Raw genomic sequence first — 69785 nt, forward strand, 5'->3', positions numbered from 1 at the left:
ACAGTAGACCATGAAACAAAGTGTATTTTTACCAATTGGATGAGTCATTTTCCCCATGAGGTTAATTATCATTAATGACTTTAATTAAGGAGGCATGCGAAGTATTTATCTTGGAAAGTGTGGATCCATGTGGTTTGCACTATTGGATTTTTGCTCTCCGCTGTGATTGTGCTCTTTCAAAACACCCTATTAATGTTAAATCTCTTTGGTGCTATATGCTAAGTTGTGATGCCTGAGGGCATATTTTACAGTAACATTGACCAAGTTTAGCCTGACATTTAACAAACTGTGGAGGTAGAATTATTCTTGTTCATTGGAGGCTTCCAAGTTGGAATTTGTAAGATAAATGAGTCAGTTGCATCTATTCTCTAGCAATTAACTGATAATTGGGGCATTTAATCAGAATACTGACTTGAAGGACTCTAGCCTGATTAGATGCTGTTGGCAGGAAAAAAAGATTCAACTACTTGTTCATCTCATTCGAGTACTACATTCACACCCTAAATCCAGATCAAGCCCAAATCTAGCCTATAAATATTTTACAGGAAAATGGATACTTTGCCAACAAAGGTCCATCTAGTCAAAGCTATGAATTTTCCAGTAGTCATGTATGGATGTGAGAGTTGGACTATAAAGAAAGCTGAGTGCCGAAGAATTGATGCTTTTGAACTATGGTGTTGGAGAAGATTCTTGAGAGTCCCTTGGCCTGCAGGGAGATCAAACCAGTCCATCCTAAAGGAAATCAGTCCTGAATATTCATTGGAAGGACTGATGCTGAAGCTGAAACTCCAATACTTTGGCCACCTGATGTGAAGAACTGACTCATTAGAAAAGACACTTATGCTGGGAAAGATTGAAGACAGGAGGAGAAGGGGACGACAGAGGATGAAATGGTTGGATGGCATCACCGACTCAGTGGACTAGTTTGAGTAAGCTCCGGGAGTTGGTGATGGACAGGGAAGCCTGGTGTGTGGGTAGTCCATGGGGTCGCAAAGAGTCGGACATGACTGAGCGACTGAACTGAACTGAGATGACAGATAGGCTGGTTTGGAGGACTTGAGATATCTTAATTAAGTTGCTTAAAACTAATGATAAAAAGAAAAATCTTAAAAGCAGCTAGAGCAAAAAAACATATCATTTTCAGAAAATCAAAGACTAAAAATTACAACAGATTTAATTATTAGAAACGGTGCAAGCCAGGAAACAATGGAGCATCATCTTTGAAGTACGAAAAATAAATACCGAACATCTAGAATTCTTTAGCCAACAAAAATATTTATCAAAAGCAAAGGTGAAGCAGAGACTTTCAAACATATAAAAGCTAAGAATTGTACCACAAGTCAGCATTTCTGGAAATGTTGAAGGAAGTCCTGCTGGCAGAAGAAAACCAAAACCAGATGGAAATCTGAATTTATACAAAGGTCTGAGGAACACCTGTAAATGCAACAAATTGTTTTCATTTTTAATTATTTTAAATGATAACCAACCATCTAAGACCTGAATCATAACAAATGTATTGTGAGATTTATAACGTATATAGAAGTAAAATGTATGAGAACAAATAACACACAAAGGCCTGGAGGGGGAAATGGTAGTATGTTGGTGTAAGGTTCTTATGCTCTACATGAAGAGGTATGCCATCACTTGAAGTTGAACTGTGACTAATTACAGATATGTATTATAATCCCTAAAGGGACCACTAAAACAGCACAACAAAATAAGCCAACAAATCTAACTAAATAAATAAATAACATAAATAAAATCTGCAAAGGAAAAAGTAAAATTGCATTTGTAGACATCATGATTATGTATGGAGAAAAATCCACAAAATCATCAAACTACTAAGGTGAATAGTTAAACATAATTATGCTTCTTCATATTAGCAATGCATAATTATGTATTGAAAATATTTATGACATTTAAAAAAATATGAAATACTTGGAAATAAATTTGACAAAAGATGCAAGACCTGTACATTGAAACTAAAAGAGAAAAATTACTGAAAGACACTAAAAAAGATCTAAATGTGAAAGAAAAATTCAATAGCCTAGACATCATCAAAATTAAAACTTCTGTTTTTTGAAAGACAACCTAAGACAATTCATGAACTGAGAGAAAATATTTGAAAATTGTGTATTTGATATAAGACTTATATCTAGAATATACATTAAAAAATTTTTTTAAAAACACTCAAAAGTAAGAACACCAGCAGCCCAATTTATACAATGGCCATAAGATTTGAATAGGCACGTCATCAGAGAAGACAAGATGAATGGTAAATAAGTACGTGAAAGGACCCAACATCATCAGTCAATAGGGAAATGAAAAGGAAAACCACAGTGTGATACCACCATGTACCTATTAGAATGGCTAAAACTAAAAAGACTTACTGCCAATTGTGGGCAAGAATATGGAATAGTTAAAATGCTCATCTATTGCTGGTGTAAATGTAAAATGATACAACCACTTTCAGAAAACACTTTGTAAATTTCTTAAAAGCATGTACTTACCACACAATCTAGCCATTCTATTCCTGCATATTTTACCTAAAGGAAATGAATGCATATGTCCACACAAAAACTTGTAGCAAATATTCATAGTGGGTTTATTTGTAATACAAATGTAAAAGAACCCAAATGTCCACCAACATACCATAGGTGAATGAATAAACAAATTTCTGGTATAATTAATGTAACAAATACTTTTCAGCATTAAAAACAAATAAGCGATTGATATATGAAACATCATGGATGAATCTTGAAATAAATATGCTGAGGAAAAGAAGTCATACAGAAAAAAAATATATAGTATATATGATTCCAGTTACATAAAAGTCTAGAAATTAAAAACTATCTATAGTGACAGAAAGCAAATCAGTGGTGCCTGGAGTAGGGGGAGGAGCAGGAGGGAGAGATTACAGAAAGACATGAGAAAATTTGGGAGGTGACAGACATGTTCATTATCTTGACTACGGTGATGGTTTTACAAGAGTGTAAATATGTCAAAACACCAAATTGCGTACTTTTTGTACAACTTGATATATGTCAATTATACTTCAATAAAGCTGTAAAAAGAAGAAAAAAATCAAATGAGATATAATTTCACTCTCATCAGACTTGCAAAATTCAAAAAGATCTTAACAGTATCAAGTTTTGTCAAGGATCTGATTGTACACTGCAGAAGGCAGTATAAAATTTGCACAGCCTCTTTGGAAAGCAATTTGGCAATATCATGTTGAAAATGAACAGATGAACGTTCTTTCAACTTTGCGTTTCTACTTTCAAGTAATTACCCTGCAAAACTATTATGCATGTGCACTTTAAGGCGCATAAGGATATTCATTGCAGCATTGTTTCTGATAGGAAAAAAATGAAACAACTTGAATGTCCATCAGTAGGGGAACAATAAACATATTTACACATGGCTTCCCTGGTGGCTCAGTCGGTAAAGAATCTGCCTGCAATGCAGGAGACCTGGGTTTAATCCCTGTGTCAGGAAGATCCCTTGGAAAGGGAAATGACCACCCACTCCAGTATTCTTGCCTGGAAAATCCCATGGACACCAAAGCCTAGAGAGCTACAGACCATGGGGTCACAAATGAGTCAAACACAACTTAGTGACTAAACACCACCACCACACCTATATTATAATGTTTGTTTATTATACAGTATAAGCAAGTTGTGGCATTGTCATATAATGAAAAATAGCAGTGTTTCTTTTTCTTCCTGAGTTCATGTGAAAACTACCTGGGGATCTTTAGATATGGGGTGAGGTTTGGGGTTCAGCCTTTTGAAGAAGTCCCCTAGTGATGTTACTACTTCTGAGTCATGGTACGTTGTGTTACGAAACAGTATTGCATGAATGAACTAGAGATATATGTATCAACATGGGTAAGTCTAAAAAAGTAGAGAGGATAAAAAGCAAATTGCCAAAAGATTTGCACAGTATGATAGCTATAGCGTAAAAAGTTTAAAAACTCAAAGCAGTATTATACATTGTCCATGGGTATGAATGTTCATAAGACATTATTTTAAAGATTTAAAACCATGGACGTGGAGGATAAGCAACAGGGAAAGCTGATTGCAGAAGAGAAGGATAGGGAACAAATAGTGCTGGAGAGGGAAAGGAGACCCTCCATTTAACCATCATGTTCTACTTTGTTCCTTTAAGAAAAAAACTGGAGATAAAATCTAAAACAGTAACATTAGTTCCTTGCTGGATGTGTATACAAATGTTTAATAGGATTCTGAGAACTTTGACATATTTTGAGCTTAGAAAAATAAATACAAAAGGAAATCAATACCTATAAATTATTTCATAGTTCAACTTCCATGTTAATAGTGCTAGTGCTAGTAATTGACACTTTCAAAGCTGAAATGGTTATGTCACCACTGGGTGTTGAAGTCAGAGAGCCTCCCTGACACCTCACAGAAGGAGGGAGAATCTCCTTTGGGTTAAATGTAGCATCTTGGTAGAGACTTTGCACTCTCCCCTCTTAGTGGCCTTAGTCTCCCTAAGCAAATGCCACTTTGTAATACGATTTTCTTTCTTTGGACACCAGATTGTGCTCTAGTGTAGGAAGTTGATGGGATGTATATGGCTGATGAACTTGGGTATAATATGTATTTTGGGCATCGGTGGTAATGCATACTTGAAGTGTAAGCATGGGAATGGCTGTAGCATGATTGCAAAAGGTGAGTTATCTTCCTTCAGTCACCTATGGTGTGACAAGACCATCTAGACTCCATGACTGGCCGCTCTTCTTGAGACACAGCGCATTAACTGGCTCCCTGAAAGGAAGGGCCCCAGAGCTGTGTGAGGAGTTAAGATAGTCACTCCGTCTGTCCCTACTGCTATCACAGCTTCTGAGACCTAAACACTTGGACAGCTTCTTCTCCCAAGTGAATTAAGAAGGACCCAACTTCCCAGGAACCCACAGGCCATCAGATCATCCTAGACGTCACTGTTAGATTGCACCCAGCCCTGCCTGTATTGGTGAAAAACCTTAGCCCTTTTATTTAATATGAACCTTCTTTTTGATCACAGAAGGACAGCAGGTAGCATTAAATTGTGCTTGTTTTGGGTGTGTATTCTGCGTCTCTTCTTTTGCGTAGAGGAAAAAGATTGTGCAGTATGTCTGACTAGAAAATGGCACAGCAATGATGAGTGGGCCTCAGAGTGTGGTCCACTTTCCACCAGTATTCTTGCCTAGAGAGTCCTATGGACAGAGGAGCCTGGCAGGCTAAGTCCATGGAGTCGCAAAGAGTCAGACACAACAGAGGGACCTTTCACTCTCTGACAGGTTACTGTCATCAGTGTCAAGGTGAACTGGGAATCTGCAGCCTGGGGCTCTGGCAGATCTACAGAAGTGTTTCCTTTAGGGGTAGAACTTGGCTTCTTTCCTGCTAGCCACCTGTGGAGGTGGGAATCCATTGCACTTATTGTCTGGGAAATTGGAATAATGCCACTGTACCCTGAGGCCAGAGATCTTGTCACCATCCTGGCAAAGAGAGGAGAATGCTCTTGTGTATTTAGCCCAGGCAGGGGACTGGGGAAACAGAAGAATTGTCAGCAAGGTTCACTGAGCCCCAGCATTCCACAGTGCTTAATACACAGCTCGTTCCATTTCACACAACTGAGTCCTTTTTCTACAATGACAAGTGCTGTCAGCTGGACTAGGTCAGAAAGATTCTGGTATCAACTGTTGGGCCATTCCTGAAACTGCTTCTCCAGACTGGATCACTGAGCCAGATCCCCCCTTCCCTGTTATAACTTCTCTCTTAAGATGCTGTTGTCCTTCCTGACTCCTGCTGGGGCCAACCGCGTCCATCAGATATGGCCATGTGGTCTGATTCCCAACAGTGAGCAGCATTCATGTCTTTTTCTTTCCCTGGGATGCTCTCAGTGCTCCGGTAAATGAGTGGCCATAGAAGGAAATGTTTAGTTGGGGAACAGAGTCCAAATCTGCTTCCCAGGGGCCTCAGGGCTCAGTTCCTGTCAAATAGGGCCTCTGTATTATAACCATATTGACTTTTTAAAAATGTTCTTCAGTTTGATTATCATGAACTCTGAGCTGGATGGTATTATATCTAGATATTTCAAATGAGGCTCAGTGAAAAATAAGAGAAGCAGTGAGTTGAGTTCAGTCCCTCAGTTGTGTTTGACTTTGTGATCTTATGGACTGCAGCACGCCAGGCTTCCCCGTCCATCACAAACTCCTGGAACTTGTTCAAACTCATGTCCATCAAGTTGGTGATGCTATCCAACCATCTTATCCTCTGTTGCCCCCTTCTCCTGCCCTCAATCTTTCCCAGCCTCAGGGTCTTTTTCAGTGAGTCAGCTCTTCAAATCATGTGGCCAAAATATTGGAGCTTCAGCATCAGTCCTTTCAATGAACATTCAGGACTGATTTCCTTTAGGACTAAGAAGCAGTTTAGGGGGAAAGGAAATTTGTTGGTGAAGGTAAGGTGACCAAGTTCTGAAAGAGAAGAATTTAAAATGTGACCATGAAAGGTGGACATTTTAGGTTGTGAGTCTTTGAGGAGAGACAGGCTTCCCTGGTGGCTTAGACAGTAAAGAATCTGCCTGCAATGCAGGAGACCTGGGTTTGATACTTGGGTGGGGAAGATCCCGTGGAGAAGGAAATGGCAACCCAGTACAGTATTCTTGCCTGGAGAATTCCATGGACAGAGGAGTTTGGTGGGCTACAGTTCATGGAGTCACAGAGTCAGACATGATTGAGTGACTAACACTTAACACAGTAGCCCAAGCAAAGAACTCAAAAACAGTGTGGGCTTGGACACATGGGGAGAGAGCCAGGAGACTGGCTTTCTGGAACGGAGCTCATGTTGGGAGAGAATCCTAATAGGTGGGGTGAAGCCTGTCTCCAGGAGTCTTCAAAGTCAGGAGGTGTGGTAGGCCAGTGCGATTCAGTGTAGAATCTGCCTAGTGTAAAAAATGACGTGGAATTGATGACAGTGTTTGGAGAGTAGAGGAGAAAAGACTGTGGGGAGAATATATTAGAAGTTACAATAGTAATTTAAGCAAGCAAAGTCTGGTTTAAGGTGGGAATGGAGAAAAAAAGGACAAATCTTAGGCATTTCATAGTAACAGCTAGAGGATAATGAGGATGTAAAAGTCCAAACTGATGTGAACACTGGTAGAGATGGGACAGTTCAAAAGGAGTGCCAGCCACTTTGGAAGGAAAACAACTTCTCTTTGGGACATATTGAACTTAAGGTGACAGGAGAGTTTAAAACCCAACAAAAGATAAATTGTTAAAGACTCTATTAATTTTAAAGTTGAAGTTCAACTTTTAAAAGGAGCAATTTAAGGTTGAATTCTTTATTTTACCCTAAAATGCCTGGGATTTCCATAGATAGACATAAGTGAAATGGTCTCAATTAGAGACCAATGGAAATTAGAAACAAGAGGAGTAGTCATTGGCCTCTAGGATGATTATGTTAAATGTCATTAAGACCAGAAGACAGGGTTTTAACATGGAGAGAGGTAGCTTATTCATTTCTTATTCAGCTACATCACATTATACTCAGAAGTATGGATTCAACAGGGAAAAAGAGAAAAAAGTGTCTGAGGTCTCTAGGTGTTGAAGGCTTGGGGTGCAATTTTAGTAAAAGAATTTACTTTTCAAAATCCCCAATTTTTTTTCCCATTCTAATGGGTATTCCATATGTATAATTTTTTTTAAAAAATTTATCTATTTTTATTGAAGAATAATTGCTTTACAGAATTTTGCTGTTTTCTGTCAAACCTCAATATGAATCAGCCATAGATATACATATATCCCCTCCCTTCTGAAACTCCCTCCCATCTCCCTCCTCATCCCACCCCTCCAGGTTGATACAGAGCCCCTGTTTGAGTTTCTTGAGCCATACAGCAAATTCCCATTGGCTATCTATTTTACATATGGTAATGTAAGTTTCCAGGTTACTCTTTCCATACATCTCACCCTCTCCTCCCCTTTCCCCATGTCTATTCTCTATGTTTCTCCATTGCTGCCCTGTAAATAAATTCTTCAGTACCACTTTTTTAGATTCTGTATATATGTGTTATATATGGTATTTATTTTTCTCTTTCTAAGTCACTTCACTCGGTATGATAGGTTCTAAGTTCACCCACCTCATTAGAACTGACCCAAATGCGTTCCTTTTTATGGCTGAGTAATATTCCATTGTGTATATGTACCAAATTATCTATTCATCTGTTGATGGACATCTAGGTTGCTTCCATGTTCTAGCTATTGTAAATAGTGCTGCAATGAACCATGGGATACATGTGTCTCTTTCAGGGTGCCTAGGAGTGGGATTGTTGGGTCACATGGTGGTTTTATTCCTAGTTTTTAAAGAATCTCCATACCATCTTCCATTGTGGCTGTATCAATTTACATTCCCACCAACAGTGCAAGAGCTTTCCCTTTTCTCCACACCCTCTCCAGTTTTTATTGTTTGTAGACTTTTTGATGAGGGCCATTCTGACTGATGTGAGGTGATATCTCAGTGTAATTTTGATTTGCATTTCTCTAATAATGAGCAGTGTTGAGCATCTTTTCATGTGTTTGTTAGCCATCTGTATGTCTTCTTTGGGGAAATGTCTGTTTAGGTCTTTTCCCCACTTTTTGATTGGGTTGTTTGTTTTTCTGGCATTGAGTTGTATGAGCTGCTTGTATATTTTGGAAATTTATCCCTTGTCAGTTGTTTCGTATGCTATTATTTTCTCCCATTCTGAGGGTTCTCTTTTCACCTTTGCTGTGCAAAAGGTTTTAAGTTTAATCAGGTCCCACTTGTTTACTTTTGTATTTATTTCCATTACTCTAGGAGGTGGGTCATTAGAGAAGGCAATGGCACCCCACTCCAGTACTCTTGCCTGGAAAATCCCATGGATGGAGGAGCCTGGTAGGCTGTAGTCCATGGGGTTGCACAGAGTGGGACACGACTGAAATGACTTAGCAGCAGCAGCAGCAGGAGGTGGGTCATAGAGGATCTTGCTTTGATTTATGTGATTGAGTGTTCTGCTTATGTTTTCCTCTAAGGTTTTATAGTTTCTGGTCTTACATTTAGGTCTTTAATCCATTTTGAGTTTATCTTTGTATGGTGTTGGGAAGTGTTCTAATTTCATTCTTTTACATGTAGCTGTCCCGTTTTCCCAGCACTATTTATTGAAGAGCCTGTCTTTACCCGTATATTCTTGCCTCCTTTGTCAAAAATAAGGTACCCATAGGTGCATGGGTTTATCTCTGGGCTTTCTATTTTGTTCCATTGGTATATATTTCTTTTTTGTACCATACTCTCTTGATGACTGTAGCTTTGTAGTGTAATCTGAAGTCAGGAAGATTGATTTCTTCAACTCCATTCTTTCTCAAGACTGTTTTGACTATTTGGGGTATTTTGTGTTTCCATATGACTTGTGATATTTTTTGTTCTAGTTCTGTGAAAAATGCCACTGGTAATTTGATAGGGATCACATTAAATCTGTAGATGGTGTTTGGTAGTATAGTCATTTTCACAATATTGATTTTTCCTACCCAGGAACATGGAATATCTCTCCATCTGTTTATGTCATCTTTGATTTCTTTCATTAGTGTCTTGTAATTTTCTGTGTACAGTTCTTTTGTCTCCTTAGGTAAGTTTATTCCAGATATTTAATTCTTTTTTGTTGCAATTGTGAATGGGATTGATTCCTTAATTTCTATTTCTGATTTTTAATTGTTAGTATATAGAAATGCAAGTAATTTCTGTGTATTGATTTTGTATCCTGCAACTTTGCTAAATTCACTGATTAGCTCTAGTAATTTTCTGATACTATCTTTAGGGTTTTCTATGTATAATATCATATCATCTGAAAACAGTGAGAACTTTACTTCATCTTTTCTGATTTGGGTTCATTTTATTTCTTTTTCTTCTCCAATTGCTGTAGCTAGGACTTCCAGAACTATGTTGAATAATAGTGGTGAAAGTGGACACCCTTGTCTTGTTCCTGATCTTAGGGGGAATGCTTTCAGTTTTTCACCATTGAGAATAATGTTTGCTGTAGGCTTATCATATATGGCCTTTACTATGTTGAGGTAGGTTTCTTCTATGCCCATTTTTTAAGAGTTTTAATCATAAATGGGTGTTGAATTTTGTCAAAGGCTTTTTCTGCATCTATTGAGATTATCCTAATGTTTTTATCTTTCAATTTGTTAATATGGTGTATCACATTGATTGATTTGCATATGTATTGAAGAATCCTTGCATCCTTGGAATAAACCCAACTTGATTGTGGTATATGAGCTTTTTGATGTGTTGCTGAATTCTGTTTGCTAAAATTTTGTTGAGGATTTTTGCATCTATATTTATCAGTGATATTGGCCTGTTGTTTTCTTTTTTTGTGTTGTTTTTGTCTGGTTTTGGTATCAGGGTGATGGTGGCCTCATAGAATGAATTTGAAAGTGTTCCTTCCTCTGCAATTTTTTGAAAGAGTTTTAGAAGGATAGGCATTAGCATTTTTCTAAATGCTTGATAGAATACTTCTGTGAAGCCATCTGGTCCTGGGCTTTTGTTTTTTGGGAGATTTTTGATCACAGCTTCAATTTCAGAGCTTGTAATTGGGTTGTTCATAATTTCTATATCTTCCTGTTTCTGTCTTGGAAGATTGAACTTTTCTGAGAATCTGTCCATTTCTTACAGGTTATCTATTTTATTGCCATATAATTTTTCATAATAGTCTCTTATAATCCTTTGTATTTCTGCCTTGTCTGCTGTAACCTCTCCTTTTTCATTTCTAATTTTGTTGATTTGATTCTTCTCTCTTTTGTTCTTGATGAGTCTGGCTAAAGGTCTGTCAATTTTGTTTATCTTCTCAAAGAACCAGGTTTTAGTTTTGTTAACCTTTACTATTGTTTCTTTCATTTCTTTTTCATTTATTTCTGCTTGGATCATTATGATTTCTTTCCTTCTACTAATGTTGGGGGTTTTTTGTTCTTCTTTCTCCAGTTGTTTTAGGTGTAAAGTTAAGTTGTCTATTCTTGTTTCTTGAGGTAGGACTGTATTGCTATAAAGTTCCCTCTTAGAACTGCTTTTGCTGCATTCCATAGGTTTTGAGTTGTGTTTTCATTGTCATTTGTTTCTAGAAATTTTTTGATTTCCCTTTTGATTTATTCAGTAACTTATTGGTTATTTAGAAATGTGCTGTTTAATCTCCATGTGTTTGTGTTTCTTGCAATTTTTTCTTGTAATTGATATCTAGTGTCATAGTGTTGTGGTCAGAGAAGATGCTTGATAGGATTTCAATTTTCTTTAATTTACTGAGGTTTGATTTGTGACCCAAGATGTGGTCTATCCTAGAGTATGTCCCATGTGCACTTGAGAAGGTATATTCCTCATCATTTGGATGGTATGTCCTGAAGATACCAATGAGATCCATCTCATTTAATGTATCATTTAAGACTTATGTTTCCTGATTGATTTTCTGCTTTGATGATCTGTCCATTGGTGTGAGTGGGATGTTAAAGTCTCCTACTATTACTGTGTTACTGTCAATTTCTCCTTTTATGTTTGTTAGTGTTTGTTTTATGTATTGAGGTGCTCCTATGTTGGATGAATAGATATTTGCAATTGTTATGTCTTCCTCTTGATTTGATCTCTTAATCATTATGTAGTGTCCTTCCTTATCTCTTGTAATCTTCTTTATTTTAAGGTCTATTTTGTCTGATACGAGGATTGCTACTCCAGCTTTCCTTTGCTTCCCATTTTCATGGAATATATTTTTCCATCCTCTCACTTTCAGTCTATGTGTGTCTTGAGGTCTGAAGTGGGTTTCTTGTAGACAGGGTAAATACGGGTCTTGTTTTTTTATCCATTCAGCCAGTCTGTGTCTTTTGGTTAAAATCCCAAAATTTTAATGGGAAACTTGGGCCAGAAGTTTGAGTTGGTTCAATAATGTAAAGAAGAGGAAAACTGTTATTACAGTCACAATTGTGTTCTGGAAAATTCTTCTGACTTGCTGGACAGCTTGTAGGTTTTAGTCATGCAAAGATTATTTTGGCGCTTTAGAAGTTCACATAGCTCTATTTTAGAGGGAGAAGAATCTAGAGTTTAGGACTTAGAGTCGGGAGCACCTGGATTGTGTGGGTTTGAGGAGCCAGGGGATTGTGTTAGTCTGAAGCATCTCTGCATGGAGAGGCCAGTGTGAAATCTTGGTGGAGGGGAGGCTGGAAGGAATGTCAAATGTTCAACTTAAAACTGCTTTAAATCTCATGTTAAAAATACCTCCTTTTTGGAGTAGACAAAGACGTTTAAGAAAGGGCTATAAATGCATGAACCACAAAGGAAAAAACATAAATTTGACTTTATCAAAATAGAGATTTGGACCTATATGAGACACAGATCAAGGGCGCAAGCCAAACTTGTCTAGATCTCAAAAGAGTAGGGGGATCTCAACTACCATGTGAGTTATATCAGGCTTTACTTGGGCTGTTCTGATAGGGCTAGTTGGGTTTGGATAAGCATGTGACAACTTTGTATCAGAGCCTGAAGGATTTTTTTTTTTTAATAAACTCTGGGTCTGTTATGTTGTATTCACCAACATCATCCAATGATAAGTCCACTCATTAAATTCTTTTTTTTCCCCATCCCTTTTTAGGGACTCATATAACCAATATAATCTCTGTCTGTCTGTCCTTCTCCTTCCCTTTCTTTTCTATCTCCTCTGTACATCCTTCCTCTTAGTTTCTACTTCTTCATGAATTTTCTACCTTTATTGGCTTCAGTATCATTTTATATAAAACATTTCTCCTCTTCCTCAAAGGGACACTAATAATGCAAGTTCATTTCAGTTCAGTCACTCAGTCGTGTCCGACTCTTTGCAACCCCATAAACTGCAGCATGCCAGGCCTCCCTGTCCATCACCAACTCTCAGAGTTCACCCAAACTCATGTCCATTGAGTCAGTGATGCCATCTAACCATCTCATCTTCTGTTGTCCCCTTCTCCTCCTGCCCCCAATCCCTCCCAGCATCAGTCTTTTCCAATGAGTCAACTCTTTGCATGAGGTGGCCAAAGTACTGGAGTTTCAGCCTCAGCATCAGTCCTTCCACTGAACACCCAAGGCTGATTTCCTTTAGGATGGACTGGTTGGATCTCCTTGCAGTCCAAGGGACTCTCAAGAGTCTTCTCCAACACCACACTTCAAAAGCATCAATTCTTCAGTGCTCAGCTTTCTTCATAGTCCAACTCTCACATCCATACATGACTACTGGAAAAACCATAGCTTTGACTAGACGGACCTTTGTTGACAAAGTAACGTCTCTGCTTTTGAATATGCTATCTAGGTTGGTCATAACTTTCCTTCCAAGGAGTAAGCGTCTTTTAATTTCATGGCTGCAGTCACCATCTTCAGTGATTTTGGAGCCTCAAAAAATAAAGTCAGCCACTGTTTCCACTGTTTCCCCATCTATTTGCCATGAAGTGGTGGGACTGGATACATTGATCTTAGTTTTATGAATGTTGAGCTTTAAGCCAACTTTTTCACTCTCCTCTTTCACCTTCATCAAGAGGCTCTTTAGTTCTTCACTTTCTGCCATAAGGGTGGTGTCATCTGCATATCTGAGGTTAATGATATTTCTCCTGGCAATCTTGATTCCAGCTTGTGCTTCTTCCAGCCCTGTGTTTCTCATGATGTACTCTGCATACAGTAGTTTGAGCAATAAAAGTTAAATTAAGTTTTGTTTTAAAATATTAAGCTTTTTTTTTTTTTTTACCCACCGCCCCCCCCACCCTCAAAACAGTGAAATCCAGACTTCAGATAATTTGTTTAAATGGTAGCACTAATGGGAACATTTACTGAGTTAGCACCCGAAAAACAACAACAAAAAAACTAACCTAAAGGTCTAGCTAATTTATAGAGGAAAGCCTTGAATCAATTTGCCTAAACACAGCTGTCCTCACAGTATCCTCCCACTATTACTTTTAAGTTTGTAGCATTTCACAGAAAATGCCAACATGCAATGTGCTGTGTTACCTCAAGCAGGCACAAATGCGCTGAGCAGATTCGCTGATATGCATAGAAAGGATGATAAGTGTTATTTTTGTGGTTTTTTTTTTTTGTTGAGAGGCTTTTTTAAAGTCTGAACTTGGTAATCCTAAAAACACGTAATCAATTTTGAGACAGAGGTAAAAATCTTCTGCAATTCTCTCTCTAGAGACAACAAAAATAGGCAGCTTCCAAAGCAAGAAATAACTGTGGTTATGTGAAAACCTTTGACACTCAGTTTTCTCTTTGCACCCTTTCCAGGGCTCCAAGAGCAACTTACAATCACGGGGAGAAAACCTTTGAGAACTGGTTCTAAAGGAGGTTATTTTGAAGAAAGTGTAATTGGAAAAAAAAAAAATCATGGCTGGCTGGTTTAGAATTTGCTCATGTAAAATGCATGTGTGTTTGCCTTCCACAATGCACAAAGGATTCCAGTTATAAACCTCCCTCCACCAGTGAGGAAAATTGGTCTACTGGCAAATATATCAAGGGATTTTTCAGCTTAAGTACTATTTGTCTGTGAAATCTTTTGCAGATGGGGAAATTGTTTTAGTCCACTCTGATGTCCTCCAGATTACTAAAAAAAAAAAAAAAAAAAAAATGGACTTACGAGTTGTCAACAATACCATGATCTAATTAGACACACTAGACATTTTGCAAGAAGCCATAATATCTAGCTGATACCAGCAATTCTTACATAGAAATAAAGAAAGATGTCCCAAATAATTCAGTGATTTCTGGCAGCAAACGGGCAAAGAGAAGAAGGGAAGGAAAGAAGGAAGGGAAGGAGAGAAGAAAGGAAGGAAGGAAGGTCTCTTTCACTTTGAAAAGAGAAATTTTGCTGCCAAATGAAATCCATTCATGTGTAGCCAGAAGCATCCATTTTCAGCACATGGGCCACTGCTTCTGAACAGGATGCCAGCTGTGTGCCATGTATGTTCTTGACAAGGAAAGGCTCTGCTTTGAAACTTCAGGTTGGTGTCATATCACCAGGAAATCAACCAACCTGGAAGGCCAGGGGTGCCATTTGTCTTTAAAGACTAGATGAACCATGGAGGGAAAGGTGTCCTCCAGGTCCTAAATCATGTTAAGGAAAGCACTTGACCTCTGTTCCCACACTCTCGCCAGGCACTTGATGCTCACAGCATCCACAGTTGGTGAAACACTGGGATAACAGGGAAGTCAGCATGCAGCTGAGTACTCTTTCCATTTCAGTGCAAGAAGCTTCTGGAGGGTAGAGCTCTCACCTTTGTCCCCGCAGGGGATAATAGCATAACTGCCATCTACGGGGTCGCCCAGAGTCGGACACAACTGAAGCGACTTAGCAGCAGCAGCAGCAGAGTGCAAAGACAGAAACCCATGCTTTGAGAGGTTAAGTAATGTATCAAGGTCAGAAAAGGAGTTGAGGCAGAGTGGGATTTAAACCTGAATCATCTGACTGTGTTCTTAACCTCTATTAGGTATTACCTCCCACTGTCTGAGAGGAGGGCAGCATTAGGAATATTTGTCATTAACTGTTTCCAATTTCTAGAGTTTTTTCCCAAGATTTATTAGTCAACTTCCCTTACTTTACCACTATCCTCAAATGGTAGTGCAGAGAAAGGCAAAGGTTTCCCCACGGATTAGACAAAGAAAAAGTAAATAAATGCTGGTCTCCCCAATACCAGCGGCTTTTTGCTATAACAAAAGCATGAGTCTGAAGAGAGTTATGAGGATGGACTGGGAGGGGTAGGTAGAAAGAGCAGAAATGAAACCATCAGGATACATTTTCCTGTTTACCAAGGAGTTTCTGATTTGGTTTTATTTGGGCAACTCTTCTGTGCTTCTTTTAATGTAAAGAAAGGAAGCTGTGAAGCAGAGAGCTGCAGCAAACTCCAGAGTGATTGGAAATAGCCAGGAGTCTAAGAGATTTCGGCTAACGGGAGAAAGGGAGAGAAGGTCATTATTTATGCTCCCCAAGCTCTTGCAGGGAGAATCTGCTCTGTGTGTCTGACTCCATATGGCTAGTTTTCCAGCCCACAAAGATGGATGAATACAGGGCTGTGTCTGAAGATGAGCCACTGTGGAATTAACTGAAAGAAGAAAAAAAAAAATTCTTTCCTTTCTACTTCAGTATGTAGTTCTAACCTCAAGGGAGCATATCTGCTATGTAGTAGATATTCAAGAAGGTTAACAGATTGTTATAATGGGCTACAAAGCACAAAGGCTACAGGCCATCAACCATAAGGACTAAATACACTGACACAAGAAACCCAGTGGAAGGGAGTGGTAAGCTGTGAAAGGGCAGCAGCTGGGAGAGGATGTCCCTGGGGCAGGGACTCAGATGTGCCACCACCAGCCCTGAATTGTTCAGTCTGCCAGTCTCCACCTACCTCTGTTTCCAGACTCCAGCCCCCACCCTCAGTCTCATTTTTATCAAGAGACATTTGCAGTTTTAACAGCTCATTGAAACCTGTCCACCCTGTGGACAGGTAATGGGCGTAACAGCTCATGCTCACCCTTGTAGACTTGACTTTTCCTAATCATTTGCATCTAATCAGTTTGCTGGTCTAAGTCTACCTCATTCATCTGAAAAATGCCAGCAATAATTTGTTATGCAGGTATTTGATCAGAGTTTATGCAGAGAAACATCCTGGATCAAATATCAATAAATCAGGGTAGCTAGTGCCTTAACCTTTGATCCAATGCATTACTTTTCCAGGAGACCAATTCTAGGCAAAAAATATCTTTGTGAGTATGGAATAAAAATCTTCTTTAATAGTATTATGCAAAATCATAAAAATTTGGAAAGAAAAGTTTTTAATACTTGATTTAATTACATATTCAAGTATGGTATTACATAGTAGCCCTGAGAATGATATTTTTTTAATAGCCTTCTTTGTCATGAAGTCAATTTCGGTTTTTGTTTTTTTTCTACAAGGTTTGTTTAAATATGAGAAACCCTAATAGGAAAAGTGGGATTAAGGGAAGGTTTTGAGGGAATTCCTTTATGTACTTCCTACCCATGTTATAAACTGGTAACAGAGTGTGGATGGCCAGAAAACTGCAAGTAAGGCTAAGCCTCTGTTTTCCAAATCAATCTGATGAGTGTCAGCCAGCATTTTTTCAAGTAAAAAAGAAAAAGGGAGAGAGAAAAGAATAGAAAACATCAGAGTTCATTGCATGAAGTATTTTTTTATGAAGCATTTGTTTCAATTGTGTCTGTGTGTATTGGTTCTTAAAATTTATTTATTTCTATGGACCTCATAAAAATTTTTTGGGGAAAACTACTGGACAGACATGAGAGAAAATGGCAGTTTCTTTAGATTGAGAGGCTGAATTATTCTGAATGTTAATCACCAAGCTGAGGAGTTAGGCTTCATGTGGAATTCTTTGGACTTTCTTAGGCATGTAGAGTCCATTTTACCTTCTTAAGCATTTATTAAGAAATGACATGATAAAGGTGAAGTTTTAAAAACAGTTTGGCAGTGTATGAGTGATAGCTTGAGGGTAGGGGCAGATATAGAGACTGGACAATCGTTGAAGAGTCTCAGAATGGAGACTAATTCTTGCTATCTTAATTAAGCATGATAGGAATTTTTCAAGTGGATTATTGTATAACTCACCAAAATGCTGTGAAATTTAGGGAATCAGGATGAGGAACAGAGCAGAACTGAAGGGAGCTATGCAGCAAGAACCACTGTCTAACACCCCCACCAACCTGATCAGGGGAGGACACTGTTAGCACAGGTGCTAAACACTGAGTACCATGGCTTGGCTGACTCAGCACACTAAGGGCTTCTGGATGGCCCTGAAGACACCCACTGCCACTGCAGAAAGGGATTTTTCAACTGTTTCCATTCCTGTGCATTATAGCCCCAGATTTAATGTCTGGGATGGATACCTCTGATTGGCCAAGCCCAGGTGCAGGCACCTCTGCTCTAGCTGCAAGAGAGACTGAGAGACAACTCATCTACCCTTTTTGGTTTCTATGGAAGGAAGTAGTCTCTGCCTATCATGATTCTGAACCCATTTCCAACAGGTAGGGGTGGGTCAGGGGACTGAGGAGTTCCCACACACCCCAAAGCAGTTCTTCAGACCAGCTGGGTGTCTACTGCATTCTGACACTATCTACCCCAAAGCACCAGATTGCACAGGTTAAGAGCTCAGTCCCACAAGACTGTCTTCCATTTGGATGCCAGTGCAAAGTCCCAGTTATCACCTGTGCTTCTGACCAGCTGGCTATGGAGCAGAGGCTCCTATGAGAGCTTTCTTAGGTTCAGTTAATTTGCTCAAGTGGCTCACAGAACACAAAGAAATGTTTTACTTACTACAATACCAGTTTACTATGAAGGGGTATAACTCAGGAATAATCAGATGGAAGAGATGCATAGGGTAAGGCTCAGGGGAAGGGTGTGAAGCTTCCACACCCTCTCTGAGCTTTCTAACCTAGAAGCTCTCTGAACCCCCACCCTTTTGGGTATTTATGAAGGCTTCAGTACAGAGGCACAATTGATTAAATTGTTGGCCATTGACAATTGATTCAACCTCCAGCTTTTCCCCCTCTCCCTAGAGGTCAAAGGGGTTGGGGAGGGGTGGAGAAGTGGAGAGCAAGAGAGGAAATGGAAGTTCCCACCTCCTAAACATGTGGCTGGGTTCCCTAGCAACCTTTGGTTACCTAGGGGTTTTCCAAAAGTCACCTCATTAACATAACAAAAGACACCTTTATTTGCTCTCATCACTTAAGAAATTCCTTGGGTTTTAGAAGCTCTATGTTAGAAATGCGGACAAGGACCAAATATATTTCTTAGTATAAATCACATTATCACAACCTCCCATTGAGATTCACACAATGAAGAACACTTTAAACACAGAAAAGGAGTTGGTTAGTCATAGACTAGCTAGATGACTGCAGTATTCCAGCTGAGGTGATGAGGGCATGAAGTTGTAAAGAACCTCACAGAACTAAAGCAAAAGATTAGTGGAAGGAAGAAACAAACAGACGTGGTGATGGATTGTGTACAGATGATTAATGATGGGGAATGGAAAAAGCTAACTCCAGGCTTCTGTGCTGGAGATGAGAGGCTGACAGATAGATATCTGCAGACATATTAATGTAAGGACTGAGACAAGAGAAAACTAAAGAATACTGGTGAAGTAGTATGCAATGGGCCATATGGCTTAATCATTTTGGAGTTAGTGACTGAGAATCTTGGAGTTACAGAATTCCTTCAGCTAGATTCATTCTATAAGATCATCTCTGTGGACTAATTGCATGATTACATCACTGTCTTTTGTGTGACTCATCTGTACATTGTCCCTGTGGTCTAATATTCTTATGGGTTCAGAATTTCCTAAACCAATGTTCCCAGGTAGCCTATATCATACACAATTTCAAAATGTACTGTTATATGCATTTTGAACACTCGGACTAGAAAGATCCCTAAAGAATGCTTTATATCTTTTGCAACTGTAATAGTTAATACCCACATGAATCATAATACCCCATGGATATTTAGCTTGTCTTAAAAAATTCAAGATCCTATGTATAATGCAAACTCAGAAGCACAGAAAAATACGAGATAATAAATCCATATGGCCATAGACTGCCCATACTTCCCCCTCCCAAGACAAGAAGTTGTCAACTATCTGTCACAGCTCCAATTCCCTTTGTTCTCCCCATTTGGAATGACAAGTGGAACTCCATATCTATGGATCAAGTTGATGTGTAGACTCTCTCTTTTGTATCTGATGTCTCATTACAATTTCTAATTGCTCTAGACTGTGTAGTTTAGAATGTGCAATGGGTTGAGTTGTTAAGAGAAGATGGAAAGAGCAGACATGAGAGGCACTCAAATCGGTTTGCAGCAAGTTACAAATAGAAGAATGACTGAAAACCATTTTCAGTCCTAACAGCGTTACTTCCCTGGTGCCCCCTTTCCTCATTACTCTTTCCCATCTCCTTCTATAAGCAGAGCTCACTTATGTGGTTCAGATTTCCTTGCTTTTAAGAGGATGGTATGGGGAGGGAGGAAGGAGGAGGATTCAGGATAGGGAACACATGTATGCCTGTGGCGGATTTAGTTCGATATATGGCAGAACCAATACAATATTGTAAAGTTTAAAAATAAAATAAAATTTAAAAAAATAAGATGAAACCAAGATATTGAAGTCTTCCTAGTAATTGTAAAGCTCGTATTTCCCATCTGGCATCATGATCTCTATGCTTCCAGAGTTATACTCTTTTCCTTTTATTTCAGGAAAAAGAAAGTATAAGTAAGGAATTGAATTTAATGGGAATTAGGTGAAAATCGATTGAGAAACCTGTATGCAGGTCAGGAAGCAACAGTTGGAACTGGACATGGAACCACAGGCTGGTTCCATATAGGAAAAGGAGTACGTCAAGGCTGTATATTGTCACCCTGCTTATTTAACTTATATGCAGAATATATCATGAGAAACGCTGGGCTGGATGAAGCACAAGCTGGAATCAAGATTGCCGGGAGAAATATCAATAACCTCAGATATGCAGATGACACCACCCTTTTGGCAGAAAGTGAAGAAGAACTAAAGAGCCTCTTGATGAAAGTGAAAGAGGAAAGTGAAAAAGTTGGCTTAAAGCCCAACATTCAGAAAACGAAGATCATGGCATCTGGTCCCATCCCTTCATGGCAAATAGATGGGAAAACAGTGGAAACAGTGGCTGACTTTGTTTTGGGGGGCTCCAAAATCACTGTAGATGGTGACTGCAGCCATGAAATTAAAAGACGCTTACTCCTTGGAAGGAAAGTTATGACCAACCTAGATAGCATATTCAAAAGCAGAGACATTACTTTGTCAACAAAGGTCCATCTAGTCAAGGCTATGGTTTTTCCAGTGGTCATGTATGGATGTGAGAGTTGGACTATGAAGAAAGCTGAGCACTGAAGAATTGATGCTTTGAACTGTGGTGTTGGAGAAGACTCTTGAGAGTCCCTTGGACTGCAAGGAGATCCAACCAGTCCATCCTAAAGGAGATCAGTCCTGGGTGTTCATTGGAAGGACTGATGTTGAAGCTGAAACTCCACTATTTTGGCCAGCTGATGTGAAGAGCTGACTCATTTGAAAAGACCCTGATGTTGGGAAAGATTGAAGGCAGGAGGAGAAGGGGATGACAGGATGAGATGGTTAGATGGCTTCACTGACTCAATGGACATGAGTTTGGGTAAACTCCAGGAGTTGGTAATGGACAGGGAGGCCTGGTGTGCTGTGGTTCATGGGGTCACAAAGAATTGGACATGACTAAGCGACTGAACTGAACTGAACTGAGGTGATAATCAAGAGACATGGAGTAAGATGAATCTTTTTCACTTCTGAAAAAATATGAAAGACTGAAAACCAATGCTTTGATAAGTTTAGAATGTGTGTGTTAGTTGCTCAGTCGTGTTAAACTCTTTGTGACCCCATGGACTGTAGCCTTCCAGGCTCCTGTCCATGAAATTGTCCAGGCAAGAATACTGGAGTGGGTTGCCATTCCTTTCTCCAGGGGATGTTCCTGACCCAGGGATTGAATGCAGATCTTCTGCATTGCAGGCAGATTCTTTACCATCTGAGACATCAGGGAAGCCCATATTATTAAATTTGATCTACCTAAATCAAAGGAAAGATTAAAAACAAGATGGCTAGGGAAAAAAAATGCATTTTTTACAATTCATTGGTCAAGAAGTACTAATATTCCTTAATTCTTGAGCAATATGCACGGATCCACTTATATATATTTTTTTCAATAAATATGAACTACAGCACTACAGGCTTTCCAGGTGGTACAAGTGGTAAAGAATCCACCCCCTTCCCTGTCAAAGCAGAAGACATAAGAGACGTGGGTTCAATCCCTGGGTCAGGAAGATCCCATGGAGGAAGGCACAGCAACCCACTCCAGTACTTTTGCCTGGTGAATCCCATGGAAAGAGAAGCCTGATGGGCTGCAGTCCTAGGGTTGCAAAGAGCTGGACATGACTGAAGTGACTTTAACAGACATGCACGCACACACAGCATTACACAGTCTAAAGTCAGCTTTATCCATGTTGGCTGTGGATCCTCAAATATGGAGGGCTGATTTTCGATTGTGCAGAGCAGGAATCTGTGCCCCATTCCCTCTTCCCCTCCTTCCCTCTACCCATACATTGTTCAACTGTATACTGGAAAATACTTAGGATCTTTGCATTTGTCGTCCCTTCCACCTGGAAACTTCTCCTCCTCCGCCAGGCCACACCTGTTCATCTTAGTAACTCCTCATCTGGCTCTTAGATTTCAGCTCAAATGCCATTTCAGTGGGGTAGTCATCCTTGACATCCCCATACCAGGACAAGTGCCCTGTTATTTTTTCATACCATTTGAGTTTATACTTGTAGATCTATTTTCCTACCACACATGAAGGCAGGTGTGTACCCTTTTGATTTGTTTGTTCTAGTATATTGCATAGTGCTTGGCATTTAGTAATTGTTTAATAACTATCTTATGTATGCGTGCATGTGTTTATTTATAAGCAATCATGAATTGGGATCCTGGGTTCTAATTCCAGCCTTGCTTCTAACTGGAGAAATTTTCTTGTGAACTTGGAAGGATTTTCTTCATTTTGTTATGCTTGATTTCTTTACTAAAGTTAAGGTTTGGGGTTGGCTCTTATCTTAGGAATTTCTGCTCCAAATTTCATGTTTATGAAATGTTTTGTACAAGTAGATTTTGTTGTAAGTAATATGAAGGTGTGCCTCTAATAAAAATTCTATAGCAAACTCTGAATAATCAGTGAAGGTAAGATGCCATCTCACCAGTTTAAGCATATTATCAGGATAGACAAACTGATTATTCTGAGCTGGGAGGGGCTGTTTCTTTTGAAATGTTTGAAGATTTCCTGATTTCCTTAGGTTATCAGGTTTGGGGAAATAAATTGCTGAGAACAGGGATGGGAAGGCATATATTAAGGAGAACCAAAAAGTCTGGTACAGCACTAACTGGTGGGGAAAGTAAGAAAAGAAAATATTTACATATGTACACTCACACACTTGCATTCTGCCCTGCCTGGGTGGATAATGAATCCTTCGGAAAAGTAAATATCTGCATACTGATGGATTTTGTAAATTCAGACTTTCATCTAATGAGATCCTGAAAGCCCTGTCCAACTACATTTTGATCTCTCTGCCTGCTTCTTTGTGTCAACTTCCTCATCCCATAACCTTAAAATCAGTTTTAGAAAAATGCTCTAGTTGAACATTAGATTCCACAAGAGGCCCTAAGTGGGAATGCATTTCTGCTTCTGATAATGACCAAAGAAAATATTCCCATGCTAATATTTGAAACTCAGACAAAGACTTTTGACATTTTTGCCAATGTCATTCATAAAATGTCTAAAAGGGAAACTGCTGCCCAACCATGTTGGAAATGTATCTCATTTTGCTCTAGGACGTTTATCATTCTCTGTTCCTTCCTCAGCTCTGCTTTGATCTCATGGGAGTTTTCATTAAAATCTGATCTGAAGAGCAGAAGCCATGTCAGTGTTATGAATGGAGACAGGTTTCTGATAGCATCTCCTGTCTGGGACAGGCTGAACTGGGATGCGGGGTGAAACGCAAACTCTAGCTGAGAAATAGTCCTGGAGGAGGAGGAGGTGGTGATCAGGTGCTGAGCTGGGATTGTACCCACACTGCTTGGGTTCACAGCTCTGCCCTGCAGTCCAGTGCTCAGTTAGAGGGACGAGAGAAGGCTTAGTGGGGCTGCTGCCCCCCAGAATCAATACCTAATGTACAGTATGCTCAGTAATACTAGATTGTTTATTTGAGAGTTGCTAAGAAAATAAAACTTAAAAATTCTCATTACAAGAAAAAAATGTGAAACTATATATACTGATGGATCATTTCCCAGTATTCACAAATATTGCATCATTATTTTGTATACCTGAAACTACTGTAAAGTTACACATCAATTATATCTCAATTAGTAAGAGTAATGCAGGTGATACTAGTGTTTCAGAAAGGTTTTCTATAGAACGTATTTTTACAGGCTAACAAATTTTCTAATGATTAACCATGTTAGAATTGTGTACTTTAAAAAATGTAATTCAGAGCTAACAAAATAGCCTTATTTTAAAATGACATGTGCACACTAGTGTATATATATATTTTAAAGATTTATTAATTTTTTTTTGGCTGTGGTGGGTCTTTGTTGCTGCACACAAGCTTTCTCTAGTTGCAGTGAGTGGGGCTACTCTTTGTTGTATTGTGTGGGCTTCTCATTGCAGGGTGGCTTCTCTCGCTGCAGAGCACAGGCTCTAGGCATTCAGGCTTCAGTAGTTGCAGCAGATGGGCTCAGTAGTTGTGGCACATGGGTTTAATTGCTCCTTGGCATGTGGGATCTTCCTGGACTAGGGCTTGAACTGGGGTCCCCTACGTTTCAAGGCAGATTCTTTACCATTGGACCAAAATGGAAGCCCCACACTGCTATACTTAAAATGGATAACCAACAAGGACCTACTGTGTAGCACAGGGAACTCTATTCAGAATTATGCAACAACCTACACGGGATAAGAATTTGAAAAAGAATAGCTTCATGTATATGTATAACTGAATCACTTTGCTGTACACCTGAAACCAACACAACATCGTTGATCAACAACACTCCAATATAAAATAAAAAGTTAAGAAACAAAATGAATCAATGATATTCACTGCAAGAGGAAGAAGGTGCCCACCCAGAACCCACTGCTCCAGGCTTTCTCTGGTGTGTTGCCCTTGGGTGTATCCCTGGGGTGCAGTGTAGCTTCTTCCTCTTAGCTACCGATAACCCTTGAGGTGAAGGCAGAGACTTCAGGTCAGGATACTCAAAGGCTGACAGTTCCTGGTCCCTCATCACTCAAATGTCTCCTCTCCTCTCCCAGCAGGATTCAAGTGAAGAGACAGGCTCATACAACAAAACAATAATAACTAATTGTTGAGAGGTTTTGCACCAGCCAATATGCTAAGCTCACTCTATACATTACCTCTGTCATTTGCACAGCAACTTTAAAAATACTTTAATTTTTTAAAACTGAGGCACAGAGTGGTTAAATAGCTTACTCAAGGTCTCAGGTTGGTCAATAGTGGAACCAGGATTTGAACTCAGTAAATAGGACTTCCGTGTCCACCGCATTATCCTATGACCAATCATCTAGACAAAGCATTGAACACTTATAGACTGATTAATGGTCATGTGACCCTCAATCAGGCCCCATGCTTGATAAAGATTAGACACAGTGGTTCCTGTCTTTATAGAATTTGCATTTCTATATCTTATCATAAGGATTCTCCCTTTATTTTTTAGAAAATACTGAATGCTAGGGCAATGTAAAGAAATAATTTGCTAAAGATCAGGGATCAATTAGACTTATGGATAAAATCATGCCTTATAAGAATCCTGTCTCTTATGAGATTCCAGCCACAGAAAAACCTTCATTATTTCTGTGGCTCATGTTTGAGGCAGAGAAGGCACTGGCGACCCACTCCAATACTCTTGCCTGGAAAATCCCATGGATGGAGGAGTCTGGTAGGCTGCAGTCCATGGGGTCGTGAAGAGTCGGACACAACTGAGTGACTTCACTTTCCCTTTTCCCTTTCATGCATTGGAGAAGGAAATGGCAACCCACTCCAGTGTTCTTGCCTGAAGAATCCCAGGGACGGGGGAGGCTGGTTGGCTGCCATCTGTGGGGTTGCACAGAGTCAGTCGGACATGACTGCAGCAACTTAGTAGGACCAGCATGTTTGAGGGCTTATGAAACAGGAGTGAGGAAGTCCTGAGGTCTGGAGCATGACTGTGAAGGCTCTGTGGTGTGAACATTGAAGAGACCTGAGTCTTCAACAAGTTCTGCCTTCACTCAGGTGCCCCGGAGCTTGGGTTTCTCTTCTGGAAAGTGAGGAGTTGTGACACCTTAGAGTGACACCTTAGAGTCACCTGGGAAGCTTCTAAAACTAGAAATGCCTTATTCCAACCCAGGAGATTTTGACTGAATTTGTTTGGGGTGGGGCCTAAAGAGTCATTGCTTTTTCAAGTTTCCCAGGTGATGCTAGTGTATAGTCAGGTTGAGAACCTGTATCAGATAATCTCTCATTTCTCTGATTGACCTAAAATCCTGAATCTGTGCTACAGAATCGCTAGGCCTGGAAACAGGAAACTTCCTATGGAATTCTATGGGGTTTCAGTCTCAGAAGTACAGAAGGTTGAATTATATGATTGACCTAAAATCCTGAATCTGTGCTACAGAATCATTAGGCCTGGAAATAGGAAACTTCCTATGGAATTCTATGGGGTTTCAGTCTCAGAAGTACAGAAGGTTGAATTATATATATATATATATATAGGCATATGCTTATCTGTTCATATATATGTGAAGTAATGTCAATTTTAAGCACCAAATCTGGTACAGTATGAGGACTGGGCAGTGCTTCTGCATGAGGCAGTCTTTTCATTCTCTTTAAACTGATATAAAAAAGTTAGCTAAAATCCCTAAAATACTCTAATTTGATTTAGCCTTTTTTGGCAAGCTATGAAGTGCACAGTTAAGAGCAGAAGTAAAGCCTGAAAGCATGTAACAGTGAAATCTGTGAAAGAGCCTAAACAAGAGAGTGGGAAGAAGTGTTTACTTTATAAATGTATAGCTCTTAAGTCTTTCTTGGTAGTCATTCCTTGAATTAAGCCTGGTCTAGAATTCTCTTAGAAAAGAGGGTGAGCAGGACAGGTGGGGAGTAATGTGAACACATTATGTCATCAGTGGTTATACTGGTAAAGGTTTAACAAATGGCTCTTAAGAAAAGAAGAAGGCCCTGATTTGAACTGCAGCATTTGCCAGTTCTTCTGGTATAAGTATTCCCACCATGGCTGCTTTCAAGCTACCAACCTGCTGTCACTGAATGCAGAATTAAAAAGAGATGCACACAATTGGCTCTTATAAACCATTGTAAACTGTTCCAGCACCCCACTCTTAGGTCCATAAACAGAGTAGTGGGGATTAAGCAATCAGATCAACTTTCTCTGTGACTGAGACATCTGAGCAGCCTGAAAGTTCAGGACTGACAACTGGGGGTAACCAAATGGATGGGGGAGGGCAGGATGAAATTAGTAAAGAAAGATGGGAGGTACAACCTGATCAGTTGTCAGTCATTCAATACATGTTTATAAGCAGCTGTTATTTGTGAGCTTCTTGTATATTGTCACCCTGTTTATTTAACTTATATGCAGAGTACATCATGAGAAACGCTGGACTGGAAGAAACACAAGCTGGAATCAAGATTGCCGGGAGAAATATCAATAGCCTCAGATATGCAAATGACACCACCCTTATGGCAGAAAGTGAAGGGGAACTCAAAAGCCTCTTGATGAAAGTGAAAGTGGAGAGTGAAAAAGTTGGCTTAAAGCTCAACATTCAGAAAACAAAGATCATGGCATCCGGTCCCATCACTTCATGGGAAATAGATGGGGAAACAGTGTCAGACTGTATTTTTCTGGGCTCCAAAATCACTGCAGATGGTGACTGCAGCCATGAAATTAAAAGACGCTTACTCCTTGGAAGGAAAGTTATGACCAACCTAGATAGCATATTGAAAAGCAGAGACATTACTTTGCCAACAAAGGTCCGTCTAGTCAAGGCTATGGTTTTTCCAGTGGTCATGTATGGATGTGAGAGTTGGACTGTGAAGAAGGCTGAGCACCGAAGAATTGATGCTTTTGAACTGTGGTGTTGGAGAAGACTCTTGAGAGTCCCCTGGACTGCAAGGAGATCCAACCAGTCCATTCTGAAGGAGATCAGCCCTGGGATTTCTTTGGAAGGAATGATGCTAAAGCTGAAACTCCAGCAGTTTGGCCACCTCATGCGAAGAGTTGACTCATTGGAAAAGACTCTGATGCTGGGAGGGATTGGGGGCAAGAGGAGAAGGGGACGCCAGAGGATGAGATGGCTGGATGGCATCACTGACTCGATGGACGTGAGTCTGAGTGAACTCTGGGAGTTGGTGATGGACCGGGAGGCCTGGCGTGCTGTGATTCATGGGGTTGCAAAGAGTCGGACATGACTGAGCGACTGATCTGATCTGATCTGGACATGTGTTTGGTTGTGGGTAGGTTAACTGTCCATACAGTTGGGAATAGAGTAGATCCTTTTCTTCAATTGGTTTGCAATCTGGTTTTGCCCAGAGCTGACTACTGAATCTTGGCCAGTGTTGATGGTGATGGAGGAGGATTACTGTCCACCTTTTTGCACTAATGAAGCACTAAATGGATCCTTTATAGCTGTATAAAGACTTGGTGGGCAGGGTTACTGTCTGGTCTGATGATCAGATAATCATTAACAAGTGATTGTCCTGCTGTTAGTGTTTATGGGAAAAGAGCAGCAATCAATACTGCCATCTTAAGAGGAAGAGGAAAAGGGAAACCTCCCAAATGTCAACCCCTGCCACTCATACAGCAGCATTCTGTGACCATATTGCAACTGTTCATTCTGTTTAATCTTTGTTGGGCCAACTAAACCTTATTTTGGGGGCATACGTACTTTTTTGGCCAGCTGTTCAAAATGATTTGAAGATGCTTGTTCTAAAACTCCTGTCTTGTAGCAGCAGAAAACCTAGCTGGTTAAATGATGATGCATTGTAATATCTGCTGCTTTCAAATAAGCAAGATGTCTTATTTCCAGGCAGTGCCAGATAACTGAGCTATATATTCATTCATTCATTTATTCATTCATTTACCAAATGTTTATTGAGGGTATTCTCAGTGCCAGCCCTGCAGTAGAAACTAGAGCTACAACAGAGAACTAGAGAGTTATTCACTCCCCTCATTATGTTTAAAATCAACTGGAAAGAATAAAGCAATAAAAAAGCAGTAAGCCAATGATTACCAACTGTGGAGGTATAAGAAGATAATAAACAAGGAGCTAGTCTTAGATAAGGTATCCAGGAAAGCCCTGAGTAGATTACATTTTAATTTCAGCATGAAGGAAGAGGAAACAGCCACACAAGGTTTGGAGTGAAGGGTGCAGGGAGCCCTGGAGAGCAGACCATGGAGACGTCCAGGCAGAGGAAATAGCATGTGCATGCACCTAATGCAGAAAAGAGCTTGGTGGATTCAAGAGCTAAAAAATAAGACCAGACACACCTATAAAGACAGAAAACAGGTTAGTGTTTCCTTGGTCTGAGAAGTTGGGGGGAAATGGGGAGTGACTTCTAATGGGCACAGGATTTGGGGGAGAGGTGATAAAATGTTCTGATATTGATTGTGGTGATGGTATATATTGAGAAACATTCAATTGTACATTTTAAATGGGTGAATTATATGATAGGTGAACTACAACTTGATTAAGCTGATTTTAAAAAACAACCACTTGAATGTTTGGAGACTAAGGAGCAAGAATGATGGACAGTGAGATGAAATCAGAAATTCTCAGGCAGGCTTATAGCACTTGGGGTCTGTGGTAACAAAATTGGTTTTTACTTCGGGTTCAAAAGAAGTCATCACATGGGTCACTGAGTGGATGTGAGGTGGGATGGGAAGGCAAGGGTGGAAAGAGAGAGCACTTGGGAAATATTGCAGTAATGTAGGTGAGAAATGCAGGCTAAGATTGGGTGATTGAAGTCGGTGTGGAGAGAAATAGGGATGCAGAATATGTTTGTGGGGTATCTGTAATTGATAGGAATTGAGGAAGATTTAAATGTGCAGGATGGGGAGAAATGATGTATCAAGAATCCCTTCTAACTTGTGTACTTTCCAAACTGCAGCTTCTAGATCCTGAAGCTGAAGACACAAAAATAAACAAGGCCTGTGGCCATCCAACCCAGACCTTCCTTCAAGAATTTCTGTCTTGTGTGTGTAGGAATTGTTAGTACTGTGAGAGAGTTAATAATCTTGGTGTGTGTTAGTCCCTCAGTTGTGTCCAGCTCTTTGCAACCCCATGGACTGTAGCCCACTAGGCTCCTCTGTCCATGGGGTTCTCCAGACAAGAATACTGGAGGGGGTAGCCATTCCCTTCTCCAGGGGATCTTCCCAACTCAGGAACAAATCCGGGTTTCTTGCATTGTAGGCAGATTCTTTACTGTCTGACCCACCAAGGAAGTCGATAACCTTGGTTGTTGTTCGGTTGCCCAGTCGTGTCTGACTCTTTGTGACCCCATAGACGGCAGCACACTAGGCCTCCCTGTCCCTCACCATCTCCCAGAGTTTGCCCAAGTTCATGTTCATTGCATTGGTGATAACATCCAGCCATCTCATCCTCTGATGTTCTCTTCTCCTCTGCCCCTGATCTTTCCCAGCATCAAGGACTTTCCAGTGAGTCATCTGTTTGCGTCAGGTGTCCAAAATACTAGAACTTCAGCTTCAGCATCAGTCCTTCCAATGAGTATTCCGGGCTGATCTACCTTAAGATTGACTGGTTTGATCTCTGTGCTGTCCAAGAGACTTTCAGGAGTCTCCTCCAGCACTATAGTTTGAAGGCATCAATTCCTTGGCATTTTGCCTTCTTTACCATCCAGTTCTCACAACAGTATATGACCACTGGGAAGACAGTGGACTTGACTATATGGACCTTTGTCGGCAGAGCAATGTCTTTGCTTTTCAACACACTGTCTAGGTTGGTCATCGCCTTCCTGCCAAGCAAGAACTGTCTTCTGATTTCATGGCTACAGTCACTGTTCCCAGTGATTTTGGAGCCCAAGAAGAGAAATCTGTCACTACTTCCACCTTTTCCCCTTCTATTTGCCATGCAGTAATAGGGCCAGATACCATGATATTAGATTTTTTTTAACATTTAGCCTTAAGCCAGCTTTTTCACTCTCCTCCTTTACCCTCATCAAGAGGCTCTTTTGATCCTCTTCACTTTCTGCCATTAGAATGATATCATCCACATATCTGAGGTTGTTGATGTTTCTTCCGCCTGTCTTGACTCCAGCTTGTAACTCATCCAGCCCAGCATTTCTCATGATGTGCTCAGCGTATAGGTTAAACAAATGGGGTGACAGCAGACAGCCCTGTCATACTCCTTTCTTGATCTTGAACTAGTCAAGATTTCATACAGAGGTCTAACTGTTGCTTCTTGACCCACATACAGGTTTCTCAGAAGACAGGTAAGACGGTCTGGTATTCTAGTTTTTCTAAGAGCTTTCCACAGTTTGTCATGATCTACACAGTCAAAGGCTTTAGCGCAGTCAATGAAACAGAGATAGATGTTTTTCTGAAATTCCCTTTCTTTTCTATAATCCAGCGACTGTTGGCAATTTGAACTCTAGTTCCTCTTCCTTTTATAAACCCACCTTGGACATCTGGAAATTCTTGCATAATGCTAAAGCCTAGCATGGAAGATTTTGAGCATGACCTTACTGGTATGGGAGATGAGTGCAATTGTCTGAGGTGTTAGCACATTTTTTAGTGTTACCCTTCTTGGGAATTGGGATGAGAATTGACCTTTTTCAGTCCTGTGGCCACTTCTGGGTCTTCCAGATTTGCTGACATAATGAATGCAAAGCCTTGATGGCTTCCTCCTTTAAGGATGTGAATAGTTCTGCTGGAATTTCATTGTATCCACTAACTTTATTCATATGAATCACTGCCTTGTCATGGTGGAGGGGCTTGTGTAACTCAATGAAGCTATGAGCCATGCTGTGCAGGGCCACCCAAGACGGACAGGTCATGGCAGAGAGTTCTGACAAATTGTGACCCACTGAAGGAGGGAATGGCAAACCACCCCAGTATACTTGCCGTGAGAACCTCATGAACGGTATAAAAAAATAACCTTGGTACACACTGCCAAACAGTTTTCCAAATAGATATCACAACTTCTATTTCCACCAACAGTGTATGAGACATTAGATGCCAGAGGGAAGAGGGAGAGCATCAAAATGCAATAAGTTAAACTGACAGTATGTTAGAAGATGGTAAGTGTTATAGAAAAATAAAACAGGGAAAGGAAGACAACTTTAAAGACCAAGTTCATTTATGTGTTCCTATTTATCTTCTTCTAAACATACTTCACATGCTAGTAAAGTAATGTTCAAAATTCTCCAAGCCAGGCTTCAGCAGTACGTGAACCGTGAACTTCCAGATATTCAAGCTGGTTTTAGAAAAGGCAGAGGAACCAGAGATCAAATTGCCAACATCCGCTGGATCATGGAAAAAGCAAGAGAGTTCCAGAAAAACATCTATTTCTGCTTTATTGACTATGCCAAAGCCTTTGACTGTGTGGATCACAATAAACTGTGGCAAATTCTGAAAGAGATGGGAATACCAGACCACCTGACCTGCCTCTTGAGAAACCTGTATGCAGGTCAGGAAGCAACAGTTAGAACTGGACATGGAACAACAGACTGGTTCCAAATAGGAAAAGGAGTACGTCAAGGCTGTATATTGTCACCCTGCTTATTTAACTTATATGCAGAGTACATCATGAGAAACGCTGGGCTGGAAGAAGCACAAGCTGGAATCAAGATTGTCGGGAGAAATATCAATAACCTCAGATATGCAGATGACACCACCCTTATGGTAGAAAATGAAGAGGAACTAAAAAGCTTCTTGAGGAAAGTGAAAGAGGAGAGTGAAAAAGTTGGCTTAAAGCTCAACATTCAGAAAACGAAGATCATGGCATCTGGTCCCATCACTTCATGGGAAATAGATGGGGAAACAGTGGAAACAGTGTCAGACTGTATTTTTCTGGGCTCCAAAATCACTGCAGATGGTGAGTGCAGCCATGAAATTAAAAGACGCTTACTCCTTGGAAGGAAAGTTATGACCAACCTAGATAGCATATTGAAAAGCAGAGACGTTACTTTGCCAACAAATGTCCATCTAGTCAAGGCTATGGTTTTTCCAGTAGTCATGTATGGATGTGAGAGTTGGACTGTGAAGAAGGCTGAGCGCCGAAGAATTGATGCTTTTGAAGTGTGGTGTTGGAGAAGACTCTTGAGAGTCCCTTGGACTGCAAGGAGATCCAACCAGTCTATTCTAAAAGAGACCAGTCCTGGGTGTTTATTGGAGGGACTGATGCTAAAGCTGAAACTCCAATATTTTGGCCACCTCATGTGAAGAGTTGACTCATTGGAAAAGACCCTGATGCTGGGAGGGATTGGGGGCAGGCGGAGAAGGGGACGCCAGAGGATGAGATGGCTGGATGGCATTACTGACTTAATGGACGTGAGTCTGAGTGAACTCCAGGCATTGGTGATGGACAGGGAAGCCTGGTGTGCTGCGGTTCATGGGGTCACAAAGAGTTGGACACGACTGAGCAACTGAACTGAACTGAAACATATTTCTATTTAATCTATCCAGGGGTGACTTAATCATCTTAAGGGGATTCATTGAGCATTTACTAGATATCCAGCACTCTGTTAGAGATACAGAAGTACAAGGCAACGTCCACAGTCAGAGAGAATCAACAATGTGGTTGGAAGTCACAGTGAGCACCGATTCAACCACTCACGAGAGCATGTGTTCAGTGTTGCCCTGGGATGGACTGTCAGTGTCAGGGAGAGAAAAGTGTCACCTCTAGTACATAAGGGACTACAGGTGGAAGAGAGGCTGGAGAGAGGTGGAAGCATAGGCCATGGTGTAATCTTATTTTTTTCACATATTCCTCCCATTTAAAGGCCCTCCCATTTTGTATTCAAAAGGGCCTCATAATATTTTTGTGCAGCTGTAACCTGCCTTTTTTGGGAGGATTAACAAGTCATGCATTATTTCACATTTCAATAATGTTTGGTGCACTTGTTCTGTCAATGGACATCAAGCCTCAGCCTCATGCCAGACCAGATACCAAAGATACACAGGCACATCAAAACAATCTCTGCCCCCAAGAAGTTTATGATCCAGTAGGAAAGATGAAGTAGATACACAAATAACTACAACAAAAGAGAAAGCAGATTGCAGCAATTCCACTTTGGGATATGTAGCTGAAGGAAATGAAGTCACTGTGTTAGAGAATTATCTACATCCCCCACGTTCACAGTATCCTTATTTATAGCAGCCAACACATGGAAACAAGCTAAGTGTTCATCAACAGGTAAACGGATAGAGAAAATGTGATAGATATACAATGGAATATTATCCAACCATTAAGAAGGAAATTCTGCCATTTGTAGCGATGTAGCGACATGAATGGATCTTGAGGATATTATGCTAAGTGAAGTAAAGAGAAAGACTAGTACTGTATGATCTCACTTAAATGTGGAATCTGAAGAAAACAAACTCTGGAACAAAGAATAAATTGACAGTTGCCAGAGGTAGGAGTAGAAGGCGGAGGATGAAGGAGATGAGTGGCCAAAAGACACAAACTTCTACTCCTGGGGATGTAATGGCCCAGCATGGTGACAATACTCTTTTGTATATTTGAGAGCTGCTCAGAGATTACATCTTAAAATTCCCCACCACAAGATAAAAAATTGAAACTGTGTGAGGTGATGGATGTTAATTCAACTTACTGGGGTGGTCATTTTGTAAGGCTGTTGACCCTTAACGTGGGTTTGAACTGCATGAGTCCACTTATACATGGATTTTTTTTTCACTAAAGATGTACTATCCATAGATGGGTGGATGCCAACCATGGAGAGAACCAAAAGTAAAGTTGCACGTGGGTTTTCAGTTGTCTGGGGGGTGGTACCCCAACCCCTGCATTGTTCAAATCAAATCATTATGTTGTGTACCTTAAACTAATACAATGTTATATCACAATTCTATCTTGATAAAATCAGGGAGAAAAGAGAAAGTAAAATGTCATAAGAAAGGTGTTGGCAAAACATTTCAGGAGTTTGAATAATAGATGTTGAGAATGTGTATGCATGCTAAGTCGCTCAGTCCTGTCTGACTCTTTGTGACACTATAGACTGTAGCCCACCAGGCTCCTTTGTCCAAGGGATTCTCCAGGCAAGAATACTGGAATGGGTTGCCATGCCCTCCTCTAGGGGATCTTCCCCACCCAGGGAGTGAACCCAGATCTCTTATGTCCCCTGCTTTGGCAGGCAGGGTCTTTACCACCCGTGCCACCTGGGAAGCCCAGATGTTGAGAGACCAAGCAGCTAAAATCTCACATAAACAACACACATGTGTGTGCGCACGCACGCACACACACACACACACACACGCACCTGGTTAGCTGTTTCTGTGGCCAGTAGCAGAACCCCTACTTGGCTGAACAAACTGCATCTTTTCTCTCTTGTATCTTTCTCATACTCTGAGAGTTAATTCTAAAATTCTGCTTGGAAAAAGAGCTTTCATTTGTGAATCCTGCCATCTTCCTGTGGGATCAAGCAGCCCCCAGTGCCACCTCAGCAGCAGCAAACCCTTCAGCTCTGAGCTGGGCCTGCTGGGCCAATAGCAGTGTGAGAACGAGGGCAGGAAATAAATGCAGAAGGAGAACAAGGAGGTGGAGTGAACAAAGAAGAAGAAAAGCAATCCCTGAGAGGAGGGCTTCAGGCACTCATGCCTTGTCTAGAGTAGGCAGGGAGGGGTGTCTCAAGATTTCATATGTATCATGCTCTCATGGATGTGAGAGCTGGACCATAAAGAAGGCAGAGAACCCAAGGAATTGATGGTTTTGAATTGTGGTGTTGGAGAAGACTCTTGAGAATCCCTTGGACATCAAGGAGATCAAACCAGTCAATCATAAAGGAAATCGACCCTGAATATTCACTGGAAGGACTGATGCTAAAGCTGAAGCTCAAATACTTTGGCCATCTGATGCAAAGAGCCAATTCACTGAAAAAGACCCTGATTCTGGGAAAGACAGAAGGAAGAAGGAGAAGAGGGTGACAGAGGATGAGATGGTTGGATGGCATCACCAATTCAATGGACACATTTCAGGAGATGGTGAAGGACAGGGAAGCCTGGCATGCTGCGGTCCGTGGGGTCATGAAGAGTTGGACACGATTTGGTGATTGAACAACAATCACACTCTCACACATAGAGAACACACACTCTCATATTGCAGACTCACTGTGTATGACTCTCTCATGGAACACAGAGGCCAGTGGTTTAGGAAAAACATGCAAAGAGTGGATCCAAGTCTGCCTTCGTCCCTTTCTCCTCTAGCTTCTGAGGACAGGGGTGAGACGATTGCTGCTCTAGGCTCTGTCTTAGACCACCAGGGTGAAGCCATTCTCTCCACAGGGAGGAGCTGCATGGGAACACGGCTGCCAAATTAGCCCTGGAGTGTCTACCTCCAAAGTACTGCCCTTGCTTGTCTGAAACACTGTTATTTTGGGTATCTGTTATTCACAGTTAAGCCTAATTCTGAGACAGAATTTTTTCTGATACAGCTTGGTTTCCTTAACAAATTAAAATTCAAAACCCAATTACCAGATGATTTCCATTACATATGATGAGAGCTGATGTGATCTTTCAATTATATTTTAAATCTCAAAGGCAATTTTGTACTTCAAACAATAAGGAGATATTTTAGGAAAGAGTGAAATTTCTCTTTGAAACGCTCATCTTCCTCCTCCTCCTCTACCAAATTCTACTGTCTCCAAAATAAGTACTGTTTAGTTCATGATCATCTTTTTAGGTCAGTCTTAGCTGGACATTTACGAACATATGTGAGCATTTTACAGAAACTTTTTTAAAAATGGCCCTACTATGTATATTATTCGGCAGGTTTTTTTCACTGTGTGAAATGTAGAGTGAATATCTGTTCATATGGGTGTATTTTTTTCAACCACTTTGAAGTACTCCATAAGTGTGGATGAACCTCATTAATTAACCCGTTGCCTCTTGATACACTTTTAGTTTCTTTCTAATTTTCAGAATCATGAACCATGTGCATTCAGCAATCTGTGAGCATGAGTGAGATTCTGGTGGGACAGATTTCGAGAAGGGAATCTGCAGAGTTTTGACCTTCCAAAGTAGACTTCTACGTTCTTAAAAGATTGGAAGTTGCATGGCAGTTTTCGTTGTTTTGCCTCCCAAGAGCAGCTACCAGATGCAGAACTAGAGACTGAAGGAGGATGGCATGAAGATCAAGTGTCCATTTCATCCTCTTGTCCTTTTGAACTTTAGGAGACTGAGAAAGGACCTTGCTCATGACCAGAGCGAGGCTCGATGTCTCCAGTGAAATAACAGGGCCTGTGGTCACGTATGACCTGTGGCTAGCTGAGCAGATATTCACCCAACTGCGCACGGTGTTCTTTATGGCCTATTGAACATTAGGATCGGGATTCAGGAAAGGAGAAGACCTTCCTAGGTATAGTTCTACACTTTGCTTGACATTCCTCTAGGCTGAACTGATTTTGAGACTATTCAAACTCTGCGGAGTGATGTTCATTTTAAGAGTGTCTACATCATCACCTTGACTCATGGTTCTCATCTGCACAATTTCCTCAAGACCAAGAAATGAAACCAGCCCAGAGCACATTTTGAATGAGAGCTGGATCTATGAAGGCCAGTCACGTCAGGGAGAAGGCCAGGGTAAGCACGAACCTTGTTTCTTTTTGCAGTGAACTATTGCCTTTCAGTCCCAGTCTATTTAAGGAGCCCCAGGAGTAGGTCATATCCTTCTCAGTGTAGCATTGCTCAGCAGAAATCCGGGAATTATTGACCAGTCCCAAAGGCTTCAAACTCTAGACTAGAGAGATTCTTGACCTTTCTTTGGTCCATGGATGTATTTGGCAGTCTGCCAAAGCCCATAAACTCCTTCCTCCATGTTTTTAAAATGCTTCACATAAAATACATGAGATTACAAATGAAATAAGTCATGTTGAAAGACAGTTATTAAAATTATGAAAAATACTCAGCCATAAAAAAGAACAAAATAATGCCATTTGCAGCAACATGGATGGATCTGAGTGAAGTAGGTCAGATGGAAAAAAACAAAAATCATATGATGTTGCTTATATGTGGAATCTAAAAAAAGGGTACAAGTGAATTTATTTCCAAAACAGAAGTAGAGACAGAGATGTAGAAAACAAATTTATGGTTACCAAGGGATAATGGGATGGAGAGGGATGAACTGGGAGATTGGGATTCACATATACACACTAATACATATATAATATAACTAAAAAGGACCTATTGTACAGCACAGGGAACTCTATTCAATACTCTGTAATGGGCTATATGGGAAAAGAATCTAAAAGAAGAGTAGAGAGATGTATATGTATAACCGATTAACATCGCTGTACACCTGAAACTAACATTGTAAATCAACTATACTCCAATAAAAATGTTAAAAAGTTATGAAAAATAAATGTTACATAATGTGTATGCGTGCTAAGTCGCTCAAGTCGAGTCCTACTCTATGCAATCCTATGGACGGTAGCTCACCAGGCTCTTCTATCCATGGAATTCTCCAGGCAAGAATACTGGAGTGGGTTGCCATGCCCTTTGCTAGGGGGTCTTCCCAACCCAGGGGTCAAACCCGCATCTCTTACATCTCCTGCACTGGCAGGCAGATTCTTTATCACTAGTGCCACTTACGCTTTTTTGTTAATATTAAATAATTGTCTTTTCCAGCATATTGAGTAACTACTATCATTTTGAAGAAATAAATGTAAACAATATTTTAACATGTCTGCAGTAACTGCAAAATGGCATGAAACTGTGATTTCTATCTGTGACAGAGGCGGAGGTACTGCTGATGCCACTGCGGTTTGTTGCCTAGGCACATAAAGGAAATACAAAATTTGAGTTAGAGGTTAGTGACAATGAGTTGTAATTTTTTTCTGCTCAAGTTCACAGGCCTAAAGTCTTTTGTATAAGAACCCCTGCTCTAGACCCAAGTATCCTCTTGCTTGCTGGACTGCTCACCCTGGCATCCCCCAGACAATACCAGTTCAGAAAGTGGAGTGAACTGGTCCTCTTCCTCTCTGTCCCCATTGCCTCCCTCTCTCCACATTCACCACCCCTCACCCAAATCCAGACCTGGGAGTGACCCACTTCCTCCTCCTCTCACACTCTCCTTCTGTGCGGCTCCTCTTCTCCCTGCCCCGTCCTCTTAGTGGAGTCTCAACCGGATGTGCCCTTGTGGTAGTCTGTCTGTCTTGACCCCCTGCCCTCCAGTCTGTCCCCGACACAGGTGAAGAGGTGACTGTTCCAGAACTCTTTGCAGTCTGCATATGCTTTAATCTTTGCCTGACTGTAGAGTCCGAGCTCCTTAGTGCAACACAGAAGGCAGTCTGGCTTTCTGCAGTCTGGCCCCGGCCACTTTTTCATCCCTGTCACTAATTCCTTCACCAACTCTCCAGGGCCCCACTTTATGGAAAGGCTTATACTCCTCTCTCTCATATCCTGGTTGCTTTGCACCTTCATGGACCCCTCCTTGAAATGCCCTTTTCTACCCTGGCATCCTGGTTTATGCCAACTCATCTTGACATGTCTAATCAACCTGCAACACCCATCCCCCACCACTGCTGGCCACCCCTCCATGCACACACATATACATACAATTGATACACTATTTTCGCCTTGGTTTCTTCACTGCTTCCAGTAAATATTTCCATTAATAGCAGCTGAAAGATCTTATTTCTCTCTCTCTCTTTTTTTTAATCTATCATTTTCTGCCAGGTACGAAGAATATTTCAAGGGTTGATATCATGTTTTTGTCTGTTTTCTCTTTTGATTCTTTAACACTGAGCATGGTATTCCAAGGAATCTTCTCGACCCTGGGATCGAACCCAGGTCTCCGACATTGCAGGCAGATTCTTTACTGTCTGAATCACCAGGGAAGCCCCAAGAATACTGGAGTAGGTTCCCATTCCCTTTTCTAGGGTATCTTCCCAACCTAGGGGTAGAACCCAGGTCTCCTGCATTGCAGGCAGATTATTTACCATCTGAGCTACCAGGGAAGACATGTAGCATGTAGAATATGCTTAATAAATGTCTGTCTTTTTGAAAGCTAAATAACCAAAGAGCCAACGAGTTAATTAGTGAGAAGAAAAAAATGCACTTGTAATTTCTTGTCTTTAAATAAGGCTTCAGTTGTAGCACTGACTCATGATAAAGAATACTGTGGGGCTAAAAACACAGAAACCCTGTTATCGCATTTCTTCTTCAGCCATTCTGTTGTGCATGCTCTTCAGAGATGAAGGAAGTAAGAAATGGAGAGGGTCTTTTATTCTGCTTTGTATCTGAGGTTTGGTTGGTGGAGAGAATCCAGGACTCCATCTTTGGTAAATCTGCTGATTTGCTAGGAAATATGTGCTAAGGAGTATAGGCATTGCTGGTCCCAGGAACTTGTGTTTACTTGCCCGCCAGGGAGTGGAAATTTCCAATTCCTATTTGAAATGAATTCCAGGCTTGGAGGTCATTGAGTAAAAGTCTCAGGACCTCTCACAGAACAAAACCATACTTTCGGCTTTCTACTTTATTCAGTTCAGTTCAGTTCAGTCACTCGGTCGTGTCCGATTCTTTGCGACCCCATGAATTGCAGCACACCAGGCCTCCCTGTCCTTCACCAACTCCTGGAGTTCACTCAAACTCACCTCCATCGAGTCAGTGATGCCATCCAGCCATCTCATCCTCTGTCGTCCCCTTCTCTTCCTGCCCCCAATCCCTTCCAGCATCAGAGTCTTTTCCAATGAGTCAACTCTTCGCATGAGGTGGCCAAAGTACTGGAGTTTCAGCTTGAGCATCATTCCTTCCAAAGAACACCCAGGACTGATCTTTAGAATGGACTGGTTGGATCTCCTTGCAGTCCAAGGGACTCTCAAGAGTCTTCTCCAACACCACAGTTCAAAAACATCAATTCTTCGGTGCTCAGCTTTCTTCACAGTCCAACTCTCACATCTATACATGATCACTGGAAAAACCATAGACTTGACTAGACAGACCTTTGTTAGCAAAGTAATGTCTCTGCTTTTCAATATGCTATCTAGTTTCCTTCTAAGGAGTAAGTGTCTTTTAATTTCATGGCTGCACTCACCATCTGCAGTGATTTTGGAGCCCCCAAAAATAAAGTCTGATGCAATTTTTACTGTTTCCCCATCTATTTCCCTTGAAGTGATGGGACCAGATGCCATGATCTTCATTTTCTGAATGTTGAGCTTTAAGCCAACTTTTTCACTCTCCTCTTTCACTTTCATCAAGAGGCTTTTTAGTTCCTCTTCACTTTCTGCCATAAGGGTGGTGTCATCTGCATATCTGAGGTTATTGATATTTTTCCCGGCAATCTTGATTCCAGCTTGTGCTTCATCCAGCCCAGCGTTTCTCATGATGTACTCTGCATCTAAGTTAAATAAGCAGAGTGACAATATACAGCCTTGATGTACTCCTTTTCCTATTTGGAACCAGTCTGTTGTTCCATGTCCAGTTCTATGGTCCAGTTCCATGACCCGCATATAGGTTTCTCAAGAGGCAAGTCAGGTGGTCTGGTATTCCCATCTCTTTCAGAATTTTCCACAGTTTCTTGTGATCCACACAGTCAAAGGCTTTGGCATAGTCAATAAAGCAGAAATAGATGTTTTTCTGGAACTCTCTTGCTTTTTCCATGATCCAGCGGATGTTGGCAAGTTGATCTCTGGTTCCTCTGCCTTTTCTAAATCCAGCTTGAACATCTGGAAGTTCACGGTTCACATACTACTGAAGCCTGGCTTGGAGAATTTTGAGCATTACTTTACTAGCGTGTGAGATGAGTGCAATCGTGCGGTAGTTTGAGCATTCTTTGGCATTGCCTTTCTTTGGGATTGGAATGAAAATGGACCTTTTCCAGTCCTGTGGCCACTGCTGAGTTTTCCAAATTTGCTGGCATATTGAGTGCAGCACTTTCACAGCATCATCTTTCAGGATTTGAAATAGCTCAGCTGGAATTCTATCACCTCCACTAGCTTTGTTTGTAGTGATGCTTTCAAGGCCCACGTGACTTCACATTCCAGGATGTCTGGCTCTAGGTGAGTGATCTATGCTTATCACCTTCTGGGACCACTGCCTGACAGTCTTCCTTAATGGCCTGGTCCCTCACTCTTGAAACCTGTATTCCTTCTTAAAACTGTATTGTTATTCCCCATCTACCATGTTAATTTGTAAATGGCCACTGGACAGCACTAACCTGTCCATGCGATTACCTACTGGTACTACAGAGCTTCTTCCCAAATGGTGTGCAGTAGGGATGGGTGGGGACAACTCCAGTTTCCTAGAATTCTTCTAAATGAGGAAGCAGATTTAACCTTCTTGCTTTGTTCAGTTCTGCTGTGCTCGGTATATTATTATTCTTTGGGTTAATAAAGAAAAGAAGGTGTTTGTGAGTTTTTATAATCATTATTTAGAAACTGCTATTTTTGAAAGCATTACTGTGTTAATATGTTATTACTGTGTATCTCAAGCTAACAGGGTTCTCCTTGGCTCAAAATGTATGTGAGATAGGTGGACAGAAGCAGTGGCCTTCAACTCAGGCACCAGAGCGTTTGACTTTCTTGTTAGGAAGACCCTCATTATCACTAACTTGAGAATCACTGCCAGTTATAAGACAGATGTGGTGTTGCTACAGTTATTCATCAAATGGAGGGAGAGAGTGACCTTTGACATCTATTAGGATGAGATGGAAAGCTCTGGTATTGGCTCAGTTAAAATGGTGCACACGCCCATGCTGACCCCTTCAAGTCCAGAGTCAGGGCACTGCTTGGAGTCACTTGACTAAGCTCTCTGCTTCTGCACAGAGGAATCTTTACATAATTCAGTCTCTAGTTCCAAAAGACCAAAGCCTTTCATTGCCACCTGCCCTGGGACAGACTTCTCATTCAGTGCTCTCCATATTTTTAAGGACAGGAGACAGCTTTTGCTAAATGCTGATGGAATACATAGACATTTAGTTGCAGCTTAAAAAACAAAAAAACAAAAAAAACTCCCACCAGAGCTAGCTATCTTTAGCAAGGTCTCCCCTTTTCCTTTTTTTGGAATCACAAAGCATACGTTTCTCCTGCTAATTAGTATTTCAAAAGCAAGCTCAGAGACAAGGCAAGGAATCCAGAAAGCTTTTAATTTGCAGAAATGTTTTGTTTTTGATGCAGCCAAGGCGGCTTAAACACATGCTTTGTTAGAAGCAGGAAGATGACGGGGAAATGAATCTGAGGTCTTAAAACTTCTTGGGCACACAGTCTGCAGAGCACCTAGAAATCCCCATAGGGACATGGTCTCAGGGGCTTTGGAGGCCAATTCAGTGAGGGATGTCACAGGAGTGGACCCTGGCAGCTCAGCTTCCTGTACCTCCACCTTCACATTTGTCTACCTTACTCCCCTTCTGGCAGTACCCTCTCCATCCCACACAGGGTTGGTTGCCCTAGAGACAAAACTAGGACAAGAGAAAGTAAAATGCCAACTGGGCCAGGGTGTTGTGCACTCCGAAAGAAGCAAAAAGGGGGTGCTGGGCCATAGACTGAAGCTGTCAGGGCAAAGCCCCTGCCAGCCCCGGTGTCAGGGAGAGAGGGAGTTCCAGGTGCCAGGAGCCAGAGCCAGACACAGAGTCACCACCCACAAAGGAGGGAAGGAGAGGAGATCCCAGGTCACTAACTGCAAAACCCAGGGATATCAGACGTCCCAAAGAAAAGTTCAGAGGACAGCATATGGGCTAAGATGAAACTGGGGGGGAGCTTACTAATTTTTAAGCTGCACCTTGTATAAATTAAAGTAGTCTGGGCATTTCTAAGTAGAAACCAATCCTCTTTCCCATTATAAAGAGGCAACTCTCACCCTCCATTCAAACCTAAGGCCTCCATCAGAAAACTGTGTTCCCCATCTCTTCATCTTCACTACAGCTATGCCCTAAATTATTCTCTCTGGTATCCTCTGTCTTTCTCCACTGTCTCTTTTATATCAACTTTATAAGTCTATTCCAGTTTTTCCCATCATAGGAAAAACATGCTTCCCTAAGTTCTGGCTTCCCTATAGTGATAATGAAAAAATGAAAGGAAGGAAGGAAGGAAGGGAGAGAAGGAAGGAAGGGAGATACTTTTGTGTTTAAGAATGTATACATTGTTTGTAAATCTGTTTTTCAAATCCAGGAAATGAATATTACTAAAGTCAAGATGGAATATTACAAAGGTCAAGAGGAAAGGACAAGAAGAGAACGGACAGTCTACCTTCTGGGGACCTGATAGTATTCTATGTCTTGACCTGGACAGTGGTTATTCAGGTGTGTATTTTCTTATTATTTTGTTAACTGAATATATATATATTGAATGGGATTTTCTATAAGGATGTCACCTTTTAAAATTTTAAGAATTTTTTTTAATTGAAAAAATGAAAGAGCAACAAATTCTGTGCTTAGGGTTCTGTCCCTTCATCTCTCATCCTACTTGGATTGAAGTCCTTCTAAGGGGGCTCTGATACACAGTAAGAACATTCAGCATGGGCACACTTCACAGTTTGCAATCCAGGATGAAAACAAACACCTCTTCTGAGACCTGTATATCAAGTCTGCAGGACAGTGTTCCTTGTTTTGCCCACATCCACCAGTGTGCCAGTAAGCTGACTTTTCACAGGGACAGCGGTAGGGCTTGATTTGCAATGTTTGCCAATTTCTGTGGTGTAAATATCTCCACTGAGGCTGACTTTAAGCTGCTGATATGATGCCACTTGTGAGCTGGAAGGACCTGGCTCCAACATATCACTGCCATGGTGCTGATCAAATCTCTGTGGCCAGGGTGATGTGAGGCATACTCTGTTCATCTTGGGGCAGGAGGCAAGCAAGTGTGGACCAGACACCCGAAGTTTGCTTCACCAGTACTGCATAGAGTTGGGGAGGGTGGCTGGTTAAATGATAAATGAGGAGGTGGCACCAGAAAACTGGAATGAACACTCACACTTGAAAACAGCACATGCCTATTAGACTGTGTCTTTTCCTCTCTCCTTCCCTCTTCTGTGTGCTTCCTCTGGGATCTCATCCATCCCCATGGCATCAATGCTGATGAAATAATGATCTCCAAAATCCACATCTTCAACCCTCACTTGACTTCTGAGCTCCCATCTTGCCTTTCATTTGTCAGTGGAGTATCTCCATCTGATTGACGCAGCAACCACAAACTGGGTGTGCCCACAATCAAAATCATTCTCTCTCTGGTTCACTAGTTAGAAACTTCAAAATCATCTGACTCTTTTCACTCTTCCTCACTCCCACCCACCCTCACCCCACATAGAGCTGGTCCGCAAAAGGTGTTAGTTGCTCAGTTGTGTCCGACTCTTTGTCACCCCATCTTCCCAACCCAGGGATCGAACCCAGGTCTGCCTCATTGCAGGCAGATTCTTTACCATTTGAGCTCCCCGGGAAGTCAGCAAGCCAAAGTTCTTTTGATTTGTATCTCTAAAATATCAGATCAATCCACTTTTCTCCCTTCTAGTGTCATTGCCCTAAATCAAACCCACACTCTTACCCAATTTTTACCTTTGACTCTATATATGGTTTCCAAGCCTTCTCCCATTCATCCAAATTTCAAACAACATAATCTTTAAAAAATAAAATGTGATTATGTCCTTTCTCTCCGTCAAATTCATTTAAAGGCTCCCCATTGCCCATAGGATAAAGTCAATAAGCTCTATCTCTATCCCCAGGTCACATCAGTTCTCACACTTTGGGGCCTTCATGTGCTGTTTTTTCTGCCTAGAATGCCTTCTTCACCTACCTGTCTGGTGAACACTTACCCATCCTTCAATGCCCAACATAAGCATGAGTTTCCCCTCCTTCCTCCACCCCAAGCTCTAGAACTAACTGCTACATTATCTGTGTTCTCACAGCTTACGGTCAAAACCATAATAATAATGCTTTATACTGTATTATTAACTGTTTATTCATAAATGCTTTTGAATGAATGATGCATTCTAGATGTATAGCGAATAGGAAAGACACATAATCACACCCACCAAGCTCTGTAGTCCTGGTTTTTTTTTTCCGGTGATCCAAATATCTGTTCTGCCTTTCAGACAGTAAAAAGTTTTATTTCAATGTTAAAAAAAAAATAATAATAAGTCATCTAGGCAGAGTCTTGACAGTTAAGACCATAAGCTCATCTAACAATTGGCTGAAAGATGCTGATAGCTCAAGAACACATTTTCATTAAGAAAGAAATCTGTATTTACATCTCATATACAGATGAATGCATTTCCTTTTATTTCATTTGTAGTCAAATATATTTTAATATTAAAGAATTATTTTTGAGACAATCTTCTGCTGCATCTGTGTGTTAGAAGGCACCGTGTTTCATGGTATAAGAATGAAATCTTTCTGTAGTAAACCTGGGATCAACAGGAGCATGGAGGTATCGTCAGCTTTTTGTAACTCAGGCTGTTAAAGTGCAGAGGCAGTAACTCATTGTCATTCATTTTGCCAAAAGACAAATTTAAGCACAAAAAAGTTGAGTTTTACTTAAAGGAAAAGAATTTGATTGGTATACTGTATTATTTGCTCTAGTTTCTAGGACACACTTGCCCTCTTAAAGAGGATTAAATGGCTTCAAGTGGGAAATTAAGAGTTTACTAAAGAAATCAGATTACTGATTACTAAAGAAATAAAGATCTTGTTGTTATATACATGGGAAGACTGGAGAAAAAACACAAAAACAGGGACAGACTATGGAACAAAAACTGAATCAATTTTAAAACTATCATCTACTGGTTTTAAGTTCTATAAGACAACGTGGTTTTAAAGTTTAAAATATTATTGTACTTGAAAATAATTCCCTTTCTTGATATTGGCATTAACATTTGAATATATGCAACATGAAAATGGAAATCACCAATAAGCCTCAACTAAATTTTAAAATCAAAGACCTGATGCTAGAATGAAGTTACCTGTGGCCCAGCCTTTACCTACTATGATAAACATCTATGGCAGGAAGGGGAAACATGGAATTTTTTCCTGGTTTTTCCCTTGCTTTCATGCCCAAGGGCGACAGCACCATGGAGTGACAGCACTTGTTACTATGATCCGTGTGCCGGTCTTCAGTGCAACATCACTGGGGAAAGCCATCAGTAATCGACCACTGTGGACTCACACATGGTCAGCACGGATGGAACACTCGAACTGGTAACTTTGGGGATGTTTAATACAGGGATGCTTGCTCTGCTTTGCCACTCCCAGGCCTGAAGTACAATTGGTTTGAAGAATCCAGACAGAGTGGCCATATGGAGAGGGCATTTGAAAGGACCTGTGGCCTTTGGTGGTGCAGCAGCCAAACCCTTGCAATCTGGCAGCGGGTGGGACTGGGAAATAAATACCCAGGCCTCCCTCTTCTCACCCCCTCAATCTCCTGCCAGTGTGCTCCATTAATCAGGCCCAGTTGGTACAGTCTGTACTGGGCAGCCCTTGTTGCATGGAGTGGAACAGAGCAGAGTGGAGAGTAGATCTAGATGGCACAATGGAATATTTCTGATTGAGGATAGATTGAAAACATGTCCTTTATAGCTACCCGATTGTGCTGTCTTCTGCAAGGGGTTCAAAGACAAAGTAAAATTGGATGGGCTGCTGACTCTAGGACACCACTGAATTTCATGTCTTCATTTTCCCACTGGTTAGGCAGGAGTGAGCCTGTAGCCTTCTGAGGTAGATGATGCAATTCTCTAAGTTTAACATTCTGAACCAATTGAGTTGTTGGCAAGAGAGTACCAGCCGATGTTGTTAGAAAGATGTGATAGACTATTTTGTTTCTGACGTGTCTCAAGCAAAGCACTCAAGGAAAATTCCTCCTTCTCATCTGTCTGCAGGTGGGATTCTTGTTTCTCTGGAGTCATCTGTGAGTGTTACTGATCCCCACTCTGAATCCCAAGCCAGTAGAGAAGCGTGAGTTTTCAGGAGGGTTTATTCATATCCCGTCTATATATTTTTGATGGAAACCTGATATCTTGATTCCAGAGCCAAGTGTCTTGTGATCTGCCATCATCCAAATGTGTTTTTAAGACCTCATCTCAATGGTGTTTTCTTCTGCTGCAAATAGGGTGTTGTTGGTTTCTTTTCTGTTGTGGAAAATGTCTTGTATGCCAGTTTTCAAAAATAAAAATTCTAAAACTGTCCATGGAACATTCTAGGAGGACTCTCAAGAGTGGAGAAGTTCTTGTACAAGTAGTGTTTGTGTTAGCATCTGGCCTGTGTTTAAATGATCACATTAGGAAAGCAGCCTGTGGGATTTCAGCTTAATTACCTATAACATACACTATTCATGCAAAGAGGAATGGGGGGAAGTGAGGGAAACTAATATTAAAAATGAATGCAATGTAATGTATTGCTCCCCATCCCCCAACCTTTTGGTACAAAGACAAGTAAAGCAAAGAGGTGCAAATATATAATTATATATAATTTATCACTATTTCTCATCTGACCATTTAAAAATTTATTCAATACATGTTGATCGTCAATGTGGTCAGTGTATCTTATTTATGTTTCATCAGGAAAACTAAAGGAGAATCTTGTATATTTTCTCTTTGCATTTAAAGACATTTGTTCACTTTAATATTTAAAGAGTACATATGAAACAACAAAATCCTTTTCTTCATGTTTGACGATCATCCAAATCTTGATAAATAATAAGCTTCCAAGTACTGTTGTGAGATTTATTTTATTCTCCTTGGGCCTGGAATCTACATGAGAGAAAAAAAGGCTCAAAGCCATGGGACAGGACTGAGACTGCCCTCTCTTCTGTCACCCGCACTCCCATCTTCCTGCTGACTCTCTGGTTCACTGATTCCCTAAGCACTCCTGGCCACTCCTGCCCTTCTCCTCAACCCAGGTGCTGTAAGCCCCATCACTCCACCCTCGCACCATGTAGTTCATTTCTGTGCTCTCCTCCTTTGCTTTCTCTTTAACACTCATGCCTCCTGCCTTTCCTGAGCCATCCCATAACTTAGGGCTGACTTTGGAAGGTGCTTGAGTCTCTAAATACTCAGCAGACCCTACTTATCCTTCCTTGTCAGTTCAAATGGGTCCAGCCTACCCAGAGAGATATACCACGTTAGCAGGTAACAGGGTGAGTAAAATATAGTTCTTGACCTATAGAGCTTACAGTCTAATGAGGGAGTTAGAAATACACACACCCAACCAGAGTTCAAAGTAATAATGCATATAATAATAAGTTCAGAAATGGGAATCTTTTTAAAAGAGAAGCATCCAAGGAAGAGTTCAATTCTGACCAAGGATGGATGAGACTGGAAGGCTTCGTGGAGAAAGTGGCATTAAGGATGGGCCTCCACTAGAGGAGGGAGAGTGAGGAGGCCTCCAGCTAATCAGAACAGTGCAGGGGGTTAGAGATGTACCCATCACCCAAGGCAGAGGGAGGGCGGTGGGAGAGTCAGATTGCTGAGGGGAAGGACACAATAGGAGAAGGAAAAAGTGAAAGGCAGCATCTAGGAGACTGCTGATGGTTAAGAAAGGCCAGTGAGGGGGCTTAGAGAAAACCATCAGCGACTGAAGGAGAATCAAGAGCTCAGTGGCCGGGAAGCTAAGGGATGAAAGAATTTCTAAAAGAAGGGATGGCTAATAATAGTCATGAGGAGAATAACAACTAACATTTGTGGACTCTTTACCATGCGCCAGGAATTGTATGAAAACTCAAGTTAGGACTTGTATCCAGGTCCAACTGATGCCAATACTCTTAACTCTACAAATGCTGAATCGAATGGAGATGTAAAGCACGCCGTTGACTGTGGTGATGGGGAAACTGCAGTAGAACAGTCGGGACAGGTTGCAATCGAAGAAAGTAAAGGTGTCAGATTTAGCATTTCTTCTTAAAAGTTTGGCAGTAAAACTTTAGAAATGGGGCAGTAACTTAAGAAAATGGGAAGGATTTTTTTTTTTTCTTTTAATGGGAGCTATTTAGAAATTACCTTGAATATGAGCTTGAAAATGTGAGAGGAGATTCCCAGGGAGATGGGAGGAAGTGGGATCAAGGACACATGGAAAAAGATTATTGTGGAAAGATTGCTTCCTGCCTCTGAGATAAGAGAAGGGGGGACAGGGTGAGCATTGAGCAGATCTGCTGCCCGGAGTGGAGCAACTGAGGAAGTTGGCTGAGAACGGCCTCCATCTTCCTACAGCGGTGCTGATGAAATGAGCCGGGAACTCTGCAAATAGAAAATAGCTTGGCCACTGTAGATCATGTGCTCGAAAAAGATGATCTGTAAAAAGTCACAAATGTCCCCTTGGAATGCCTAAGGAGTATATTTGGGACAGAGAATGCATAGCAGGCAAACACCACCACCATGGGGTTAGATGGAAAATGTTTTTGAAAGTAAGGAATCCCAAAGACAAAAAAAAAAAATCAGATTCACATTCCATTTGAGTGCCTAGACTTCTTCCCTTACTGGCTTTTTTGGCTATGCAAACAATAACCTAGTGGTTTGGGCATCTGTATACCAGAGGATGAATGGCAAATGAAAAGTTACCTTGGCAGAAGACAAGGTTCTGAATGCCAGTGTTGTAATAAAAGGTCCTTTGTAGCATAAGCTGCACAGTACAAAGGTTTGAAGTGGGAGTTTCTGAATTGCCTGGGGATCCAGCGAGGGACAGAGGAGAATCCTTTCTCATTGTCCTGACACAGCACTTGCCTTCCTAATTGACTGTGGAGTGAAGTAGAGTGAGAAGAGTGTGACCCCGAGCCCCGAGAGACCAGGATTAAAGTCTGAGTCCTCTCCTTACCAGTGCCTGGCTTTGGGCAAGTTACTTACTGTCTCTGAATCCCATCTATACACTGGAGATAACAACACCTGCCATACAGAGCTGTCAGGATGGGGTAAGGTCACCCATCCGTTTTCTGCTCCTTTTCCCACCTGCCTGGAAAATCTCAGATTCTAAGTAATGGAAAAGGATATATTGATTACATCCATCAGAGTTCTATCAGGCCCCCTCTCAGAGATTTAAGCATCTCTTTTTTTAATGGTAGAAAATATTTTTGTTAAGCAGAGGAAGAAATGATCAGGGCCAAGTCCATTGAAAACCTGGGGATTCCGTGGAGATGCAGGCACCTGCCTGGGATTCCCCTGGGATTTCTTTTTGGTCTGCTAATTACCACGGCCATCTCCAGAGCATGTTCTCCTGAACATCTGAAAGGAGATTGGACAGAGAGGGGGAGCCTCTTGGAGAAGAGAAAAGGCAGGCACTCATGAAATCAAGGTTTCGTGTCTCTTCCCCTAGGGAGTGACAGAATCGGGTGTGTGAGGCTTCCATGGAACCATCTGAGCCACTTGTCATGAATTTGTTTCCAGAAAGACAGGCCTAGTCTTAACATAGGAGAGCCTCTTCTTCGGAGTGTGAAAAGTTTGGCATAAACTAAGAAGAGAAGCACAACCTTTGTCAGATTTCCCAGCCACAAAATTCTCAACATTGACATTCCTGAGCTTTATAGAAATGTTGAGAAGTAACCTTTTTGCTAGAAGCACACACTACTTCAGCAGGAAAATGGAAAGGATCAGAGGAGACCTATCCCAAGGCACTACCTTACATCTGCCAACCCACCTGCCTTCCCTCCTGAGGCTGTGACAACGTGACTTTGCGCCTGCCTGTGGCCTGTGTCTCCACCGGGGCACTACATCATCCCTTCAGCCCCGTCTAAGGATGTCTTCTCCAGCAATTCCCCCATCCCCTACACCTTCAAATCTCCCCTCTCAACAGAATCATTCCCTCCAGTACACAAACATGTTGTTATGCTGAGCCACTTAAAAATAATCCACTTCCTCTTCTGGTTATACTCTATTTTTCTCTTTCCCTTTAGAGAAAAACCTCAGGGAAATAGGCATCTGCTGTTGCAACCTCCAGTTGCTTCTCTCTCCCTCTCTTCTGAACTCACTCAAGGCATTATTTGAGCCCCACTCCTCCCCTGACTTTGCTCAAGGCCACCATTGAGCTACAAGCTGGCAAACTCTAATGTAACCTCTTAGATCTCAGCTTGATTGACCTACAAGCAGCCTTTGACCAAGTCAGTCCCCCTTTCCTCCTGGAGACACTTTCTTCTTCTGGTGTCCAGATTCTCCTGGTGTTCCTCCTACCTCACTGGTCAAAGTCTTCTTCATTTCTCCAAACACTAAATGTTGGATGTCCCCAGAGCTCAACCCTTGGGTGTTTCGCTTTTTAATTACATTCACTCTTTTGGTAAATGTTTCCAGTCTTAAGACGTTAAGTACCATCTTTGTGCTGATGACTTCCAAAATTGTATGTCCCATAGGAGTGGAGAATTTTCTGGAGTGTTTTTCACAATATTACCTCAGCTTTTGGAAAATAATAGCATCTACTGAAAGTTTGAATGAATGGATTTTACTAATCGAATGTATTTGAATAGCAAAAGAAATAGTGGTTAAATTTTTAAAAAGGTGTTTGGAGAAAAGATGGCAGAAATCTAGTGTTCTGGAGTATTTACACTCATGCCAATGCTATCACCCCTAGTAGTTCAGATGGTAAAGAATCAGCCTGCAATGCAGGAGACCTGGGTTTGATCACTGGGTCAGGAAGATCCCCTGGAGAAGGGAATGGCTACCAATTCTGGTAGTCAGGCCTGGAGAATTCCATGGTCAGAGGAGCCTGGCAGGCTACAGTCCATGGGGTCACAAAGCATCAGACACAACTGAATGACTAACACTTCACTTCAGAAATATCACCCAGTATAAACCGAACCCATGGTCTTGGAGAGGGAGATAATCAGAGGTAACATTTTCTTAGCTGCATGCTGATGGCAGGACTCCCTCCAGAGAGCTTCTTCCTGCTGCCAGTGAAGAACTAGCTTTACGGCTCGAATATTAAGAATAAACCTGTGATGGTCACGTATACCAAGCGAGGACTCCTGGGCAGAGTGGCATCGTTCCTTCACGATTTATAATATCAAAGCGATGGAATAATATCTCTAGGCAGTGAGGAAAGGCACCACGTTACGATCTCAGTTATGGTTATGGATGTGGATGGGAAAATCTGTTCTGTCACGCTTGTGACCCAATCACATTTCCAGGGCTCAGAAACGTGAACTGAATTAGACTGAATGTTTCTTTTTGTATGAGAGAAGCATGGCCTCTTTTTTTTTTTTTTTTTGAGGAATAAAGTTATACTTTAAGCACCAGGTACAAGAGATTTATGGATAATAAATACGATGTAGTAGCTGAAGTTATAAAGAAATTCAAACTTTTTTCTTCAAAATATTCATTAAATGACTAGCTTGTGAAGTTAGGTAAGTTTCTTGACTTTTTGGAACTACAATGTCTGCATCCATAATACAGTATGGTCACTGAGATCAATTTCTATTCCTTGAACATGGTATCAACTAACCCTTTTTCCTGTAAAATAAGACAAAATTTGTCCTCTATGGTTCATCATTTGCTTAAGATGCTCAAATGAGTTATTTCTGAAACTACTTGGTAAACTAAAACACTTTTTTCATGCAAAGCTTTGATTATTACTATTCCCCACAGCCTGGCGGGCTGCAGTCCACGGAGTCACAAAGAGTCGGACATGACTGAATGACTAACACATACACATTACTTTGATAAGCTGTGTTTAGAATGTTATTTTCCCCAAAATATTTTTAGGAAAAGAGAAAACTCTAGTGAAGAGCAAATTTGACTATGCTAATACATAAAGTACTTAGATAACTGTCCCTTGAGTGTTTTTAAAGGAAAGTAATTCTTAAAGCTATATTAGTTATGATTATTTTGCCTCTTGATAAGGGTGAAAGAGGAGAGGGAAAAAAACTGGCTTAAAATTCAACATTCAGAAACCTAAGATCATAGCATCCAGTTTCCATCACTTCATGGCAAATAGAAGGGGAAAAAATAGAAGCAGTGACAGATTTTATTTTCTTGGCCTCCAAAATCACAGCAGATAGTGACTGTAGTCATGAAATTAAAAGACACTTGCTCCTTGGAAGGAAAGTTATGATAAATCTAGACAGCATATTAAAAAGCAAAGCCATCACTTTGCCAACAAACATCCATATAGTCAAAGGTATGGTTGTTCCAGTAGTCATGTACAGATATGAGAGTTGGACCATATGGAAGGCTGAGAGCCAAAGAATTGATGCTTTCAAATTGTGGTGCTGGAGAAGTTCTTGAGAGTCCCTTGGACAGCAAGGAGATCAAACCAGTCAATCCTAAAGAAAATTAATCCTGAATATTCATTGGAAGGGCTGATGCTGATGCTGAAGCTCTGATACTTGGCCACCTCATGCAAAGAGCTGACTCACTGGAAAAGACTCTGATGCTGGAAAAGATTGCAGGCAAAAGAAGAGGGGGGTAGTAGAGGATGAGATGGTTAGATAGCTTCACTGACTCAATGGATATGAATTTGAGCAAACTCTGGGAGATAGTGAAGGACAGAAAAGCCTAGTATACTGCAGTCCTTGGGGCTGCAAAGAGTCAGACACAACTTAGCGACTGATCAACAAAAATTTTTATTATGTATGATAGATGACATAACTCAAATCAGCCCATGTGAAAATGTGAATGAAAAGTAAAGTCTGAAAGGGCATGTACTTCAGGTGTGGCTTGATCAGGCTTACATGATGGCATTATATACTGATTACTGATATCAGCTTTCTCCATACCAGGTCTAATCTCAAGCCTTAAGTATTACAGTCATAGAGTCTCTTCCAGCAGTCCCCAAGGCTATATCCTTCCAAGTTTGAATTAAACAGAAAATAGCAAAGCTTTTATATATCCAGTGATTCACACCTAAACATCCTAAACCAATTTCTGTGATCAGGAGAAATACAGTATATTGATTGATTTAGGCCTAGATATATGCTCTATCCTGGGCTTCCCAGGTAAAGAACCCACCTGCCAATGCAGGGAATGTAAGAGACATGGGTTCAATCCCTGGATCAGGAAAATCCCCTGGAGGAGGACAGGGAAACCCACTCCAGCATTCTTGCCTGGAGAATCCCATGGACAGAGGAGCCTAGTGGGCTATAGTCCATGGGGTTGCAAACAGTTGGACACAACCCAAGTGACTTACCACACATGTACGCACACATAAGCTCTATCCTAGGACCTGGACTGAAACCCTGTTTAGCCCTTCTGGACTAGACATGAGTAGAAGTGGATCCCCTAACCAAAACTGGCCCGGTCTCAGCAAGAGAGGGGACTGGCCTAATGTAGACATTTCCTAAGAAAAATCGAGGCATCAGGTCTTGCCACTGCTGCTATTACCTCTCTAGCTGCCAAGAGAACAACACATCCTTCGTCTGAACCAATGAGCTGGCCATTGAGAGATGATGTTAACTTTTGTTAATAGAAAGCTCTGAGCCTGCAGAGGAGAGTCAAATCTCCCTTGAGAGCCTGTGCAGTCGTCAGTGTTTATCTTGTCCTGGCTTTCGGGTAGTGCTGCCTGGAACAGATCAGCCAGGCCACTAACAGCCGTGAAATGTGCTGTGTCTTTCACAAGCTTTGGTGTGGACCTTTTCTGGGGCTCTGCAGTGAGGCATCCTTCTCGCATGGCTCAAGGGGGAGAACTCAGTCTATCTTCCAAGAACAAATTAAACACAACTCTGTGGGTTTGGTGGTTAGCTGCCAACGAGAAGACTGATTCCTGAATTAATAGCTCATGACAGGATAACTCCGGAATTCTTGGCAGAAAGCAGGGTTTCCAATACTGATGCTCCTTATGGCAAGAAAAGCCATCTATGCTAAGTGGCCCATAGTCACTGGTAGTATTTGCATGAAGAATCAGCTCTATTATTTTATTCAACACCAAGAGTCCCAAGATGAAGGAGATGGTTGATACTCAGCTTGAATATGGTAATGTAGCTGAGCCCCTACAAGTCCTGTAAACAGTTTAACTGCAGAGGATGTACCATCAACGTGACAGGTTTTCACAAGAGATTCCACTCTCCTATGAATATGAATTTCCCTCTGTGACATATGAGAACAGAATCTTATAATGGAAGCTCGGCTACAAGGAGATTTGGTTAAGCTGTCAGATGGTTAAATAAATGGTCTCTTACAATTTGTTTATACCTTTACCGAGTGCATTTCAATAAAGAAGGAAAATTTTAACTGCCTGAAGGGAGATAGGAAAGAGATTTCTGAGTCTGTGTTGGTGGCCGACCTTTATCTCATTTCAGGAACTTAATTTTTCGGGACATTGAGGAGAAAACAGTAGCATAGTTGTTTTAAAGATTCAGGAGGGGGGAACCCATACATCTGCTAAAATAGCTAAGTGAGCTCTTGTTAGCCAAATCAGCATCTTTCCCCCAATAATTTGTATTGGAAATAGAAATCAAAGTCTGTACTGTCAAAAAAGTCTTTATTTTTTTCCTGCCTTCATTGTGATGCTTCTGGATTTAAAATGACACAAAACCATCCTTTATGTGGAGATTAAAGAACAGAAAAGAATGAAAAATCCTAAGGTTAGAAGTTCACGTTATTTTCCTTGCAAACTGTTTGCCTGCTTTAAAATTTTGCCATTTTTGGTTTGTGAGATTGCTAAATTTTATCCCAGGATATTTACCACCAGAACCACCACAGAAAAGTTAGACTAACAATGAAGTCTCAGAAGCAACTGCTCCAGTTAATTCCAAAGTTTTCAACAACCAGAACCAGCTGCTCTCCAAAAGAGACTCATCTCTGGCTGTGTCTCTGTTCCTGTATACAGAACTCTTGGGAAGAGGTTGCCGAGGCATGCCAGTGTAGCCCTTTATTTATTCACAATGGGACTAGAAAATGCATCCAAAGCAAGCTTTTCCTTGAAAAGTTCCAGAGGTACAATTATTTGCATCTGTCAAAGATAGACAGGTGAGTGTTGTGGTTAAGTGTTCAGATGCCTATGTGACTTTATGCAAGTTACTAAATCTCTCTGATCTCCAGTTTTATCATATCTAACATGATGGTAATATTAATCTCTAACACAGCATTGTCTTGAGAATTAAATAAGGTACTGGGCATAAAGATTTTAGCATAGCTTCAGACTCAATTGCTCAGTAAATGTTAACTATTATTACTCAATTTATCTTAAATATTTGCTTTTGCTCTTATGAGTTGAAAACTATAAAGACAGAAAAAAACTATAATAATGCTGGAAGATGCTTATCTTCATGTTTTCAGAGATGGAGATAACCAATCTTTCCTTTAAAATATCACATATTAGAAATCTAAGATTTTAATCCCAGAGGCTAGTTAGATGTAGTGTGGGATTTTTAATTTAAGAGATAACACAAAATAATATAGGAGATAACATAAGGCTCATTCTAGGATCACCCTAATGGAACACAACAGGTTATTCACTTTTACTTTGAATATACTGTTGCAGGAAAAACTTCTAAATATTGGATACTGCTGTGAAGATAAAGTATAAGTGTAAAGTTTTCCTGATCATCACACACACATTCATATACAATCTGAAGGAGAATCAGATTTTATGACCAGAACAGTTACCCCTTTGTGGTACTTTTGGATTTGCTGAAATGTTTCTCTTGATGGTGGTACATCTGAAAAAGGGGTTTTAAAAGCATAGTTTTGTCTTCATGGACTTAACAAAGCCAGTAATATCTTGGGGTCACATGGAAGGGCCAAGGGCCTCTGTGGTCGAGATGAGCCTTGAAGGACCCAATTCCTAAGGATCCATCAAGCAGGATCCACAGCTGATGAAAAAGGAACGTCAGGCAGCTGCTGCCAGCCATGCAAGTCTATTTTGCCCACCTAAAGTGTTGACCAGATATCCTCTCCCCAAATAACCTAAAAGAAATTACAAATACATATATACACTTTGAAAATTATCATGTGGACACAGGAAAAAAAAAAGAAGTTTCCCCTTTTCCTTATTTTAAGAGAAAAATATCCTTCCCATTTCTTTTTTGTGAGACAGATGCATCAGTAAATTCTAAGGAGAGAAAATAGGTAGTGAGACAAAACATACTTTTATTTCCTTGGCCGATGAGCTTTGAGAAATTGGAATTTGGGGGGGGAAATGTTAAAATGGGAAATAAGTAAAAGGTAGAGCCTCCTCTGGTTTCCTTTGTTACCCTGCACATTCTCAGCCATTGACAGGGTAGCCCAGGCAGGACGATTGATGGGCAGAGATGGTGGAGTCCTGGTCTCAGGTGGCGTGTTGTGGGTCACCAAGGCTATGGCCTGCAAATGGAAGGCACAGGCCATTTAACAGTGTGGGGCATTGCTAATTAGTGGCAAATTTGGCTGGTGTCTGTCGTGAGAAGCTTGAGCTGATTCTGGCCCCATCTGCTCTGAAAATAATGATGAACAAATTTTACGCAAAGGCTATTCTTTCACAGGGAACTCCTATTTGGTCTTTCATGGGAAAATGAACTACACAAATTTTTATTCTCATCGTTGCAATTATTTTGTTGTTGTCTTAATGTACAGAGGATGTTCCTCCATGATGTTTTTGTCTTGAGGCTGGTATTAAAAGCCTGCCAGTTTGAGTTGATTCTCCATTTCTTTTGTTAAGCTGATTCTCCCTCAAACCCTGAATCTGTGGAAAATACTTTAGAAAAGGAGATTTAAACTTAGCTCTGCAGGGTCAAGTAGTTTCCCTATATTCCATCTGCCTCTGTTCCTCTTTTACAGCTATACAGGAGCCATGCCTCCAAAAGCTGATTTATTGGAGACTGACTTTTCTTGGAGAAAATGCCAGGAGACTCTCTCTGTTCTTATAGCGGTTTCTGACCTGGGAAACTCATTTCCTCTTGTTTCTATGTTGTGTATTTACTTTTTTTAGTCAGGCAGCAATTGCTCACGTTTTCCTGTGTAATCACAGTTACCTGGGATTAAAAACCAGAAAAAAGTAAGCAAACAGAAAGATAAACACACTAAGAACAATAGCATGCAAATTTTCTCAGATCCTGTGTATAGATTCCAAAAAATAAGTGAGTAAGCAAGGTAACAGATCTTTTTCATTAAAAAAAATTATTTTACTGAAGTACATATAGTTGATTGACAGTGTTTTGTTAATTTCTAGCATACAGCATGATCTTTTTAATTTTTCCTCCCTTTTCGTAAAGGACAGAGCAGAGAAGTATCTGATCCCTTTATGTATGTATGTATCCATGTATGTATGCATTTGTGTACTTATGTGTTTATTTTATTATTCTTGTGCCACCTAATCACTTTTTGGCTTTTTCTTGGAGCTTTCATGTGTAACCCTCTTTAGCTGGAAGCTAATAATGCCCAGCAAGTCATTTCCAGCAACATTAAAAAAAAAAAAAATCCAGTAAGAATGCAAGAGTCTGATGCTACTTGCAGCAAGTAACTATTTCTCTGTTAATTATGTTGTTCTAATCGTATTGCTATGAGAAGGATTTTGCTTGCATATCCATTCACTCTGTAGCCCAGCATAATGAAAATTCTGCAAGAACCTTTGCTGATAGGTGTACCTTTGAGTTTACAAAGATTAATGATTTAAAAATTGACTCTACAGACCACTAGTAATGAAATTGACCATATCCAATTTTGAAAGCCCTAAGACCTGAAAGAAACCGCAGATTAACAGTGAAATGGTAGCAGGTTCCTGGAGATGTGAAGCCCAAGCTGATATTGCTCCAGTGAAGTGTTGCAGAATGCTGCAGGTTAGGTTAATATTGTCACACTAGGTCAGAGACCAACACAAGAATGAAATGTGTGGGCAGCCTTAGGAGACATTTGCAGTGAAGAACTTGAAATAGAGACAAGACAGTGACCGTATGATTAGACTAGTTACGATGATTAGTTATTATACCCTACTGGCATGGGATATGAACGAAAAGAGGGAATTAGTTGAGGTTATTCTTTTGCTTCTATTGAAGTAATAATAATGGTGGCCACAATACTAGCTAATATTTACTGAGTGTTTACTATGTTCTAGGCATTTAATATTTGTTATTTTATTTAGTTCTCACCAAAACCCTGGGTAGTACATATTGTTATTATTGTTCACATTTTACAGCAGAAGAAACTAAAACTTAGGAAGGTTAAATAACTTGCTTGGCTTAACCAGTTGTCAAGCAGCAGATATAAGAGTTGAACCTCCATCTACTTGATTACAAAGTAAAAGTACTTAGCCTCTATCTTTTGCTGCCTCTTGATAGAACACTGCTGCTCTATTTTGTAAGAATAAAATTGACAGGAAGGGGTAGCCAAGATGGCTGCTATGGGCAAAGCTTTAGTCTTTTAAATAACATCTGCAGCTTTCTGTGAGAAATTTTCTTTGTTTAACAACCAACTTAAATTCCTTATGCTATCCTCTCAAACTCTTAGCTGTCATTTCCTTCCCCTGTGCAATTAGGAGCTCACACAATGGGATCCTCTTCCTTCTTCATAGAAAATAGATCCAAAGATAAGTTTTATGGCCTCTCTACTTCCTTAGTTAGCATCCCCAAGCTCCCAGCCAATTCTCAATGACACCCTTCCTGTTGTAACATTTGAGCATCTTCCTGGTTGAGGTATGTAACCTGGGCACTCAAAATGCCTGCCCCCTCAACCAAGTGACTGTAAATGCTAAGGTGCAAATCCCTGCCAAGTAATAAGATGCAAATCACTTACTATTCTGATCTAACTCAATTTCCCCTTCAAATATTACAACACAGGATTTGTAATTCAACTTGTAATTCAAGTGTTTTCTCAAGTACAGATTCCTCTAGTCATTAGTTAAAGGGGAAAATGCTATTTTGAATACTTTTGTGAGATCTAAAAGTTTTTATGCTCTCCTTTCTCTTCTCTCTCTACTCCCCATCCAGTGCTAAATGTAGCATTTCTCAATGGCTCTGTTCTTAGCAATACCACATGCAAGCTGAATACACGCTTTACAGTAACAAAAGCTAGAGTGGTGGGTGTACTGGATTGATTTTCAATTTCTTTTCAAGAAAAACTAAGAAAGCTTGGCTCAACATAAGGGCAATCAGAATACAGCATTCTGCCTATTTCTCTCTCAACACTCAGTGGTTAGTTTGGGTGCTTTATTTTATCCCTCTGTGAATCTTAAGACTTATTTTAGACTCTAGTCTCAACTGTACTACCTTTTGGACTGAACAGTCTCAGTTGTGACCGGTCTCCAGGTGAATTCTATTTATGGGAAATAAGATTAGGAAAAGAAAAATTGTATGTCATCTCAAGCACTAAAAAAGTGTGCCATGTCACCCTCCCTTTTCTATACTTCCCCCCCAGTCCATTAAGTTCCAGGAGAGTGAGAACACCCAGGACTAAGTGTTCACTATAAATGAAGCTCTATCAAGTCCAGAGAAAATAAAATGGAACGGACAGATGAGTTCTTCTGTCTTTACTTGACAGCTTTATCAGTTACAAGAGCCAAATGAAACTGCAGGTTTGCATTTCCATCACATGGAAGATAGCATAATTTTTTTGCAGCCACGTCACAGTTCATCTAAATTTGAATATGTGAGACATAAGACTCTCGAGTTAGATTTTCTGGCCTATTTCTATAGCAACTGGAGTACAGTGCTATATACAGGGGAGCAACTCTTTAACTATGTGCCAACGTCAGCACCTCTCAGCGTTACAAGATGCCACAACATTTACGAAGCTCCAGAGAGGTAGATGAGAATGATGAGCACGAGAAGGCAAAAGTGATGGCTTGTTGCTGATATCTTAGCTGCCTGGAGCCTCTATAAATTATGAGAGTGTGAGCTGATCCCAGCTACTGGTTGCTATGGAAAATTTAAGGGGGATTCCAGTGAATCCACTAGAACAAGAACATTTCAGGGACATATTGAAGTATGCAGCTGCAAGTATAATTACTATTGAAAATTAGGGGATGAGGAGCTGTGACCAAAATTTGATAATATCATTTAATATAAAAATATGCTTAAGCACAGATGATAATGATGGAAATAATAGCACTTCTAAAGTGGGGAAAGACTAGGCATCTCTTAAAGAAAATTAGAGATACCAAGGGAACATTTCATGTAAAGATGGGCACAATAAAGGACAGAAAGACATGGACCCAACAGAAGCAGAAGATATTAAGAAGAGGTGGTAAGAATACACAGAAGAACTCAACAAAAAAGATCTTCATGACCTGGATAACCACGATGGTGTGATCACTCACCTAGAGACAGACATCCTGGAATGTGAAGTCAAGTGGGCCTTAGGAAGCATCACTATGAACAAAGCTAGTGGACGTGATGGAATTCCAGCTGAGCTATTTCAAATCCTAAAAGATGATGTTGTGAAAGTGCTGCACTCAATATGCCAGTAAATGTGGAAAACTGAGCAGTGGCCACAGGTCTGGAAAAGGTCAGTTTTCATGCCAATCTCAAAGAAGGTCAATGCCAAAGAATGTTGAAACCACCGCAACATTGCACTCATCTCACCCTCTAACAAGGTAATGCTCAAAATTCTTCAAGCTAGGCTTCAACAGTATGTGAACTGAGAACTTTCAGACGTTCCAGCTGCTTTTAGAAAAGGCAGAGGAACCAGAGAGCAGATTGCCAATATGCATGGGATCATAGAAAAAGCAAGAGAATTCCAGAAAAACATCTACTTCTGCTTCATTGACTATGCTAAAGCCCTTGACTGTGTGGATCACAACAAACTGGAAAATTCTTAAAGAGATGGGAATCCCAGACCACCTTACCCACCTCCTGCAAAACCTACATGCAGGTCAAGAAGAAACAGTTAGACTGGACATGGAACCACAGACTGGTTGCAAATTAGGAAAGGAGTTATGTATATTGTCACCCTGCTTATTTAACTTATATGCAAAGTACATCATGAGAAATGCTGAGCTGAAGGAACACAAGCTGGAATCAAGTTTGCCTGGAGAAATATCAACAGCTTCAGATATGCAGATGACACCACTGTAAAGGCAGAAAGTGAAGAGGAACTAAAGAGCCTCTTGATGAAGTTGAAAGAGGAGAGTGAAAAAGCTGGCTTAAAACTCAACATGCAAAAAACTAAGATCATGGCATCTGGTCCCATCACTTCATGGCAAATCTATGGGGAAACAATAAACAGTGACAGATGTTATTTTCTTGGGCTCCAAAATCACTGTGACTGCGGCCATGAAATTAAAAGACGCTTGCTCCTTGGAAGAAAAGCTATGACAAAAGCCTAGATAGCGTATTTAAAAGCAGAGACATTACTTTGTCAACAAAAGTCTGTATAGTCAAAGCTATGGTTTTTCCAATAGTCATGTATGGATGTGACAGTTGGATGATAAAAAAGGCTGAGTGCTGAAGAATTGATGCTTTTGACCTATGATTTTGGAGAAGACTCTTGAGAGTCCCTTGGACTGCAAGGAGATCAAACCAGTCCATTCTAAAGGAAATCAGTCCTGAATATTCATTGGAAGGACTGGTGCTGAAGGTCAAGCTCCAATACTTTGGCCACATGATGCAAAGTACCTGCTCATCAGAAAAGACCCTGGAGCTGGGAAAGATGGAAGGCAGGAGAAGGGGATGACAGAGGATGAGATGGTTGGATGGCATCACTGACTCAGTGGACATGAGTTTCAGCAAGCTCTGGGAGATGATGGAGGACAGGGAAGCCTAGCATGCTGCAGTCCATGGAGTCACAAAGAGTTGGACATGACTGAGCGACTGAACAATAACACAAGTCTTTGCTTACAAATTAAAGTAGTGCTGGGATTGGGTATCAGTTGACCCTGGACAAAGGAACATGGAAAGAAAAGTAGCAAAACCACACACACAAAAAATATGGTTGAGTAGAAAGGCACAGAAGTAACTGTTTTAGTTCCAGCTTTGTGACCAGGGCAAGGAACTCAACCTTTCTGAGCTGCAGGCTCTTCATTAGTCAAGGTGACATCAGGCCTCTACTCTGAACTTCTTGGGAAGATTCACTGAAATGAGGGATAGGAAAGTACTTCATGCTCAGCAGGCTCCTAGGCTTGTGGTAGTTGGGGTTACTGGGTGGTCTCATTTCCTGGGGCTGCTGTAAGAACTAATCACAAACTGGTGGCCTCAAGTAACAGAAATTTAGTTTCTCTCAGTTCTGGAGGCCAGAAACCCCAAACTGAGGTGTCAGCAGGCCATGTTCCCTCTGAAGGCACTGAGGGAGAATCTCTCCTTGCTTCTCCAACAGCTCTAGGCATGAGGCTTGGCTGTGTTGCTCCAGTCTCTATCTTCACGTGTCATGCTCTTTTGTGTTTCTGACTTCTCCTCCTTCTGTCCTTCTGTCTTCTTATCAGGACACCATTGGATTCAGGGCTCACTCAGTTAATCCAGGGTGATGTCATCTCAAGATCCCTCACTTAATTATATCTACAAAGACCCTTTTTTGAAAGAAGGTCACATGCACTGGTCCTGGGGTTTAGGAGTTGGACAAATCTTTTGCTGTTGTTCAGTTGCTCAGTCATGTCCAACTCTTTGGGACCCCACAGACAGACTGCAGCCTGCCAGGCTTCTCTGTCCTTCACCATCTCCCAGAGCTTGCTGAAACTCATGTCCACTGAGTTGGTGATGCCATCCAACCATCTCATCCTCTGTCGTCCCCTTCTCCTCCTGCCTTCCATCTTTACCAGCTCCAGGGTCTTTTTCAATGAATCAGCTCTTTGCATCAGATGGCCAAAGTATTGGAGCTTTGGCTTCAGCATCAGTCCTTCCAATGAATATTCAGGACTTATTTCCTTTAGAATTGACTGGTCTCATCACTTTGCAGTCCAAGGTTCTCAAACACCACAGTTTGAAGGCATCACTTCTTCGGCACTCAGCTTTCTTTATGGTCCAGCCCTCATATCCATAAATGACTGCTGGAAAAACCATAGCTTTGACTAGATGGACCTTTGTTGGCAAAGTAATGTCTCTGCTTTTTAATACGCTATCTAGGCTTTTGTCATAGCTTTTCTTCCAAGGAGCAAGCGTCTTTTAATTTCATGGCCGCAGTCACAGTGATTTTGGAGCCCAAGAAAATAACATCTGTCACTGTTTATTGTTTCCCCATAGATTTGCCATGAAGTGATGGGACCAGATGCCATGATCTTAGGTTTTTTGCATGTTGAGTTTTAAGCCAGCTTTTTCACTCTCCTCTTTCAACTTCATCAAGAGGCTCTTTAGTTCCTCTTCACTTTCTGCCTTTACAGTGGTGTCATCTGCATATCTGAGGCTGTTGATATTTCTCCAGGCAAACTTGATTCCAGCTTGTGTTCCTTCAGCTCAGCATTTCTCATGATGTACTTTGCATATAAGTTAAATAAGCAGGGTGACAATATACGTAACTCCTTTCCTAATTTGCAACCAGTCTGTGGTTCCATGTCCAGTCTAACTGTTTCTTCTTGACCTGCATGTAGGTTTTGCAGGAGGTGGGTAAGGTGGTCTGGGATTCCCATCTCTTTAAGAATTTTCCAGTTTGTTGTGATCCACACAGTCAAGGGCTTTAGCATAGTCAATGAAGCAGAAGTAGATGTTTTTCTGGAATTCTCTTGCTTTTTCTATGATCCCATGCATATTGGCAATCTGCTCTCTGGTTCCTCTGCCTTTTCTAAAAGCAGCTGGAACGTCTGAAAGTTCTCAGTTCACATACTGTTGAAGCCTAGCTTGAAGAATTTTGAGCATTACCTTGTTAGCAGGTGAGATGAGTGCAATGTTGCGGTGGTTTCAACATTCTTTGGCATTGACCTTCTTTGAGATTGGCATGAAAACTGACCTTTTCCAGTCCTGTGGCCACTGCTCAGTTTTCCACATTTACTGGCATATTGAGTGCAGCACTTTCACAACATCATCTTTTAGGATTTGAAATAGCTCAGCTGGAATTCCATCACGTCCACTAGCTTTGTTCGTAGTGATGCTTCCTAAGGCCCACTTGACTTCACATTCCAGGATGTCTGTCTCTAGGTGAGTGATCACACCATCGTGGTTATCCAGGTCATGAAGATCTTTTTTGTTGAGTTCTTCTGTGTATTCTTACCACCTCTTCTTAATATCTTCTGCTTCTGTTGGGTCCATGTCTTTCTGTCCTTTTTTGTGCCCATCTTTGCATGAAATGGCATCCCTTTGCATGAAATGGCGTATCTTTTGGGGTATGAAAGGGCATACCTTTTGGGGAGACAAAGTTTAGCCCACTGCATTGGATGTCTGTGAAGATTTAGATCATTCATAGCTCACTGAGAATTAGGTGAATCAAATAACAACTGTATATAAAGAGGGATGAGAGTGTTGCTTTATTGAAAACCAAAGCAGAACCGTCTTGGCACTGGGGACATTTTGGTGAAGGGAAGAGGAGAGCAAACTCCCACTCGTGGTGCTGGTGATAAGAGCAGAGACAGCGTCTCCTGGCTTTGAGGGAGGGGCCTTAGTGGGAGCAAAGGGGATGAGACTTAAAGACAAATGTCACCCTCCTTATGGTCTTTCCCAGGGCTCTGGTGGTTGCTTCTGTGCTGCATTGAGACAGCTGCATACTTGAGTCTTAGGTCTGGCCTGTTACATAAACATGAAGTGAGCTACACTGGTCTCCCTAAAGAACAAGCATGACTTTGAATCAGGTAGCCAACCCCTGTGGCCAACCCCTGTGGAATGATTGTGCACATATACTATTAAATTCTCAGGGGAGTTCCTCATTGTGATGAAGAGGAAGCAAGGGTGGATATGGATTCTCCAGGCTGTTGGGTAGATGCTCTCTGTTAGCACCTCGCTGTCACTACCTAATCCTGCTGAGAGCTGCAGCGAACATATAGCATCTCTTAAACCAGTAGTTCCTTTTTTAAAGAAGTTATTGAAGCATAGTTGATTTACAATGGTGTATTCATTTCTGCTGGACAGCAGAGTGATTCAGTTATACTTACATGTCCATTCTTTTTCATATACTGTTCCATTATGCTTTATCACAGGATAACCTGTGCTCTACAGTAGGACCTTATTATTCATCCATCCTATTTATTATAGTCTGTATCTGCTAATCCCAAACTCCCAGTCCTTCCCTCCCTTCACTTCCTCTCTCCCTTGGCAACTGCAAGTCTGTTCTCTATGTCTGTGAGTTTGTTTCTGTTTCACAGATATATTCCCTTGTGCCGTATTTTATATTCCACATACAAGTGATATCATATGGTATTTGTCTTTTTCTGTCTGACTTAGTATGACAGTCTCTAGGCCCATCCTTGTTGCTGCAAATGACAGTATTTTATTCTTTTTTATCACTGAGGAGTATTCTACTGTGTGTGATATATTCAGTTCAGTTCATTTCAGTCACTCAGTCGTGTCTGACTCTTTGTGACCCCATGGACTGCAGCACGCCAGGCTTTCCTGTCCATCACCAACTCCCGGAGTCTACTCAAACTCATGTCCATTGAGTCAGTGATGCATCCAATCATCTCATCCTCTGTTGTCCCCTTCTCCTCCTGCCTTCAATCTTTCCCAGCATCAGGGTCTTTTCAAATGAGTCAGCTCTTCACATCAGGTGGCCAAAGTATTGGAGTTTCAGCTTCAAGTCTTTGCAATGAACATTCAGGACTGATTTCCTTTAGGTTGACTGGTTGGATCTCCTTGTAGTCCAAGGGACTGTCAAGAGTCTTCTCCAACACCACATACCACATCCTCTTTGTCCATTTATGTGTTGATGGGCATTTAGGTTGTTTTGACATCCTGGCTATTATAAACAGTTCTTTTATGAATATAGAGGTACATGTATGTTTTTAATTTTAGTTTTGTCTTAAACCAGTAATTCTTCACCCCATTAGGGACCTTACCTTGGCAAAGTATGATAAGTCCTTACTTACTTGTCTTTAAGTCCCGTTTCTACCTCTCTGCCAGCAGAGCCTTAGGTGATCTCTGAGGGTATTTTTATTGACTTCAACAATCTGCCTCTTCCTAGCACTCCTGGAATAACTGAATTCCAGAGGCCAGCTTAGGAAGAGCAATCTGGACTCTGTAGCTCTTCCTTGTTCTAATACCTGTGATACACACTCATTTATTCTAAATCACAGCTAAGATGCAGTGAACATTCAGTTCCATCATAAGCACTCTTTCACATGCTTATGTTGCATTATTTTTCTTTAGTTCTGACAAGAATCGTGCAAGGTGGGTATATTATTGTCTGCACTTTCAAGGTTAAGAAACTGACAACCGGAGAATTTCATTAACTTGCCCGAAGTTATATAGGTGGTAGGTGGAAGCTCTAGAAATCAAATCCAGATGCCTCTAACAGCAAACTATAACCCACAGCTCTAGGGGGTTCCTTGAGCAGCAGTTGGCACAGTAGAAGGAACCAGGGAGGCGTCCAGACAAAAAGAAGTTTCTCACAAGGAAGGAGGGCTCAAAGACCTAAGAAGTGAAGCTGAATTTTCAGACGATGTGGCAGGTTCAGTTCCGTCATGGCTCAGCACCCTGGCCTTGTGTGTCCCCCGCTGTCAGCATACAGCCTCCCACAAACACCGGCGAGACAGAGCGGAGCTGCCTGCAAGAAGGCGGTGCGAGCTGACAGTATGGAAATGTTTCAGGTCAGCTCTTACTAGACTTTCAGCTTTGAAATCAGGATAGCCTGGAAAAAAAAAAAAAAAGCAGGACAGAGGACAGATGGTTGTTCTCAGGAAAGCTTCCTTTAAGAAATGGGATTCCATGTCCTTATTTAACACAGAGCATACCCTGTCTTCGGGTGTCTTGGGTCTTTCCCTGGCCACAGGTATTACAACTCTGGAATTGTAAGGCTGGAATCTTCATAGTCATGCTGGGAAGGGAGCAGCATAGCTGGCTAAGAGGAATTCAAATACATGATAAATGTGAGTTGATCGAGACCCTTCTACCACTTTTACAAGTCACTGAATAATTTTGAATCTGAGACCGCTTGCTATTTAAAATGCACAGTGATAATTAAATACAGCTGTTTGAACATTTCTAAATGACTTTTATTTCAGAGTTAGGAAACACCAGAGAGACTTTGCTGCTCCAATTAACAAAAAAAAAAAAGAATTTCTTCTTGGAAACTCCAGTTCTAGAAAAATAATTGTATATGTATTGGAGGAGGAGGACCATGTGAACTTTTTTGGCATGTAATACATAAAGATGAGTCCCATGGCCTGCCCATCAACTCACAAAAGAAAAATAGAATTTTAAATGTACATTCTAGGTTACTCCCATGGCTTATTATAAAGAGGGCCATATTTTCTGTTAACCAAACAATTTTTTTCACATGTTAACTCCAGAAAAGTTTAAAATAATGGAAATTTCTCCTTGAAAGACAGTGTTCCATTTACTACTGCTGCTGCATAATAAATTGCATCAAAATATAGCAGCTTAAAATAACAGCCATTTTTAATATGCTTATGGGTTTTGTTGGTCAGGAGTTTGTATAGGGCACAAAAGGAATGTGTTAATTCTGGTCTACAATGTTGGAGGTCTCAGCCAGGAAGTTTTAAAAGTTGGGGATGATTCCGAATTCTGGAGGCTGCTTCACTCCCATATCTGGCACCTGGACTAGGATGACTTGAAGAGCAGGACTGCTGACCAGAGCACCTACACGTGCTTGGCTTCCTCACAGCTTGGCAGCTCCAGGGCTCTATATGCAAGCATTCTGCTAGACAAGGCAGACACTAAATCACTTGTTCTAACCCATAGTGTCACTCCCACCACACTCCACTGGCTAAAGCAATCCAAAGCCCACCCAGATTCGAGGGGCAGTGGATACCACCTGTTGATGGAGAAGGACAGGTCACTTTGTACAGGAGCGTGTGAGATGGCAGCTATTGCTGTAGTTGTCTTTGGAAAGATAGAATCTTCCACAAGAAGAGAAAAATGCCAAAGTGATTCAAAATGTGCATTATTCATAACATGAGTTGACAACTGGCAGGAAAAACTTAGTTGAAATAAGCTCCTTATTTCAAGGAGGGATAAATATTTTATTCAGGTTACAGATAACAACAGTAGTGATAATGATAGTAATGAAATCTTATAGTGTTCACTATGTGCCAGACACTGTTCCAAGGTTCTGTATTAATTCAGTTCATCCTCCGTGGAAACTGGGTTACAAACAGGTTAAGTA

At 41.0% G+C, this 69785-nt stretch overlaps 1 long non-coding RNA gene across 1 annotated transcript; it reads left to right on the plus strand.

Annotated features, from left to right (window-relative positions):
* Positions 1-28288: 28288 nt before the first annotated feature.
* Positions 28289-47952, plus strand: LOC113899523. The gene is made up of 3 exons (XR_003512924.1): positions 28289-29175; positions 43961-44091; positions 47655-47952. It is a non-coding gene; the product is annotated as an uncharacterized LOC113899523 (long non-coding RNA).
* The last annotated feature ends 21833 nt before the right edge of the window (positions 47953-69785 follow it).

This window comes from Bos indicus x Bos taurus, chromosome 10 (genome assembly GCF_003369695.1).
Source record: "Bos indicus x Bos taurus breed Angus x Brahman F1 hybrid chromosome 10, Bos_hybrid_MaternalHap_v2.0, whole genome shotgun sequence".
NCBI lineage: Eukaryota > Metazoa > Chordata > Mammalia > Artiodactyla > Bovidae > Bos > Bos indicus x Bos taurus.